This window comes from Zingiber officinale, chromosome 8A (assembly GCF_018446385.1).
Source record: "Zingiber officinale cultivar Zhangliang chromosome 8A, Zo_v1.1, whole genome shotgun sequence".
NCBI lineage: Eukaryota > Viridiplantae > Streptophyta > Magnoliopsida > Zingiberales > Zingiberaceae > Zingiber > Zingiber officinale.
Window position 1 is genome coordinate 33,897,099 of NC_056000.1, and position 72,089 is coordinate 33,969,187.

At 41.9% G+C, this 72,089-nt stretch overlaps 2 protein-coding genes across 2 annotated transcripts; one reads left to right on the plus strand and one right to left on the minus strand.

Moving 5' to 3' along the window:
• Positions 1-9,005: 9,005 nt before the first annotated feature.
• Positions 9,006-13,295, minus strand: LOC122008388 (protein ALP1-like). The gene is made up of 2 exons (XM_042564102.1): positions 12,918-13,295; positions 9,006-10,219 (listed from the first exon to the last, which is right to left on the minus strand). Exons 1-2 carry the CDS (start codon positions 13,033-13,035, stop codon positions 9,180-9,182), a joined length of 1,158 nt encoding a protein of 385 aa, XP_042420036.1. The 5' UTR covers positions 13,036-13,295; the 3' UTR covers positions 9,006-9,179.
• A 15,517-nt stretch (positions 13,296-28,812) lies between these two features.
• On the plus strand, positions 28,813-31,063 carry LOC122008390 (ankyrin repeat-containing protein ITN1-like). Its single transcript, XM_042564103.1, has 4 exons — positions 28,813-29,095; positions 29,167-29,586; positions 29,668-30,077; positions 30,165-31,063. Exons 1-4 carry the CDS (start codon positions 29,014-29,016, stop codon positions 31,005-31,007), a joined length of 1,755 nt encoding a protein of 584 aa, XP_042420037.1. The 5' UTR covers positions 28,813-29,013; the 3' UTR covers positions 31,008-31,063.
• The last annotated feature ends 41,026 nt before the right edge of the window (positions 31,064-72,089 follow it).

Below are 72,089 nucleotides of genomic sequence, written 5' to 3' on the forward strand. Positions count from 1 at the left end.
ATGAGATGGCAAGCTAGAGATGTGGCGCCCCCGTTGACTTCCTGTGGATTTCGTTCCAACCTGCAACACAGATTACGTCAGTACCAAGCCAGGGAAGGGGTCTCCGGCGTTGACCGTCCGCCACTCAAGTCAGTCACTGGCGAGGAAGTAGAAGGCGGAGCAACAAGAAGACTGTAGCACAAATAGTGAATATCACGTGTATTACGTACCTCCACCGATGCTTGGACCCCCCTTTATATAGAGCTCTTGTAGCGCGCGTGCACGCTCCCTAAGCAGGGCACGCTTCCCGAAGTTTTCCCTGAAAAGACTTCTCGGTAAAGTGTCCCTGACACAGTACCTTAACAGGCTGAGTATATATCTGAAGTGACAGTGGAAGCTTCCGTCGTACGATCTTCTGGTTGTCCATGCCCGGTGTCGGCGGCACTAACTCCCAAAAGGATATCGCTGGATACCAGAGAGAGTATGCTGCTAGGCCGAGCGGGTTGGTCGCTTGACCGGTCACCTTGTTGTTCCTTGTGTCTCGTCCGCTCGGATGGAGTTCCACTATGGTTGCGTCACGTCCGCTCGGCAGGAGATCCAATGTGCCAATGTCCAGTCCTGCCGTCTGGCCGAGTGGGGTAGTCGCTCGGCCGAAGTTCTGCTCTGCCAATACCGAATTCTGGTGCCTGGCTGAGCGGGGTAGCCGCTCGGTCGAAGTTCCGCTATGCCAATGTTGAATCCTAGTGCTTGGCCGAGCGAGGTAGTCACTCGTCCGAAGTTTCGCTTTACCAATGTCAATTCCTGGTGTCTGCCCGAGCGGGGTAGCCGCTAGACCGAAGTTCGGCTCTGCCAATGCCAAGTCCTGCTCCGCTCGGACTGGTTTCTGCACATCATTTTCTCCTCTGTCCGGCGTCCCTTACTCCATTGAGCGTCGGTTGTTCGGCGCACTCCCGAGTCAGAGGCGGGGTTGGATCGGGCATCTTTCCTCCCGGTCGGGGCATCTCCGTCCGACCGGCCGATGATAATTGAGCGTTAACTGCCTTGACTTTGACCTCCACCGTGGTAGCTATCATCCGCGAGGTGGGACCCCTCCTTACCACCACATTAGCGGTATTTCATGATTCACCCTTAAAAATTTCAATTCAAGTAACATAAAATAAAATGATAAAAAATATCTAAATTCTCAATTACTTATTTAAGAATTTCAGTCTTAACGAATTAATGGATAATTTTTTTTTAATATATGGTTAATTTAAAAATATTGGACTAATAGATTATCTGCTACACGTACTTTTCAATTTATCTTGATCATCGATGGAAAAACTTCATAGAGCCGGATCAGTCAACCTTAAAATTAGTCGACATAAACTGAATACCTAATATTAATTAAAAAAATAAATAAACAACATTCTATTGTTGCAGAAGCAACCGCTCAAGTTTCAAGTAGATAAAAATTTTAGTGTAAAGATGAATATTTTAAATTTGTAAATGAGTATAAGTTGTATTCCAAATATATTTGGTAGGTAAATCAGAGAAAAGATGATTTACCTCAATTATTGATTGGATGAATCTAATTACTGTTGGTGCAGCGGAGGCCGGCAAGAGGGGGTGAATTGTTGTAAACAAAATAAACTATACCCTCCTCGGATTTCAACTCAGAATAAATGCAGTAGTAAAATAATAAAGACAGAAAATAAAAGCAGAAACAGAAGTTAACCTGGTTACAACCAAGAGGGTTGTTAATCCAGGGCAGTGAAAAGCGCACTAAGAAAATTCTCCTTCTATGAAGGCGGAGAAGCCTTTTACACTCTAATTGCTCAGAACTACTGCTAGGAATTGTTTACAGATTGATTGCTTGAGTTGTTGTTGAATTCCTAGCTCTAAGGGCCTTTTTATAGCTCCTGGAAAGTCTATCCCGAGGGTCCAAGGCGCCTCCAACAAGGTTCAAGGCGCCTCCAGCTTGGTCAGCGGATAAAACTTTATCCGCAACGCAAACGATCAAATGTGACCTGTTGAAGGTGCCTTCAACAGGGTTGAAGGCGCCTTCAAGCTGGAGGCGCCTCCAAGCTGGCAGCTCAAGTTCCAGCTTGGTTTCTCCAGCTTCCGACGCTCCGTTCTTCTGGGTGATTGCGGCCAACCGGAATAGGGCTCACCCGAACCCAATTCCCGGCCTTCTCCTCGAGCAGCCTTCCGTCTCGTCTTAACGTCCCTCAAACGCCGCGCACGCTCTTCACGCCCACCGGAGTACTCTTCCGCAGCTCTCTCGTCCTTCGGGCGCACCGAGCCCGTCGGCTCCCTTCCCGTGCTGTCCTTCTCGATAGCTGCGTCTTCCGCTCGACTTCTTGTGCTCCTAAGCTCCTGCACACTCAGACACAGGGATCAAACAGAGCAGGACCTAACCAACTTGGTTGATTACATTAAAACTACAACGGGGTCCAACAATCTCCCCCTTTTTGATGTGCATCAACCCAAGTTCAAGTTAGGGTTAAAATAGACATAAATAGTAATTTTAAAGGAAATTACTAAACTAACATTTGTAAGCATAGATTTGCAACAAATAAAAATTGCAACACAAAAAAAAATATTTTGAATTTTAATTTTCCTAACTCCCCCTAAACTTGTACTTTTCTCTCCCCCTTTGATCACAGCAAAAATGAGGTCTTAAGTAAAATATTTTCAAGTAAAATTAAATCTTTGAAAAAAAATTTCCTAAGAAAATAATTTTCAAGTTAAATTGAATTTAAAAAAATTTCTAAGCAAGAATGAACTTTATATAACAAATTTCTAAGTCTAAACTGAAAATTTTCTAAGTCAAATGAAGTTATTTAGGATTTTTCTAAAAAAAGTTTCTAAAAATAAAAAATAATTTCTAAGTTAGAATTTTCAAGAAAAAATTTTTTAAAGAATTTTTGTTTATTTTAACAAATATTTGATAAACTTTCAAAGCATTATTTAATTCTTGTTTAATATTTTTTCAGAAAGTTAATTAAATATTTTCTTTCAATATTTTAGCTTCCAGGTCGTGGCGAGGCACTAGGCCTTCTTGGTTATTGGAGCAACAACCACTTCCTTAGACAAAGCTTCCATAAAGAATTTCAATGTTTAATTTTCTCACTGTAAGCTTTTAATTTTTGAAAAATTGATTAAGCACAGATTTTGAAACTCAATAGAGGTTCATTCTTATAGGATTATTAAAAAATCTAAGGGGTACATAGTTTCTTGGTATTTTCCTAAGTTGACCTTGATGCTTCCTTATATACCAATTTAATTTACCATAAATTCTAATTTTTGACTTTGGAAATTTCTTTAAGCATGCATCATTTTTCAAATTTTCAATTTCTAATTTTAAATTTTCATTTTCTGATTTCAAATTTTCATTTTCATTTTCTAATTTATCTAATTCTCTAGAAAGAGCTTTAATAAATCTAAAAGATTGATTCGGGGTTAGATTGCGTACCTTATTTATCTGATCTGGTGACGCTCCCCCTTCACTGCTGCTTTCTTCTAACGTTTCTCCCCCTTCGTCGATGCTCATCTCTGAGCTGGACGTTTCTTCTAGCTGATGGTTGGCCATCAGTGCTAGTCCCGAGAATTCTTCGACTTTCGATTCGGAGGATGACGAATCATCCCACGTGACCTTTAGGTTCTTGTGTTTGGAGGGTTCTGACTTCTTGTATTTTGACTTTACCCTTTCTTTCTCCTTTCTCTTTAGCTTTTGACAGTCATCTTTGATGTGCCCCTCTTCGTTGCAGTTGTAGCAGCGAACCATTCTCTTCTTTCGATGATGCCTCTGCGATTTAAATTTATTAGTACTGAAAAACTTATTGAAGCGTCTTACCAGTAGTGCCGCTTCGGATTCGTCGACTGAGGTTTCAGAGTCAGAACTGTTCATCTTTGCCTTTAAGGCAATGTTCTGACTTGTCTTCTCTACTCCGTTGGGTTCTGAAACTCGAGATTTGTGAAGTTCAAAAGTAGAAAATAATTGTTCTAAAGTACTTACCTCGAGGTCCTTAGAGATGTAATATGCATCTACTAAGGAGGCCCACTCTGGAGTTCTCGGGAAGGCATTGAGCGCGTATCGGATAGAATCCCGGTTGGTTACCTCTTCTCCAAGGTTCGTTAGTTGCGTTATCAGCTCCTTGATTCTCGCTTGGAGTTGCGCTACCTTCTCGCCTTGGTTCATCCGGAGGTTCGTTAACTGGTTCCGGAAGATGTCGCACTTCGCTAGCTTCACTTCGGAAGTACCTTCGTGAAGCTCCAGGAATTTTTCCCAGAGATCTTTCGCGGAGTCGTAGCTTCCGATTCGATTTACCTCCTGCGGCGGTAGAACGCTGAGTAGGTGGAACTCAGCCTTTCCGTTGGCGATAAAATCTGCTTGCTCCTTTTTCGTCCAGGTATTTTCCTCCTTATCTTTCGGAACTGCATAGCCATATTTCATTATTAAAAGAATGTCAAATTCGGTTTTAAAAAATACCTCCATTTTGCGCTTCCATGTCGCGAAGTCTCCGTCGAACTTCGGGGGATGGATGTTCGCTTCGGCCATCGTCTTGATCGTAGTGCTTCAGTTGGCGATTAGTCTTTCTGAGGCGATCAGGCTCTGATATCACTTGTTGGTGCAGCGGAGGCCGACAAGAGGGGGGTGAATTGCTGTAAACAAAATAAACTATACCTTCCTCGGATTTCAACTCAGAATAAATGCAGTAGTAAAATAATAAAGACAGAAAATAAAAGCAAAAACAGAAGTTAACCTGGTTACAACCAAGAGGGTTGTTAATCCAGGGCAGTGAAAAGCGCACTAAGAAAATTCTCCTTCTATGAAGGCGGAGAAGCCTTTTACACTCTAATTGCTCAGAACTACTGCTAGGAATTGCTTACAGATTGATTGCTTGAGTTGTTGTTGAATTCCTAGCTCTAAGGGCCTTTTTATAGCTCCTGGAAAGTCTATCCCGAGGGTCCAAGGCGCCTCCAACAAGGTTCAAGGCACCTCCAGCTCGGTCAACGGATAAAACTTTATCCGCAATGCAAACGGTCAAATGTGACCTGTTGAAGGTGCCTCCAACAGGGTTGAAGGCGCCTTCAAGCTGGAGGCGCCTCCAAGCTGGCAGCTCAAGTTCCAGCTTGGTTTCTCCAGCTTCCGACGCTCCGTTCTTCTGGGTGATTGCGGCCAACCGGAATAGGGCTCACCCGAACCCAATTCCCGGCCTTCTCCTCGAGCAGCCTTCCGTCCCGGCTTAACGTCCCTCGAACGCCGCACACGCTCTTCACGCCCACCAGAGTACTCTTCCGCAGCTCTCTCGTCCTTCGGACGCACCGACCCGTCGGCTCCCTTCCCGTGCTGTCCTTCTCGCTAGTTGCGTCTTCCGCTCAACTTCTTATGCTCCTAAGCTCCTACACACTCAGACACATGGATCAAACACAGCAGGACCTAACCAACTTGGTTGATCATATCAAAACTACCACGGGGTCCAACAATTACTTGGATTATTAAAAAAATAATCTATAGGACATTAGATAAAAAAAATATAACGTACTCATCATTTTTAGAAGTACACGTGCTAAAATATTACGGGTGTAACTCATATGGTTGAGCGCTCGCTTTGCATGCGAGAGATGCACGAGGTTTGATCCCCCGTACTTCTAATTTTTTTATTTTAAAGTAAATTCGTCGACAATATGCATGAAATAATAATAATAATTATTATATATATATATATATATCAAATAAATTTATCACTATCTAGACTACTCAACGAGATTAACTGATTTTTTTAAAAAAAGAAATCGTCATTCTTCTTTCCATCATAAACAAAATACACAAGTAAACGGGCAGAATGAGTATTTCATGATTCCAAATATATTTTAAATTTGTAAATGAGTATAAGTTGTATTCCAAATATATTTGGTAGGTAAATCAGAGAAAAGATGATTTACCTCCATTATCGATTGGATGAATCTAATTACTTGGATTATTAAAAAAATAATCTATAGGACATTAGATAAAAAAACATATAACATACTCATCATTTTTAGAAGTACACGTGCTAAAATATTACGAGTGTAGCTCATATGGTTGAGCGCTCACTTTACATGCGAGAGATGCACGAGATTTGATCCCCCGTACTTCTAATTTTTTTATTTTAAAGTAAATTCATCGACAATATACATGAAATAATAATAATTATTATTATATATATATCAAATAAATTTATCACTATCAGACTACTCAACGAGGTTAACTGATTTTTTTTTTTTAAAAGAAATCGTCATTCTTCTTTCCATCATAAACAAAATACACAAGTAAACGGGCAGAATAAGTATTTCATGATTCACCTTAAAAATTTCAATCCATGTAACATGAAATTAAAAGTGATAAAAAAAAACATAAATTCTCCAAGGTTGTCTAATTCCATGCTTATATAGTTATACGTTTGTATTAAGATACATGGACTAATGCTACTATGCAAAAGCAAAAATTGAAAATTAGTCACTAAGCTAGGATGATTAGTGGGGGTACGTTAGATCGATATGCACGGGAGGTGAATCATGTGATTTTCAAGAACTCGTCTTTTCTTTTTAAAATTTAAAGTACGCAGTGGAAAAAGAAAGAAAGCGAGAACAAAGAACACAAGGAAACATAGTCGATTTACTTGATTCGGAGCCTTCGGCGACTCCTACTTTAAGACCCAGGTCCTACGGACCTATCGATGGATAATCTACTAAAAGTCTCTTCCGATACTCCGAAAGAGGGAATCGAATACAAGAATAGGGATAGTGTAACAACCTACACTGTTGGATCGTAAAGTAATCTAGAGGGAGGGGGAAGGGGGGAGGGGGGGGGGGGGGGGAAATAGCAATCGTCGAAAATCATAAATTAAATTGAGTACGCAACAGAAGACAAAAATTGAAGTAATGCTAACAAACCAATTTTACTTAGGTTGAAGCCTTCGTCGACTCCTACTCCAAGGTGCGCACGTGAGAGTGCTTTCGTTGGCAATCACTAATAATTCACAAAAAGTATTACACAATTTAGTACACGAACTATAAAAAATACTGACAACAAGAAAAATGAAACTGAGTCGCGGGTTGTCGGAGGAGCTTCATAGCGTCTTTGGAGCAGCGCGCAATAGAGCAATCGTAGAAGAAGTTGTATTTGGCTATTGGTGGAAGACTGCTTATATAAGCAGTTCCGAGAGTCCGGATCCCTTTCAGGCGCCTGGACCGTGACGTCGACCAACCAATCAGTGCGCTCTACACTGGCGACGAGATAAGCTTCAGGCATTCCATACCAGTTCCGGGCGCTCATACCCCCCTTTTCCAGCAACCCTTTTTTCTGTAAGAAAAAGTTAGTCCGAGACAAATAAAAATTATACTACCCTGCAAAACAAAGTTAACACAATATGACAAATATAGTAGTAATTAGATTTTGTCTCCTCGAGACCAGAATCTAGTCAATATCTCAACTTAGGTTTCCAAAATGAATCTAAGTTGGATCGACGCCTACTGTTCCCTCAAACGGGGAATGCATCCTCACCAAAGTCACTCCCCTCCAATGACTTACCTTAACTTACCGTTTTGCCAGACATCCGGTCAGCCCGTTGGCCTGCCTAAACTTCGTGCCAGCTATCCAGTCGGCTCGTTGACCTAGCTGGATTTTGTGCCAGATATCCCATCAGCCCGTCGACCTATCTGGACTTCGTACCAGCTATTCGGTTAGTCCGTCGACCTAGCTGGATTTTGTACCAACTATTCGATCAACCCGTCAATCTAGCTGGATTTTTTTGCCAAATATCTGATCAACCCATCGACCTATTTGAACTTCTCCTATCACAATAAACCTAACTTAACTTACTTTGTCATTCATCAAAACCTGAGTTAGATCGTTAGTACAACCTGCACCAACATACACTTCTCTTTTAAAACAGTAGAATTAAGAGTACAACGCTAATAAAAAGGTTATCAACAAATTGGAGAGATCGGTGTGTTGTTGTCGGTCTGTCGGAGAAGATTCTGACATCTTGGAAGCGTAGCTCGAAGGTAGACAGACTTTCTAGAGTAGCAGCAGGAAGCGGGAGCAGTTGGAGGCCCAATCGAATGCATAGTAGCTCGTATATGTGTTCTATATTGAAGCCTTCACAAGACCCACTTATATATGACATGGAAGGCGCCTTCCATACCAGTTGAAGGCCCCTTTAACCTGGCAAATTCGATCCCGAATAGCCCGACACTTATCCGCGACAAAGTCAAAATTCCATCCTGCGAAAGACGCCTTCCATAACCATGGAAGGCGTCTTCTATAAACAATACGAAGGCGCCTTCGGACACTGTTCATCAGAAGGCAAATTTGCTTCCCTTTTTTTTCTACAAAACAACGTTAATCCAAATAACCTACAAAACAAGTATTATAACACTAACAAACAATAATAAAGAATAGTAATTAGTTCCTGTCCTCCCAGGACCAGAAACTATTCAGGGTCTCAGTTTAGGGATCTCAAATGGACCTAAACTGGACCGACGCCTACTGTCCCTTTAACCGGGGCGCGCCCTCACTTAGTCACTCTCCTCTAGTGACTTATCTTTACTTACCACTTCGCCAAACATCCGGTCAGTCTGTCGACCTGTCTAAATTTCATGCCAGCTATCCGGTCAACCTGTTGACCTAGCTAGACTTTTCGCTAGATATCCGATCAGCTCGTTGACCTATCTAGACTTCGTACTAACTATCCAGTCGGCCCGTTGACCTAGCTGGATTTCCTGTCAGATATCAAGTCAAGCCGTCGACCTATCTAGACTTCTCCTGCACACTTAATCAAGTGGTTAGATCACAATAAAATCTAACTTAACTTACTTGTCATTCATCAAAATCTGAGTTAGACCATTGGTGCAAACTGCACCAACAGGTTAGAGAGTTGATCATTTACATCATTGATTTCTTTATGAAGTTACATAAAATTCAGTAATAATATTGATTATGTAAAGCTTGATGTGTACTAAAAGTTTAGTAAGCATGGAAACAACATTTTCATGAATTGTCACAAATTTTTTAGAGGTAATTCCACAATTGAATGAAGTATGAGTGATTCCATATGTATTTATTGGAAGAGCCTATCAATGCAAATGCACCACAAACAAACAAACAAACAAACAAAACAAACAAACATCTACTGATGCCAAACAAGAAAGAAGCATGTTGTATGGTCAGTTCATGGTGGCAATTCACCAGTGAGATACTCACACAACTTGTCTCGCAAAGCAGTTCCATTATCATCTGCTACGTCACAGAATCGTTGGTTGTAACTCACGTCATGTTCATGTGACAATGGTATCTCGTCTATCACTTCATCTTCCATGTCTATGACAATGTTGTGCAGCAAGCAGCAAACAAGGATTATTCTCGGCAGTTTGTGTTTATCCGGCCTCCACATCTCCCCATGAATGATCCTCCACTTATCTTTCAGTCTTGCGAATGCTCTCTGTGCCACAATGCCAGTTGCAGAAAGTCTTCTATTGAACTCTACTTGGGTGTGTGAAAGATCCTTCCCTTGATAGGGGGTGAGAAGCCATGGAAGAAGGGGGAAGCCGGCATCTCCAACGACATATTCTTGCACTTCTGAACATCCAGGAAGCTTCACTTTTTCTCCATTCAACCTTGTACCTTTCTCGCACATTTGGTAGAAGCCTGAGCTGCGCAAAACTGGCAACTCACTCAAGCTACCCGGCCAACCAGTGACTATGTCTCGGAACTTCATCCCTGGGTCCACAACGGCCTGCAATACCATACTGTGGTTCTTCTCGTAATCAAGCCATGTTTTGCTTGCTGTGTCCATGGAAGCTAGGCACATCATGATATGGGTGATATCAATGACACCGAAACAATTTGGCAGACCATTTAGTTTCTCAAACTTGGATTTGATAGTTTCTATCTCATGAGAGGTCGGCCATCGTAGGTGGTGAATGCCTCTCTCCTCCATAGCCTCCACGAACCGCCAAGTAACCTGAGCAACAGTTGAATGGTTCAACCCAAATGACACTCCAATATTCAATAGCGATTCACCAGAGCCTAATCTTCGCAGAGCAACAGCCACTTGATCCTCAATAGACAAGAGTTTGCCATCTGTAAATACGAGGCGCGATGTTTTGGCCATCAACTCATCCCTGACTATCGAACATATGTAGTGGAAGGTCTTCCTTGAAATCTTAAAAATTGATTCAAATTTTCTTGGTTCTTTGGAAGACAAGTGCCCTGGAAGTTAAGACAACGGTCATTCTATGCATGAAAAAATGTAAACTTTTCTACAAAATAATTAGAAATTCAATGTAGGACTTGGATATAAGTACTCTCAGTACAAGATTTTCATCAATTAGTATCTCACAAAAATTCAGAAATAATTGGTTGTTGAGTAGAAACTAGATTAGCCAACGAAGACTGTGCAAAGCAAGCCATTGAACCATCTAATTTTCAAAAGTTTCAGCCTTTGGATGCTTGCTCAGAGTTTTTACATTGTTTGTTTAGATGCTTGAGACTGCCAGGTACTGCATTCAAGCAATAGAGTTTCCAAATAGTTGACCTCAACAAAGAGCGTTGCTGTAGAGATCGTTTCCGTTGGATAAAAGATTTTGGAAAATGCAAATTTTTTTTAGTGTATCAAAGTATGAACCAAGGAGTGAAAAATAATTTTACACGCTGGTAAAATTCAGCCTTCGTGAATTCAACAAAAAGATCAAAGTGATGGTCTTCGAATGATAATTAGTGTACTTGTATATTATGCACAACAATTAGATTTAATATTCATTGGCCTTTTACCAAACAAATTAGTCAGCATAGAAATGTTAAAGCTTGAGTTGAAGTTCCATTTCTGACAAACTTAGACCAGCTTGATAATCATAAGGAAAGAACATAAATCTGTAATGTAGTAACTAGTTTGCAAAGATTAGGACCTATCCAAAAGGATTTATACAAGAAGAATTTCCAGTTAAGGTCACAAGGTGATATGAACGAAGAGGTAGAAAAATAGTGAAGACCTCGCTAATTGTTGATTGGTTTAAAGATATTCTCTGTATCAATCTCAGCCAAAACAGATTCTGTCATTGATCCTTGAATAAAACAACTGAGGGCTTCCTCATAAGTAAATGTTATACCAAATTTGAGCATGCTGAAAAAGCATACACTTAAAACTATTCATGTCTGCAAAAGTGAGTTGTTCTCTACCAAAGACCAGAGTTGACAATCTAAGAGGAATAATACAGAATAATAAGAGCTCAATGGAACCAACACATTCATCACTATTCTACTCATTAAGCACACACCATCAAGGAGTTTGTCTGATAACTCATTGTTTATCCTAGGTACAATGGTTAACATTGAAGCAGAAAAGAAGATGGATCACGGAGAAAAGAAACAAGCAAAGAAATGCAAAAGATTTTTTGTAGCATGCTCTGGTATCCTAACCAACATTCATAATCATCTTCTCTTGTGTTAAGGTTTTTGTTCGCCATGCAATCCATGAGATGGTTGGTATATATAACTTATGAATTGATTTAGCATGGTCATGGCCTACAATAAACCATGTCAACCTTAATAATTGTATGACTTAAGGCCCTCAATCTCTGACAAAATCTAATTTGTCTAGTCACATATTGCTCATATATTAAAATTGTAAAATTTAGAGATAAATCCAAATGCAATCTCAAAGCCTATGGGCCTGTAATATTGAGACACAGAAGATGGTAAAAAATAACAGAAAAAATTTTGAAGTTAATTTAGACAAGTCTAATTCTTTGTAAGCTCATTAGTTTGATGTCTCAGTTGAGTAATATAGAATATTCTTCCGAAAGTGGGTGGGAGCTACGAGAAAGATGAATGAAGAAATTATCTTCTCTAGAACATCAAAAAATTTAAAATATTGAAAGTATAATAGTATGCACCTATTCTGGATGGAAAAAATAAAAATGATAGTGAGTTCAAAATAAGTTAGTTACAATGCAGATTCTCACTTAGCATTTTTTTTGTGAAACACAAATTTTGATTCTTTTTTTATCTGTAATTGTTGCACGAACACTTTTTCACGATCTTCTTTCTCTTTAGTTTTTAGTATCCTACTATTTATGCTCACTATTTCAAACTGTATAGTGCAGTACATGTTCTCCGTGTCGAATTCACCTTAAAATAATTTCAACTAATGTTAGATAATGAAGTTCCTTGCTGTAGGAGAGATTACACTTACTGGATCAAATGCAAGCTTCTCATTTATGACATCTTGATGATTTTCTATAATCATGGACTAACTGCATAAGAATACAGCTATTCTTCAAGAAACTATTTTCATAATACCTCAAACTTTGGGAATAAATCAAATTTAATAAATCCTAAACAATATCCATCCTAAATCAGTTCATGTGCTGGATTTAGGTCCGTTGAAGTCACAGTTAATAGACTGGATAAAATTTAATAAATCCTAAACAAATCCTCAATTTGAACTAGAGTGAAACCCTAAACAATTCCCCCTTCGACCAATTAATAGAGAATTAAAGGCACCGATTCATCCCCAATGCGCTTTGACTAGTTACGTCCTCAAACAGCTTGATGCTTCTTAACTCGTGGTCAACTTCAATTTTCACCAAGGCAACTACACCACCAATAACACAACTCTTCGTCGTAATTCAAAATCTCTCGTGCTAGAATGGTCAACTTCAATTATCACCAAGGCAACTACACCACCAATAACACAGCTCTTCGTCGTAATTTAAAATCTCTCGTACTAGAATGCTAAAACCTAAAATACAATTTTGATGCACAAAGCAATCCATACGATGAAGAATCAACAATCAAGAGCAGTCACAAATCATTCGGAAGTAAAAGAAACGGGATTACAAATTCAGTGAGCTGTAAGATAACATAGGTAATCGAGATCGAGATAAGGCATCACGAGAAAGACGAGAACCTGTAATCCTGCAGGAGAAGTCGTCCCACCAGTCGCCACTCCCCTTCGACGCGTCCGCCGTCTCCACGGCGCGCTTGTCGGCTCTCTTCCTCTTCCTGAAGCCTCTGACGGGGCCCATGATACCCCGAAGGCACCGCCTTCGCTGCCACCGCCGCGAGCTCGATGCAAAGGGGAGATCCACCGACACGGCGGAAATCAAGTAGGGAAAAGGCGGAGACGGCGGGCGGCTTAGCTGGCCGCGGAGGGAGATGAGGCAAGCGAGGTGGGAAGGGGAGGGAGAATGCAGGGCGGGAGGTGGCGGAACGGCATGCAGAGGAGAGTCGCAGTCGCCATGGCCATGGATGATGATGGGTTTTGTGAAGGAATGGAAGGGAAGCAACAAATGAGAGTGGTCTTTTGTAATGGTACGAGAGAAGACTTTTGTTCTTTCTTTTTCTTTCCTAAATATGGAAATTATTTATTACAGGGCAAAAATCAAAATATTGCCTTAAAAAATATCAAAAATATATGCCATCTTAATTTTATTTTTAAATTAATTTTTTACTAGAACAAAGTGTTATAAGATGAGAGCTAGTTTACTCAAAATTATTAGATAATTAATTAATTTTAATAAATTAAAATAAATAGCTTTAATAATCATGAAGAAATTGTATGCTCGTTATCAAGGGTTCTTCGCTGCCTTCGAGTGCAAAGAATACTGTCCTATTCCTATCCAAAGTTAACCCATAGAAAAGAGTATCAGCAGAGATGTTATAGAAAAAGAGTATTAGTGAGAAAAAACCTGAACCTTCTTCGATTATCGTTCCCTATTATAGTCTTAATGATATCCATTATGACATTATGATTTCCTTTTACCAACACTTGACGGCATGATCAGCTGTTTTATAATGATGTTAAGAATATTTTCAATAGTTAAAGTTTTGAATGAGTTTTTTTTTTTTTTTTTTAAGATTTTAATATGTCACATCAATATTATAAAAACTCATTTAAATATTCTTAATGGTTAAAGTTCTAAGTGAATTTTTTTTTTTTGTAATTCTCTCCACATATAATTGCATAGCTCATGTACATTAATTCTCTCCATAAGTGAACTTATTATTAATTATTTATAAAATGAAACATTATAAAACATTATGACAATCATTGACATTAATTATTAGCTTTATGTTTAAGAGAAAAAAAGTAAGTTTGAAAATTCAAACATGCTCTTAAATTAAAAACCCCAAACCTTATATACACAACCATAAAAGTTCTTTTTGGTGAGATTTTTTAATTTTATAAATTTCTAATAAAGCTTGCATTGGAGATGCTCTAAGGACATCTCTGGTTTATGAGAGCTTTATAGAATTAAAAAAATGAATAAAAAAATTTAAATCAGTATAAAAATTAGGTTTTAGATTTATAGTTTAAAGTAGTAATAAAAATTTCAATCTGTTCATTTATCTTAAAATTAATGTAACATAAATTTTATAATATTTATGTGACATATTAGAACCATAAAAAAAAACTTATACAACTCTAACTATTAGAGATATCATAAGATCGCCTCCTTTTAATAATGATTAACACATGTTGATTCTATTTGGGAACATTGGCCAATGAATCACTGATAAATCAATAGAGATATTGATTTAGCTATTAATTATTGGATCGAAAGCGCTAGAGGATGAGGAGGGAGGGAGGGGGGGGTGAATAGCACTCGTGGCTTTCACTCGTTTCGGTTTCGTAAAGAATGCAAGTAACGCAGCGGAAATAAAATAATCAACACGCGAACACAAGTGATTTACTTGGTTCGGAGCCTGTGGCGACTCCTACTCGAAGGCCCGTGATCGTTGATCGTTTTCGGTGAGCAACAACTATAATATTGTAAATGAGAGTATAACTTTGAAATACAATATTAAAACTGGAATACAAAGTATACCGACGATGAAAATCACTATCTTAAAGCTTCGAGTCGTCGGGGTCTTGTCGTAGCTCAGCCGGATCGTCTTGTTAGCAGCACACAGGAGAAAGAGCTCTAGAGGATTGATTGTTGAAGGAGCTGCTCGAACTCCTCTTTTATACAGTGCTGGAGCCGCCTCCAACACCATCCAAGGCGCCTCCAGGCCACCGAGTCAGCCGCATGGATCACTGCTGAACTCGTCGCACCTTATCAGCTTGAAGGCACCTCCATGCCCGTCCAAGGCACCTCCAATCCCTGGTCCAAGGCGCCTCCAGCTACGTTCGAGGCGCCTCCAACCCTCGATCGCAGTCGGCTCTTGCTTTGTACCCGAGGCGCCTCCAAGCTCCATGGAGGTGCCTCGGACACTGTTCATCCGAGACTTATGGTTGGTTTTTTATACCTGCAAGATGCGTTAGTCCCAAAACAACAGCATACCCTGCAAGACAATGTTAGCACACATACAATATAGTAAGAATAGTAATTGACAGTCTCTGGATTGTCCGGGTCTGACTTCAGATTTCCGACCGGAAACCCTAGGTCGACCCGACGCCTACTGTTCCCTCTACGGGGAACGCGTCCTCAACTACTCCCCTCAGGAGAGATTACCTGGTGCCAGTCAGGTCCTCCAGACTGTCTGGACTTTCTGCCTAGGGTTATCACCCCCTAGGACCTAGGGTTACCACACCCTAGAGTTTTCCTTCATCTAGGGTTACCACCCCCTAAGACCTAAGGTTACCGCCCCTTAGGGGTTTCTACCACCTAGGGTTACCACCCCCTAGGACCTAGGGTTACCACTCCCCAGGGTTTTTCACCTGCCTAGCCACAGTTAGGACTTTACTACAATCTCATTTAAGCATATTAGATAACAAAGAATCTTAACTTTGAACCCCTTTGCCATTATCAAAACTTTGATTTGATCGTCGAATGCTTCCCGCACCAATATTAATCACATGGTAACAATGAAGATTGACAAAGATGATCTTTTATAGGATGATGATTGACGTTTTCTCCGTGTCTCAAGATTTATACTATTATCTTTTTTTAAAAATAATTTGAGATATGTGCAATTGTTATATTTTTTCCTCAAATAATTTAAGATTAGTACTATTGTTATCTTTTCCATGAAATAATATGATATCTGCATGATTATTATTATTATTTTATAAAATAATCTAAGATGAGTGCAATTGTTATATATTTTTTTAAATATTCCGAGATTCCACTTTGAGATAATAAGAAGATGAGCGCCTAAAAAGATGGGGGTGTCAAAGAGTCGGAAGCATCTAAAAAGATGGAATGTCAAAGAGTTGGAAGCGCCATGGAGTTGAGGGCGCTAAGAAGTTGAGGGTGCCAAGGAATAGAGGTTGACTTAGTTTTCCCTTTGCTTGAACTGTCAAAGAGTCGGGGGCGCCAAAGAGTCAAGGTTACTAGAAAGATGAAACCAACTCTGTTTCCCCTTCGTTTAAACCGTTACCTCAATAGGATCACCAACCTTCCTTATCCATGTAGTGTTATTATTACCTTTGGATTACAGGGCTGAGTATTAAACGTCAATCTTTCTCCTTTCGGGTCGACCTGACCGATCGGACCTAGGTTAGCCCCGCCCATACGTCCCTGTCTATTAGGCTATCCAGATTCTTTAATGGTCAATCATATCTATGGTTTATTCATAAATTTAACTCTTGTATGAATAATATATAGTTAATAGTTGACAAAGGAAAACATATTTGAGAAAGATTAGGAGCAATAATGTATTTGAGTAGATTAGGAAGAAAATAGTATCGTGATATTATGAGTGTACACATTTGCTTATTTTAATTAATAATAATTTTATTTTCCATTATTTTTTTTTAAAAAAAGCCGTAATAAGTTAATTTAAAGTTAAAAGATAATAAAATTTTATGATCGCGATGAAAAGGAAAAAGAATATTTTGAAACAATATGAAATTTGGCAATTTGAAAAAGTAGGATTTGTAATTTAGATATTTATAAAATTTAAGTGAAGACTATTTTAATGATTTAAATTTTGTAAGAGAATTAAAAAAAAAATTGATAGGCAAAATAAACAGAGAAACGTGAAACATAGTTTATCTATTCGGATAAATCCGGCAGTAAGATTGGGACCCCCTCTGGAGGGGAGTCAACATCACGTGAAAATCAAAAGATAAAATGGTCAGATGGAAGGCTAGCCGATCGACGAAGGAGTGGGTCGATTAGCCGAACGGGTCCGAGCGGAATCAAAGACAACTCGATAGGGAGTCGGGTTCTCGACGCTCATGGTGAACAGGGTCACCGGGCCGAGCGAGTAGCCCTCTCGGCCGAGGCGTAAAGCATGAATGCTGTAAAGGAACAGTCTCAGCCGAGCACCCGATCGGACCAATATCTACGCCCGGTCGGACCGATGTCGGCCGAGCGGATGGACGCTCGGCTGGGGGAAAAGAAAGGGGACAGGGACAAGGGGACATTGGGAAACATTATCCTCTGACATCAGGTATATGCGACAACCAGGCCATACGCAGAATCGTACGACGGAAGGTTCCGCTGTCCCATCAGAGAGGTGCTCAGACTGTAGCAGGATGGTGTCAGGCATGCTCCTCTGACAAGCCCATACTACGGCATGGTATAGGACACGTGTACGCCTCGGTAGGTGTTCCCAAGCCTCTCCGCAGCTCTATATAAGAGCCCTCATACTTCATCGGAGGTACACACACACAGAATTACGCAATCTACGCGCTCTCGCATCTTTGGAGCCACTTCCTCATTTCCTCTTGCCTGACTTGAGCGTCGGAGGATCGTCGCCGGGAAACCCCTTCCCGGCCAGACTTCTTTGCAGGTTCGCCGGAGATTCGTACGACCGGTTAGAGATCCGTGTCGTCAGTTCGGAGAACGCCACGTGCCCAGTGTCCGTCAACTCAGCGTTCGGACAGGATCAAATTGGCGCCGTCTGTGGGAACACACCTGCATCCGAGCGGAAGCGATGGACGAAGCTGGACGACAGCACACCGTGATGCTCTCCCAGGAGGAGCTTGACTCTCTAATCGAGGCAAGAGCAGCTAAGCTTGTGGAACAATAGAAACAGAAAGTGCAAGCCGAGCGGCTGGAGCAACAAGCGACGTTAGCGTCAGGAGGCCGAGCGGAAGTACCGCCTGTCACGGTTCCATTTCATCGGGCCCTATTTCGTATACCTCCTGAAGTCACAATAGTTAACCATGATCGAGGATCTTCATCCGACGAGGCGCCCATTCGAGACAACAGAAAAGGCAAGGCTCCCCGAATGGACGCCTCCCCCCGAGCGGATCAACCGACAATTTTCAGAGGCCATCATGCGGGACCCTCTACCAAAGCATTATGTGCCTCCGACGATCGGGGAATACAACGGAACCACCGACCCGGATGACCATCTGGGTAATTTCGACAACACAGCTACACTACATCAATATATAGATGGTGTGAAATGTCGGGTGTTCCTTACCACCCTCTCGGGATCGGCGCAACGATGGTTCCGGAGGCTGCAGGGCGGATCCATCACCAGCTTTAAAGAGTTCCGCGTCGCCTTTCTCCATCATTTTGCAAGCAGTCGGCGTTACCAGAAGACCAGTGTCAGCCTATTTGCCATCAAGCAAAAGCCCAGGGAGCCGCTCAGAGTTTACATCCAACGGTTCAACCGAGTGACCATGGATATTCCAACGACCACCTCAGAAACGATGATGAATGCGTTCTCACAAGGCCTCGTGGACGGTGACTTCTTCCGTTCGCTTATTCGGAAGCCACCTCGAGACTATGATCATATGTTACACCGGGCCAATGAGTACATTAATGTAGAGGAAGCACAGGCGACCCGAAGAAAAGAAGCTCCAACTGAGCGGCCACCACCTGCCGAGCGGAAGCCACTCGTTGGACACCAGCCTCCCAGAGGACCGCGCGCCGAAGCAGTCCGCCCTCAACCAGCAAGGTCCCACGCCATCCAAGAGGTAGCCGCCGAGCGGCCCAAACCAAAAAAGAAGGTATGGACCCCCATGTTTTGCTCGTTCCACCGGACCGACACGCATAACACACGAGATTGCCGAAGCCTTCCCCTGATCGCCCACCCCGCTCCCCGGAGTGGCCATCGTCGATCGCCATCTGCCGACAGGCGACAGCGACACCATGAAGCCGGTCGGCGGACCTCCAGAAAGTCTCCCAAGCGGTATCATCCTCAGAGGCATGAGGATAATCCCCGTAAGTCTAGGGAGCAGCCTAGGTCGTCCACACGGGAGGAAGAAAATAGAAGCAACACGTCCCGGGGTGAAATTAACATCATCTCTGGCGGGCCGACCGGAGGTGACTCCAACAGAGCGAGGAAGGCGAGTGTCAGGTAGCTCAAGATCCATGCGATCGGCTGTAGTCTAGAACGGGCGAGCGGACCCGAAATCAGCTTCGAGCCCAGGGATTTGGAGGAAGTCGAAGTGCCACATGACGACGCCCTCATCATCAAAGCGATAATAGTTAATTATACTATTCACCGTATTTTTATCGATACAGGCAGCTCGGTCAACATCATATTCAAAAAAGCTTTCGACCAACTGCAAATTGATCGAGCTGAGTTGCTACCCATGACAACCCCCCTCTACGGGTTTACGGGCAATGAAGTTTTGCCGGTCGGACAGGTCCGACTGGCTATTTCGCTGGGAGAAGAGCCGATAAGAAGGACGTGGACTGTCAACTTCGTCGTCGTCGACTCTCCTTCAGCATACAATGTTATCCTAGGGAGACCGACACTCAGTGAATTCCGAGCGACCGTCTCCACCTTCTACCAAAAAATTAAGTTCCCGGTTGAAGATAAAGTTGGAGAAGTGAGAGGAGACCAGCTGGCGGCTCGGCGATGCTACGTCGAGATGGTCCGAGCCGAAGCTAATTCCGTACGGAAGATGCCACGAATCGAGGTGAACGCCATAACCGACAAACCACCCTCTTTGGTTTATGAAGAAAAGGAGGAGGTGCAGATCCCCCCGACCCGATCATAGGCCACCACATTTATTGCGGCCGATCTGGAAGCAAGCCAGAAAAAGGAGGTGATCAAATGTCTCCAGAGAAACTGTGATGTCTTCGTTTGGTCGACGCATGAGCTGCCGGGAATTTCGCCAAGTATAGCATAACATGAGCTTCACGTCCGGCCGGATGCTCGGCTGGTGAAGCAAAGGAAGAGAGACTTTAGCGCCGAACAAAATGTCATCATCCGAGCGGAGGTAGAGAAGCTCCTGGAGGCCGGACATATAAGGGAGGTGCAGTTCCCGAGCTGGCTCGCAAATGTAGTGCTAGTCTCCAAGCCGGGCAACAAGTGGAGGGTGTGCATCGATTTCTGGGATCTCAACAAAGCATGCCCAAAGGATTTCTACCCTCTGCCCCGGATTGATCAACTGGTGGACTCCACAGCCGGGTGCGAGCTGATATGCATGCTAGACGCCTATCAAGGCTACCATCAGGTGCCGCTCGCCCGAGAAGATCAAGAGAAGGTCAGCTTCGTCACAGCCGACGGCACTTACTGTTACAATGTAATGCCGTTCGGACTGAAGAACGCGGGAGCAACCTACCAGCGCTTAATGAACAAGGTATTCAAGGAGCAGATCAGACGCAATTTAGAAGTATACGTGGATGATATTCTCATCAAGTCTGTCTGAGCGGCTGACCTTTTTACGGTCATGGAGGAGACATTCCGAATACTGAGGAAGTATGAAGTCAAGCTCAACCCTCAGAAATGTTTGTTCGGAGCAAAAGGCGGGCGTTTCTTGGGCTATATAGTGACCGAGCGAGGAATAGAGGTAAATCCCAGCAAGGTGAAAGTGTTGCAAGATATGCCGCCCCCAAGAAATCTAAGGGAGGTACAATGCCTGACCGGGCGGATAACGATATTGTCAAGATTCATCTCCAAGACTGCCGATCGGAGTCTCCCTTTTTTCAAGATTCTGCGCAAAGCTACTAAGTTTCATTGGGACGAGGAATGCGATCGGGCGTTTGAAGAGCTGAAGACATACCTGAACTCCCTGCCCGTGTTAGCCAAGCCAGCTGTAGGTGAGCCGCTCTGTATCTATTTATCCTCAACCGAGCGGGCAGTAGGCTCGGCATTAGTGAGGACGAGCCGTGAAGAACAACCAGTGTACTTCTTGAGCCATATTTTAAAAGATGCTGAATCTCGCTACACTGGGCTCGAGAAGCTGGCTTTTGCTTTGGTCCTCACCGCTCGGAGACTTCGTCCTTATTTCCTAGCACATACAATCATCGTTCGGACAAATAGCCCATTGGGAAGAGTGCTGCTGAACCCAGAAGCATCCGGACGGCTCATCAAATAGACAACGGAGTTGAGTGAATTCGACATTCAGTATCAACCCCGTTCGGCGATAAAGGCGCAGTCCTTAGCAGATTTTGTTACCGAAGTGCAAAAGTCCGAGCCCGAAGCTATGTGGAAAATATTTGTGGATAAATCGTCCACCCGGCTCGGGAGCGGGATTGGTGTGCTATTACTCTCTCCCCAAGAAGAACGGATGCATCTATCCGTCTGGCTGGATTACAAAGCCATAAATAATGAAGCATAGTATGAAGCCCTTATAGCCGGTTTGCAGGTAGCCCGACATGCAGGCGCCGGTCGGGTGACACTCCATTCAGACTCCCAGTTGGCCGTCCAGCAGCTCTCGGACACTTTTGAGATTAACAACGCTCGGCTCAAGCTCTACCCTGAGACCTTCGAAAAGCTCAAGACCCACTTCAGAGAAGTCATTATTCAGAAGATACCCCGAGCAGAGAACCAGGCGGCAGATGAGTTAGCCAAGCTCACAAGTTCAATATCACCGGTCGTCATCCAACAGCCAATTGAGCAAGTAGCCTTGGTGGCGCACATTGACCGGATGGAGGGCCTCGCCTTCCCGAGCGACTGGAGGATAGCCATCACGGAGTTTCTGCGCTCGGGCGCGACACCGTCCGATCGGGAGGAAGCACATCTATTGAGGAGGAGAGCCGGTCGGTTCACGCTCGTTGGAGACCAACTTTACAAAAAGGCTTTCTCCCACCCGCTTTTGAAATGTGTGAGCTCGGAGGACGCGGAGTACATCCTCCAGGAAGTGCACCAAGGATCATGCGGAGGACATCCGGGCGGACGATCACTGGCTAGGAAGATCCTGCTGGCCGGGTACTTTTGGCCAACCCTGCAGGTAGACGCCGCTCGGACCGTCGCGACGTGCCTCTCCTGCCAGAAGTACCACAACGTCTCCCACCGACCGGCTGAGGAGATGAAAGCATCTATTGTGTCCTGTCCGTTCGATCAATGGGGAATGGATATCGTAGGTCCGTTCCCTATGGCGACCGGTCAGCGGAAGTTTCTACTAGTGGCGGTCGACTATTTTTCCAAATGGGTGGAGGTCGAGCCACTGGCCAAGATCACCGAGCAGATGGTAAAAAGATTTATCTGGCAGCATATAATCTGTCGGTTTGACATTCCTCGCCGGCTCGTATATGATAACGGGCGACAGTTCGTCGGGAAGCAGCTCGAAGAATGGTGCAAAAGTTATGGCATTGAACAACACTTAACCTCCGTGGCATATCCCCAGAGCAACGGACAAGCGGATGTAACCAACCGAGAAATCCTCAGAATTCTTCGGGCTCGACTTGATCACATAGGAGGAAGTTGGGTAGACGAGCTGTCGGGCGTACTATGGGTTATCCGCACTACCCCAAAGGAGGGAACGAGCGTCACGCCATTCCATTTAGTGTACGGCGGCGAAGCAGTTATCCCAATTGAAGTCGGCGTAGAGTCCGTCCGGATCCAGAACTATGATGATGACAATGCCGAGCAGAGGAATATGGAGTTGGACTTGATCGACGAGGAGCGAGCCAAGGCGTCCGTTCGGCTGATGGCCTACCGGCAGAGAATGAAGCAGAACTACAACCGGCGCGTGATCCCAAGAGCATTCCAGGTCGGCGACCTAGTGTGGAAGAAAGTGAAGCCGGTCGGGGACGTTGGCAAACTGGAGGCTCCTTGGGTTGGCCCTTCAAAGTCATCGAAAAGCTCCGCTCGGGCACCTATTATTTGGAGGATGAAGATGGACGGCAGCTGGATCGACCGTGGAGCGCAAATAATCTCCAGCCATACCGAGCTGGGTGAGAGGTGCGCCGATGTAATTCATTTTTTGTATGGTCGCCTGTGTCCCTTTAATGCAGGAAGCAAAGTGATAAAACACATTTAGCATTATATGACGAACGGACAACTGCATGAAGACCCCGTGCCGCTCGGCAGGGCGTATACCATCCATGTTGAAATTAGCCTTGAAGGCCGTCGAGCTCCGACGTTAAATATCGAGAGTCGCGCCGGCGACTATAAAGCCTCCGATCGGAAGGACCGTCGAGCTCCGACGTTAAATATCGAGAGTCGCGCCGGCGACTATAAACCCTCCGGTCGAAAGACCGTCGAGCTTTGACGTTAAAAATCGAGAGTCACGCCGGCGACTATAAACCCTCCGGTCGGAAGAACCGTCGAGCTCCGATGTTAAAAATCGAGAGTCGCGCCGGCGACTATAAACCCTCTGGCCGGAAGACCGTCGAGCTCCGACGTTAAATATCGAGAGTCGTGCCGGCGACTATAAACCCTCCGGTTGGAAGAACCATCGAGCTCCGACGTTAAAAATCGAGAGTCGCGCCGATAACTATAAACCCTCCGGTCGGAAGAACCGTCGAGCTCCGATGTTAAAAATCGAGAGTCGCGACGGCGACTATAAACCCTCTGGTCGGAAGAACCGTCGAGCTCCGACGTTAAAAATCAAGAGTCGCGCCGGCGACTATAAACCCTCCGGTCGGAAGAACCGTCGAACTCCGACGTTAAAAATCGAGAGTCGCGCCGGCGACTATAAACCCTCCGGGCGGAAGAACCGTTGAGCTCCGACGTTAAAAATCGAGAGTCGCGCCGGCGACTATAAACCCTCCGGCCGGAAGACCGTCGAGCTCCGACGTTAAAAATCGAGAGTCGCGCCGGCGACTATAAACCCTCCGGTCGGAAGAACCGTCGAGCTCCGACGTTAAAAATCGAGAGTCGCGCCGGCGACTATAAACCCTCCGGTCGGAAGAACCGTCGAGCTCCGACGATAAAAATCGAGAGCCACGCCGGCGACTATAAACTCTCCGGGCGGAAGAACCATCGAGCTCCGACGTTCAAAATCGAGAGTCGCGCCGGCGACTATAAACCCTCCGGGCGGAAGACCGTCGAGCTCCGACGTTAAAAATCGAGAGTCGCGCCGGCGACTATAATTTCTCTGGTCGGAAGAACCGTCGAGCTCCGACGTTAAAAATCGAGAGTCGCGCTGGCGACTATAAACCCTCTGGCCGGAAGACCGTCGAGCTCCGACGTTAAAAATCGAGAGTCGCGCCGGCGACTATAAACCCTCCGGCCGGAAGACCGTTGAGCTTCGACGTTAAAAATCGAGAGTCACGCCGGCGACTATAAACCCTTCGGCCGGAAGACCGTCGAGCTCCGATGTTAAAAATCGAGAGTCGCGCCGACGACTATAAACCCTCCGGTCGGAGCGAAAGGCGTTTGAAGATAAGCGGCAAGGGAAAGTAGTGACAAGTTGAGTGTCACCTACGCTCGCTCGGGAGGCCTAGTTGGCCAAGTTGTGTGTCATATGCTCCACCAATCACCCACAAGCATGCAAAGTAAAAATGAAGTTGCACAACGCAGATAAATGTTTCATTGAAAATAGAGGAATTAAGCCCGAATGGCCGAATTACAAAAAAAGATAGTCTTTGGCCGAGCGGCCGAATTACATAAAAATGTCTACTCAAGGAAATCATAAATGTCCGGTGGGATGGTGCTGAGGAGCGTTGCTTGGTCCTGGGCCGGGATGATGACGAAGTCCGGGAAGCTGACCCTTGGACTTCAAGTAGGTTGTGGTGGCATTCATAGCAAGCTCGAAGGCAGTGTACATCCGTTCGCAGACTTTTTCGGAGAATTCGACCGAACGGATGTAATTTTGCCTCAAGGCGGCGACCCGGCCTGGCTCAGCCTCTTGGTATTCTTTGAGGGCCGCTCGGGAGGCGTCGGCGGCGGCCTGGTGTTCTTGCAAGGCAGCCTCAAGTTTAGTCACCACGTCCGATCGGGCCGCCTTCTCGCCGGCCAGCTGATCCATCAGCTCCTTAACCCTTTGCTCCAGGCCCCGAGCCTCGACATTCTTCTTCTCCAGGTCGACGATGGCCGTCTTCTTCCGCTCGGTGGCCAGGCTTATTTTTCGGTCAAGTGATTTGACCTGTCGATCGAGCTCGAACAGAGTATGCGCCTGGTCGGCCATTTTCTTTTGCTCCGCCGCCAGCAGAGCTTGGGTCTTCTTGAGCTTTTTCTGCAGCTCAGTATATGATGGACCCTGGGAAGGCGCGCCGCCCGAACTCCGTAGCCTCTTTAGCTCCTCGTCCGCCATGGCCAGACGATTAGAGACGGCGATCTCCTACACTCATCTCTGACATAAGCAAGATTGTTAATAGCCGACCGGAAAGAATGCGTAAGGGACTTAAAGAAAACATACTTACCCCAGTGACCTGTTGCATATGGCTGTTGGTCAGATCGCTGAGCGGAATCATCGCGACGCGCGCCCGAGCGTCGGCCCACATCTCGGCTAGGGGCCCCTTCATTGTGATCATGTGCTCGGGCACGGTGGGTCGTTCGGATTCAGGCATCAACTCTTCGGTGGGGAGATGCAAGGAGACCCTGATGGTACGGTGCCGACCGGGAGTCGTCTGGGCGGAAGCTGGGGAAGGATCGGAGGCCGGCGCAGAGAATTGTGACAAAATCGCCGAACGTTCGACTCGGCGGGGAGCAGCCGGAAGGGCGCTGACAGGAATAGCCTCGAGGGGGTCCGCGGACGCATCCAGATGAGACGGAGTCCGATCGGATGAAATCGCCTCAACTGCGGGGGCTTTGCCGCGAGAATCGGCGATGGTCCGTTCGGGCGGCTGAACCGCGGAAGTAGCCGATCGAAGGGGTGTCTCCGCTCGGCGCCTCTTTTGTCGAAGAGGGCGCTCTTCCTCCTGAGCGGAGCCTTCCTCCCGGGCGGAAGGTTCTCGGCTAGAAGTTATGCCAACCGCCGGCTTCGGCAGAGAAGCCTGAGCGGCCGACTCCCCCGCATTCGTGTCGCTCTCCCCTTCGTTGGAGCCGACCGGCTCAATGCCAAGCGTCTCCATCTCTTTGGCAGTTGCGGCCTCGAGCGCCGCTGCTTTCCTCTTCAAAATGCCGGCCATCACGGACTCCATGACGATGTCCGCTGCGAAGGAAAAAGGAGAAAATCAGTTAGCAATCAAAGCAAATGCACAAGTAAAATTCTTACCGAAGCCGCTTGGTAGGAGGGTCCTGATCGGACTCAGGCCAAATATGTACATCACCCCTTCAGGCAAAAACTTGTTGATGTTGAACTTCAGACCGGCTAGCATGTTGGCAGCGTGAAGATATTCCAGTCGGGTCTTGAACCTCTTCAACTCGGGGGAGATTGGCGGTCCGACCTGCCACTGGGTCCGGAAAGAGGCCCGTTCGAGGAGACGGAGACAGAAATAATACTCTTTCCAATGTTTATTGGAAGAGGGAAGTTTGTTGAAGAAAACTAAACCGGGCCGAGCCTGGAATATGTAAGTGCCCAGCTCGGACTGTTTAGGATAATAAAAAAAGTAGAAGACCTCCGGCCGGAGGGGAATGTTGTGAATTTTGAACAAGACGACGACGCCGCATAGAAGGCGGAAAGTGTTAGGGACTAGGCTTCCGAGCGGAATGCCGAAAAAATTACAAACTTCAGCGATGAAGGGATGGATTGGAAAGCGCAGACCGGCTATGAACTAGTCGCGGAAAACACAGAAAAGCCCCGCGCGGCGGTTTGTGTGGTCGAGCGGAAGGGGAGGGTAAGATAATTTCAAAATCAGAGGGGATGTCAAATTTGTTCATCAGAATATCGGCGTCGCACCGATCGAAGCGCGACTCCATGGTGGTATACCATGGGCCGAGGGCTGGGTCTTGAGGTTGAGAAGAACTGACCATTATCCGAACGGACGAAACCACAAAAGGCAGATAATAGAAAGAAGAGAACGACAAACGAGACAGCGCCCAGAGGACCAAAACTCGGGAAAGAAATGTAGAGAAAACCAAAGATAGAAAAGAAGAAAAACCTTACAGAGAAGAATAGAGATCGACGAGGAACACGAAGTCCCCGGAAGAAGTAGCAACGAGATCACCGGAGCACTGAAACGCCAAAGGAGGCTACGGGACACGCGAAGACGCAAATGCGGCGAGAAGGCGAAGGCTTTATAGGGCTGAGCCCGAGCGGCCTCCACCGTTGGATGCAGGTCACGGGAACCGGAGCACACATCGGGCCGTCCATTTTAAACCGCCTCGGTCTCGTCGCTAGCGACGCTGCTGCCGTACGATGACGGCAGCAGTGCCACGTGGCATTCGACCACAGGATAACATTTAATGAGCGCGTGCTCGACCTTAATGACGGAGATTAGCGCAAATTCCGAGGAGATCCGAGGGAAGGTGGCGTTGACTGAGGCCGAAGCTATCTCCACACGGGCCGAGCGGAGGATAGTTTCGTGGATGCGCCGCTCGGCGCAACGGACGTCCAGTCAGTCGGACTATGCGCCTCCTTCGATTAGACTTGAAGGGAAGGCAAGTGATCCGACAGTAAGATCGGGGGACCCCCTCTGGAGGGGAGTCAACGCCACGTGGAGGTCAAAAGGAAAAATGGTCAATGGAAGGCCAGCCGATCGGCGAAGGAGTGGGTCGACCGACCGAACGGGTCCGAGCGGAATCAAAGACAACTCGATGGGGAGTCGGGTTCCCGATGCTCATGGTGAACAGGGTCGCTGGGCCGAGCGGGTAGCCCGCTCGACCGAGGCGTAAAGCATGAATGCTGTGAAGGAACAGTCTCAGCCGAGCACCCGATCGGATCAATATCTACGCCCGGTCGGACCGATGTCGGCCGAGCGGATGGACGCTCGGCTGGGGGGAAAGAAAGGGGGCAGGGACAAGGGGACATTGGGAAACATCATCCTTTGACACCAGGTATATGCGACGACCAGGCCATACGCAGAATCGTACGACGGAAGGTTCCGCTGTCCCATCAGAGAGGTGCTCAGACTATAGCAGGATGGTGTCAGACATGCTCCTCTGGCAATCCCATACTACGGCATGGTATAGGACACGTGTACGCCTCGGTAGGTGTGCCCAAGCCTCTCCGCAGCTCTATATAAGAGCCCTCATACTTCATCGGAGGTACATGCACACACAGAATTACGCAATCTACGCGCTCTCGCATCTTTGGAGCCATTTCCTCATTTCCTCTTGCCTGACTTGAGCGTCGGAGGGTCGTCGTCGGGAAACCCCTTCCCGGCCCGACTTCTTTGCAGGTTCGTCGGAGATTCGTACGGCCGGTCAGAGATCCACGTCGTCAGTTCGGAGAGCGCCACGTGCCTAGTGTCCGTTGACTCAATGTTCGGACAGGATCAAGGAGCAATAATGTATTTGAGTAGATTAGGAAGAAAATAGCATCGTGATATTATGAGGGTACACATTTGCTTATTTTAATTAATAATAATTTTATTTTCCATTAATTTTTTTTTAAAAAAAGCCGTAATAAGTTAATTTAAAGTTAAAAGATAATAAAATTTTATGATCGCGATGAAAAGGAAAACAAATATTTTGAAACAATATGAAATTTGCCAATTTGAAAAAGTAGGATTTGTAATTTAGATATTTATAAAATTTAAGTGAAGACTATTTTAATGATTTAAATTTTGTAAGAGAATTAAAAAAAAAATTGATAGGCAAAATAAACAGAGAAACGTGAAACATAGTTTATCTATTCTGATAAATGCTAAATTTATATATAAAGAAAGAAGTTAACTCTTTACTCCATTTTGGTGGGCGAGTCGTTGGTCGTCGCCTTGTAGCCAAATGCAGTGGCGGTGGTGTCGGCTGCGTTTCATTCTCTCAGTGGGACATCAAGGGGCCACGAGGAAGAAAAAGCTCGAGACGTGCGCATTTCACCCTCGTTGTCCTTCCTCGCTCCTTCCTCCCCTGCAACATCGCCATCAGGCCCATCACCACCTCGCCCCTGCCTCTTTTTAGTCTCCCTCCTCAGCCGTCCCCCAATCGTTCCCAGAATGCTTAATCAATCCCATTTGCCTCCCGCCGCCGCATTAGAGCAGCGGCCGCCGCCATTAACGTCCATGGAGGCCCAGAAAGGTACCGCCTTTGAACCTCCCGGAGTGATTTATTGCCCTTCCGCTCGTAAATTTGATTCCTTTTTATCGCAGAGGAGGAGAAGAATCTCAAAATTGGGACGCCGGCTCTGGCGCCGTCGAGCTCCGACAAGCGGATAGACCAGAAACAGCAACCGAAGAAGAAGTACGTAAAGCAGGTGACGGGGCGGCATAATGACACCGAGCTCCACCTCGCTGCGCGGCGAGGCGACCTGGCAGCCGTGCTTCGGATCCTCGCCAACGTGGCCGAGCAGATGGAGGAGGGAGAGGTGGTTGACAAGATGGCGGCGGAGATGACTGCGGTCGTGCAGGAGACGAACGTGTTCGGGGAGACGGCTCTGTTCACGGCGGCGGAGAAGGGGCACCTCGCCGTGATGGCGGAGCTACTCAAGTACGCCGACAAGAATTGCCTGCTGCGGAAGAACAGGTCCGGCTTCGACGCTTTCCACGTCGCCGTCAAAGAAGGACGTCAAGGTGGACAAAATTAAACCTTTCGATCTTCTTCTCCATTAAAACCCGGCTTAATCAACAAACAATGTCTTCGATCGATCGCAGGCGTCGTGGAGTTGCTGCTTCGCCACGATCCGCTCCTCAGCAAGACCTTCGGGCCGTCGAACACCACCCCTTTGATCTCGGCGGCGTCGAGAGGGCACACCGAGGTGATCAAGCAGCTGCTCGCGCAGGAGGTGAGCATGGTGGAGGTGGCGAAGCGGAACGGGAAGAACGCCCTGCACTTCGCCGCCCGGCACGGCCACGCCGCCGCGGTGACGGCTCTGCTGGAGAAGGACCCGCAGCTGGCCCGGAGGACGGACGCGAAAGGGCAGACGGCGCTGCACATGGCCGCCAAGGGCCGCGACCATGACGTGATAACAGCGATCGTGGACGCCGATCCCGCCATTGTTATGATGCCGGACAAGTTCGGGAACACGGCGTTGCATGTCGCCACCAGAAAGAAGAGAGCAGAGGTACTCAGGATCTTTACTGCCACCAGATCCGTCGATTCTTTCGAAAGATTAATTTTTTTTTGAATATTTTTTTATCGATTAATTCAGATAGTGAATCTTCTTCTTCTACTGCCCGACACGCACGTCAACGCCCTGACGAGGGAGCACAAGACGGCGTACGACATGGTCGACGAACTGACGTTCTCCGATGAGTCCGCAGCCATCCGCGAGATCCTCTCCCGCCACGGCGCGCTGCGCGCACAAGACCTCAACCAGCCCCGCGACGGCGAGCTCCGCCGCGCCGTCAAGGAGATCAAGCACGACGTGCTCACCCAGCTGGAGCAGAGCCGGAAGACGAACCGCAATGTCCACGGCATCGCCAAGGAGCTCCGCAAGCTCCACCGCGACGGCATCGCCAACGCCACCAACTCCGTCACCGTCGTCGCCGTCCTCTTCGCTTCCGTCGCCTTTGCCTCCATCTTCGCGGTCCCTGGCGGCAGCGACGACCGCAACGGCTCGGCCGTCGCCGCTCGCGGCACCCCTTTTCGCGTCTTCTTCCTCTCCAACGCAGCTGCTCTGTTCACGTCGCTGGCGGTGGTCGTGGTGCAGATCACGGTGGTGCGGCGGGAGACCAGGGCGGAGAGGAGGGTGGTGGAGGTGATCAACAAGCTCATGTGGCTGGCGTCGGTGTGCACCACCGTGGCCTTCCTGTCGGCGGCGTACATCGTAGTGGGACGGAGGGTGCGGTGGGCGGGGGTGCTGGTGACGGTGGTCGGCGGCGCCATCATGGCCGGGGTGCTCGCTGCCATGACGTACTTCGTGGTGAAGTCGAAGCGGCTTCGACGGAGCAGGCGAAGGGAGAAGTTGTCGACGGCGACGAGGATAAGCTCCGTTTCGTGGCATCGCGATTTCTCCGATTCCGATCAGTTCCATCCCGTTTATGCCATTTAATTAATTAATTTATTGATCAATTATTAAAAAAAGTTTAAAATTTTGAAAAAATATAATTCATTTATTTCATGACCTGTAGAACTGCGTCAGGCCGTAAGGGACAAGGGTGATAAATTAGGACGTACTTCATCCGACGCCATTTGTATGAATTTCCGGAAGTAAAATAAAACTATTTTTAAAATAAAAATATAATAATGTTATAATAGAGAAATAATTTAATTTGGTTGTTAATGGATGAATGATTATATTCTTTTATTTTTATATCACTCTATTTATCTTTTATTTTATTTATCTTATAAATATGAGTGTTTGATAGAAATAAAATATAAGATAATTCTTTATTTTTTTATCATTGAATGATTGTTTGACTATTTAATTATAGTAAATAACTTTTTCCACCGCAGCCCACCCCCCTCTCTCTCCTCTATTAAATCACCTTTTCACCCCCTCCTTTAAATAACAAGTTTTTTTTTTCTAATTTTATTTACTTCTTTAATTTTTTCCAATTTTATTTACTTCTTTAGTTTATTTTTTTATTAAATTTTATTTATTATTTTTTCATCAATTTTTTTTATTTTTATCTATATTTTACTTTTAAATTTTTTTATAAATAATAACCCCTAAAATCTACTATTAAAAAAAATAAAACATTACAAGAGATCGAATCTTCTATTTCAATATCACCTATTTTTGTTCCCATTCATCACCTCAGTCCACTGTCAACGGCACCATCGGAGGCTCTCGGTTGCCGCCTCGATTAAAATTATATCATAGGGGGAAGGTGAATGTAGTGAGGTTGCATCGGCGCGATCAGCGTCAAAATTAAATTTGACCGGATCTGAGCAGACTTTCCTTCACCGTCGATCTGAGCCCCTGCTCAGATTCGGTCGAATACCGATGTCGATCGTGTCGATGGCAATCCCCCTGGGTTTACCTTCCCCATAGGGTATAGTTCTGGTCGGGACGACGGTCAAAGGTCACCGATAGTGGGCTGGAGGCGACGAGTGAAACACGGGGACAGAAAAAATTAGGGACATAGAATCCGATCTCAGATTATAGGTATGATATTTTTACTGAGAAAATACTTAATAAAAAATAAAAAAAATGGAATAAAAAAATAGTATAAAGGTAAATAATAGGAGCTGGAAGAGAGTGTGTAGAATGTGAAAATATACCATTAAAAAATAAATAAAATATTAAAAAATTATACTATTTTTTTAATATTAAATAAATATTATTTACCATGATAAATATATAATAAAAATTATTTAAAAAGAATAAAAATGATAAAAAAAAACTGATTAAAAAATAAAACCGTTAAAAATATTTTGATAAAAAAACTGATTAAAAAAAAATAAAAATTTGTAAAAAAAAAAACGTCAACACTGAATAAAGGGTATAAAGATAAAAAAAATGAGTGGGACCGGGAGGTGAGGGTGTCAGGTAGGGGGAAAGTAGGTCTCTTAATTATATCATGTTTTAAGCATGGACACTCTTTAACGTATGAACTTAAAATATCCTTATTCTTAGTTTTTTAAAACTCTTGAAATAACATAAATTTTTTATTTTATATTAATACTTATAAAAGCACAATATTTAGATTTAATATTGATACTCTTAAAGTAGCATAAATTCTAAATTCATATTTAGTACAAATTTTAATTCAATGTGCTCCTAAAATAATCGGACATGAACTTCTGTTGAGATCTACAATTTAAAATATAAAGATAAAAGATTTATCAATATTTTTTAAAAATATTTATCTAAGATATAAGTTTTATGAAGATTCTTTGAGAATATTGATTTACGATAAATATATATATATCAATATTTCTAAAGAATTTTGATTAAAGATATAATATTTGTCAATATTCTTTAATAATATTAAATATATATTCGATTTGATCATATTATGATATGTTTATTTAATATATATATTTTTTAAATTTTTGTTGCTATAATATTTTTATATGGACACAAATATTTCATTACTTCAAATAGTAACACATTTGTTCTATAAATAATATTATTCTAATTATTTTTTTAAAAAATATTTTATATATAGGTTGCTTGATAAATATTATAAATTTTGAATTTGAAGCATTTGATTTAACTGGAAAAAATTATTTGTTATAAATTTTGGATGTCGAGATTCACCTTATTGCTAAGAGCTTAGGAGATACAATAAAAAAAGGAAACAACGAATTTTTGCATGATCGTGCAAAAATACTTATTTTCCTTTATTATCTTGATGATGGATTGAAAGTTGAGTAACTCACTATAAAAGAACCACAAAAACTTTGGAAGAATTTGACAAAAAGATTTGACTATCAAAGAATTATAGTTCTCCCAAGAGCCCGTTATGAATAGAAGCATCTCCATCTACAAGTTTTTAAATCTGTAAGTGATTATAACTCAACACTATTCAAGATTAGCTCCAAACTCATACTTTATGGAGAGAAAATTACTAATCAAGATTTATTAGAAAAAACTTTCTCCACTTTTCATGTATCGAATGTTCTCCTACAACAGTAATATAGTGAGCGTGGATTTAAAAAATATTTTGAGTTTATCTCTTGCCTACTAGTTGCTAAACGTAATAATAAGTTATGAAAAATCATCAATTGTGCCAAACTAGATCTATATTGTTGCTTGAAGCAAATGGAGTAAACACCCTGGGTTGATTTTGATGTGATCAACTTAGTTAAGTTAGGTTCTACATTATTTGATACTTTGCGTCTAAGTGTGCAGGAACTTAGGAACACAGAAAGTCGAGTGAAAGATGAAACAAGCGAGAAGAATGACACGGGAAGATAGTCGATGGACTCAGTGCATCTGAGGGATGAAAAGCTATGAAAGAGTACGTCAATCGACGAGAAGGACGTGTGTGACACTTTTTAGGGACGAGAAGTCGGAGTGGAAGACTGTTTAAGGAGAAAGCCTGAGTTGAGTTTAGGTGGGATCAACTCTAGATGACCAAAGAATCACTCAAGTGACCGGAATAGCTAGAATAATCAACATGAAGTTGACTTATTTATGTGTCTGTACTTAGTTGGGGCGCCCATACCTCCTTGGGCCAGCACAGGTGCCCCATCGAGATGATACTGCGAGGATGATGTTTGGAGTCCACGTCAGTAAAACTTCAGGTGCTTGGACCGCGTCTAGGCACCTGGGTACCGAGAACATTCTATCACGAAGTAGATAAGGTGCACTGCTAAGAGTACCCAGACTTGCTCCAGGTGCCCAGAGCTGCCATGTCAGCCAACATATAAATTTGACCAATAGGCTATAAATAGAGTTTTGATCTTAGGAGTTAAGCACAACACTTGTTAACAAACTCTGTGCTTTTAATTCTAATTCTGTTTTACATTCTACACTTTCAATACTGTAAGAGGCTATTCCGCCTTCATCAAAAGGAGATTTTGCTATTAGAGCTTTTACTGTCTTAGATTAGCAACTTCCCAGATTACAAACTAAGTAAATGTCACCTCTCCTTGAATTTATGTTTATTATTTCTTGTTCAATGAACTTGTGTTTATCTTTACTAGATTTGGAAAGCAAAAGAAAGTTGTAATCTAACTTGCAGGCTATTCACTCCTTCTAGCCGGCCTCAACGGGACCTACAAGTGGCTAGTATCAGAGCAAAATCGCTTCAGAAGGACTTAAAATCGTGTAAAGCACAAATAGCCGGAGCAAGCATTCATCCACCGAAGTTCGAAAGAGACTTCACTACATAGAAGAAGAAAATGGAGATACTTTTTAAAATAGATTTTGACATATTACTTACAATTAAATATGATTTTGCAGCACCTATAAATCAGCAAGAAGTCGAAAAAGAAGAATAATTTTGAAGTAAGAAGGAGTAAGCCAACTCTGTGGCAAACGATAAAGTAGAGTTTCATTTGGTAAATGTTCTACCGCGTTAAGAAGTCAATTAGATCAGTGCTTACGACTCCACCAAGGAACTTTGCTAGATATTCTTAGAGTTGCACGAAGGGACATCGGAGGCTAAGCTAGCAAGACGAGACTTACTCAGAAATCAGTTGACAAACTTCCATATGTAAGAAGGAGAAACGGTAGCCCAATTATAGGAAAGATTAAGGAGTTTATCACCGGACTGACGAACCTCGGAGTACTGGTAACAAACTGCGACTCAATTTGTCACGCTCCTGGGGGAGTCTCTACTAGAGGAAATTCCGGTAACATCTCCCTTGTATGGGTGACAATTTGATACTGACTACACAACCCTCAAGGCCTCTCAATCCTCGGCCAACACGGTCGGAACATATACAATAATTAAATAAACAATCTATGCAGTTTATATAGTATAGCCTTCGGTTGACAATCACAACCACGTAGTTTAATAAAAACCTACTCCACTACAACGAGGAAAACACAACCCACAATGTAAAAACTACCACAGCGGAAAACAAGGGTAGTAGACCAAAACTCGATATAACATCCAGGAGTACAAGATCTACACATCACACACATGTAGATCACAAAACAAGGAAACAAAGTCTGAAAGTATAAACTATATCGACACGAGGTGGGGGACTAGCGACTGGAACCTCCTAACAACCTCAACCTGAAATAGAAAAAAAGCAACGGGGTGAGTTCAACAACTCAGCGGGTATCAAGCTAACATGCATAGTAAGATATATCTACCATTAATAATTATGGAGTACAACCTCTTGATCAAAAATAGGAAATGCGAAAACTGAACAAGCAAAGAAGCTGTACTCACTAGGACCTCCTATCCAGATATAAGGATCGTCAGACCAAACACATCATGTCTCCTGTATGTATGTCAATCACATGCAACCACAAAAATGTAGTATCTAAAATGCAGCAATCATAAGCAATACATGCAATCCATGCATATGATGCAAATGACATGATCACCCCTGACACCAGCAAACCACCTCACACACAATGGTGAGGTCGAGTGGGTAGGGTTATGACAATTGTGCACTCTGCCATCACTACTTCTGAGTGACCGAGTGGACAGTATGCTGTCAGAGTACACCTATCCTCCTACTCCAAATCATAGTGGGGGGAGCTCAAGGCTCTCATCTCCCTGTGTCATAGTCAAGAGAAGGGATCCCTGTCCGCTACCACGCTGCAATCACACTACCCATGAGCGGACCGGCGGAGCTCTGACAGAGCAACCTGCTGCAACACATCCTGTCTGATATACCACTAACCCATGAGTGGTTGTGTGTGCAAATCCATGTAATTGACGATGTGCTCAATAATAATGGAGCCGACAATCACTCAGCTTACAATCATGCAAAATGATGCATGATACTAAGCATGTAATCCTAAAAATACCAACCTCCTCATAATGTGTACCAAAAGGGAAATCAAGTCCATATCAATGATCTAGGTACACATGTCAAGTAATAAACCTAGGTACACATGCCAAGTAGTAAACTAGGTACACATGCCAAGTAAATCTATTAGCTAGACCTGTGTCCGGTAATGCATTATATGTCACTACATAAGTACACAATGCAAGAATTAAGAGAACATAAGCATAAATGCATAACAGATAATAATATGGTAAACTACGGTATCAAGTAGTGGCATACCAAGCAGATATAAGCATAACTATTACTATTAGTTATAACTCACTAAGCATATCAGAATGATAATATCAAAAAGATAAGTCAAAGGCATCTGCCTCAAAAATGAAGATCGTATCAGAAATAAACTTCACGTCATGATCCTCTCCCCAAATCAATGCCCTACATCACATATGTAACTTATCTAATTACATATGTTACATATAGCTATATCACATTCTGAAACCAATAACTAATCCCACATTATTGATTAATATTGGTTAAGTTTCCTTTATTAATCAAATCAGATCTAACCCATCAGTAACCTTAATCTAATTCGTCCAAATGATTTGATAAGGGTTAACCATAGCATCAACCATTTGATCATCACATTAGGTTAGGTTAAACATAAACCATTTCCAAACTTACCCGTACCCAACTATGAGGAAGTGGAGCTCTCTACTTCGAATCTGATGAGAAGATGGCGCCACCGTTGGTTGTCCTCCTCCAAAATCTAGTGAGGAAATAGATCTCCAGATAACTACGGATCGACAGTGATGGGCTTCCTACGGTAACGAAACTGGTCGACGCTTGGTGGCGCTGTGGTGGGCGATGGTACCAGTGAGGGAGCTCGACATCTGTAGCCGACATCCATGTCGGACCTGCGATGACTACAGCTGGTCGCATGACGTTTGCTGCTGCTTGGCCGACAACATCAAGGTGGAGAAGAACGACCAGTAATGGATGGCAACGAAGAGACCGACAGCTCCCTCCTTCTCGCAGTGATGGCGTCAGCAAGATGGAAGGGGGCGATGCAGATGCGTGAAATCGACGGATTGGAGAGGACAACAGCCGGGCGGAACTTGACGATCAGAGATGAAGAAGGTCGCATGACCGATGGTGGATCGGTGATCCAGCAATCTAGGGCACAGAAGAAAGTTCGCTGCTAGCGTGCCCGCGATCAGGAGAGGGGAGATCGAGTGTGGCTCGATGAACTCGGGCAAACGGTGGAGGAGAAGGGATGCTCAGCTGCCGTCGATCAGTTCCCTTGTGGCGTTGGCATCGGGGAAGAAAAGAAATTGAGCAGAGAGGTTGTCGGGAAAAAGAAAAATGAGGAGATTAGGATGGAAAAGAAAAGAGATCGCGTGAGGGAGAAGAGGAAGCGAGGGTGGTTTGAGGGCGGCGCGTCGGTTAGGGAAGACGAAGAGAAGGTCAGGAAGGGAAGAGACGAAGAGAAAGGGAAGAGGTCGAGGGTCGGCATTGGGAGCAAGAGGAAGAATCAGGATTTAAAAGAGAAAGGTTTATAAACTTATGTTTAATTTAATTAAACTCTAAGTTGATTTCTCGATTAACTCTTATCTTTGAGTATTCCAAACAGATTTTTCCCAAGCCTATAAATGTATTCCCTCAAACTCATCATACGAGCTTCGATAAATTTCCAAAACATTCCTAAAAAATATAATAAGATTATTCGCCCATTAAACCTTATTATTTTATTATCATCTTGTTTGGTATTTTACACAATCTGATATGCTCTTAACACCTTTCGAGAACACCCAAATGGATGTCGATGGTAGATGCCTATTACATTTCCAAGACCTTGAGGTAAGTATCTTAGAAAATTTATTTTCTACATTTGAATTACATGAGTCTAGATATGCAAGCATAAGAAAGGACTTGGAGCTGAAAAACAACATCACCCTGAATAAGAGAAAGGTTAAACCAGATTTTGACATATCTCTCAATGAAGATGAAAAAGCTTATATGGTAAAAAAATTCTTAAAGTTCTTTAATACTAACAAATTTAACAAGTTTCAGGCTAAGAAGCTTCCACAGAACAAAAAAAAAAAAGTACGATGCTACAACTACAATGAGGAAGGACACGTAAAAGAGAATTGTTCAAAATTAAAAGTCAAAGACAAAGGGTCAAGAAAACCCAAACAAAAGAACCTCAAAGCAACATGGGATGAATCATCATCAGAAGAGTCCGAATTGGAGGAGTATGCCGAACTAGCACTAATGACGAGTCACCAAGAACAGAGCATTGATGAAAGGGGAGCTACTTTAGAGGAAAACAACAATGAAGGAGGAGAGTCAAACTCCGAAACCGACATGGTAAATGAGGTATGCCTTATTCCTCCTGATCCGGTGGTAAGGACGGGGGACCCTCATGGGCGGAGGGTCAAAGACACGTGGAGGTCAACCCCAAGTTCACGCCGAACGAAGGATGCCGGGCCGAACGGAAGGATGCCCTACCGAACGGAGGATGCCGGGCCGAACGGAAGGATGTCCTGCTGAACGAAGGATGCCGGGCTGAACGGAAGGATGCCCTGTCGAACGGAGGATGCTGGGCCGAACGGAAGGATGCCCTGCCGAACGGAAGGATGCCCTACTGAACGAAAGGATGCCGGGCTGAACGGAAGCATGCCGGGCTGAACGGAAGGATGCAGGGCCGAACGGAAGGATGCCGGGCTGAACGGAAGGATGCCGAGCCGACCTGACATTCGGCCAGGAGCTTCCCGGGCCGGACAGAAGACAACCCGACCATGGGCGGGTTTCCGACACTTATAGTGAAAAGGGTCACCTGGCCGAGCGGATAGCCCGCTTGGCTGAAGCATAAAGCATCGTTGCTGTGGAACACTCTCAGCCGAGCACCCGTCTGGACTGATACCTACGCCTGGTTGGACCGATACCTACGCCCGGTCGGACCTATGCCTGCCGAGCGGCTGGCCGCTCGGCGCGGGAACAGAAGAGACAAAAGGACAAAGGAAACATCGGGGGAACATCTCCTGACAGCGGGTATGTTCAACGACCAGGCCATACGCAAGATCTTACAACAGAGGATCCCGTTGTCCCATCATAGAGGTGCTCGGACTATAGCAGTATGGTGTCAGGTAAGCTCTTCTGATAAGCCCATACCGAGGTACGAACAGAGGACACGTATGCACCTCGGTATGTGTGCCCGAGCCTCTTCACAGCTCTATATAAAGGGTCCTCACCCTTCGCCGGAGGTACGCGTTCTATAATTTTTAGAGCCATTTCTTCACTGTTAGCTTGCCTGACTTGAGCGTCGGAGGGTCACCGCCGGGAACCCCTTCCCGGTCCGACTTCTGTGCAGGTTCGTCGGAGGTTCGTACGATCAGCCGACTATCTACGTCAGCGACCCGGAGAGTGCCACGTGCCCAGCGTCCGTTGATTCAGCGGAAGACCATCGAGCTCCGACGTTAAAAATCGAGGGACAAGCCGGCGTCTATAAATCATCCGAGCGGAAGACCGTCGAGCTCCGACGTTAAAAATCGAGAGACAAGCCGGCGTCTATAAATCATCCGAGCGGAAGACCGTCGAGCTCCGACGTTAAAAATCGAGAGACAAGCCGACGTCTATAAATCGTCCGAGCGGAAGACCGTCGAGCTCCGACGTTAAAAATCGAGAGACGAGCCGGCGTCTATAAATCATCCGAGCGGAAGACCATCGAGCTCCGACGTTAAAAATCGAGAGACGAGCCGGCCTCTATAAATCGTCCGAGCGGAAGACCGTCGAGCTTCGACGTTAAAAATCGAGAGTTGAGCCGACGACTATAAATCATCCGAGCGGAAGACCGTCGAGCTTCGACGTTAAAAATCGAGAGTTGAGCCGACGACTATAAATCATTCGAGCGGAAGACCGTCGAGCTCCGACGTTAAAAATCGAGAGTCGAGCCGGCGATTATAAACCCTCCGGCCGGAAGACCGTCGAGCTCCGACGTTAAAAATCGAGAGTCGCGCCAGCGACTATAAACCCTTCGGCCGGAAGACCGTCGAGCTCCGACGTTAAATATCGAGAGTCGGACCGGCGACTATAAACCCTCCGGCTGGAAGTAATGCTGTTTAGCGGTAATTCCAATTAAAGCCATGCATGTATTCAACTAAGCGAGTCCGGCGGACCAAGTGTGCAAGCGGGCGGGTTACCAAGAGTACCCCGTAAACATCTGATGAAAATCCCATTTACGAAACGAGATATATTCAGCCGAGCGGACTAGCTATACAAAATACTTCGTGAGAAATCCCTTGCAAAACGCAAGAGAGGCGGGATGAGAGGCGATTAACGAGGAGAAGCGGAGGATGGTTTCTTGGATGTGCCGCTCGGCACTACGGGCGTCCAGTCAGTCGGACTATGCGCCTCCTTCGACTAGACTTGAAGGGGAGGCATGTGATCCGGTGGTAAGGACGGGGGACCCTCATGGGCGGAGGGTCAAAGACACGTGGAGGTCAACCCCAAGTTCGCGCCGAACGAAGGATGCCGGGCTGAACGGAAGGATGCCGGGCCGAACGGAAGGATGCCGGACCGAACGGAAGGATGCCGGACCGAACGGAAGCATGCCGGGCTGAACGGAAGGATGCCCTGCCGAACGGAAGGATGCCGGGCCGAACGGAAGGATGCCCTGCCGAACGGAAGGATGCCGGGCCGAACGGAAGGATGCCCTGCCGAACGGAAGCATGCCGGGCTGAACGGAAGGATGCAGGGCCGAACGGAAGGACGCAGGGCCGAACAGAAGGATACTGAGCCGAACGGAAGGATGCCCTGCCGAACGGAGGATGCCGGGCCGAACGGAAGGATGCCCTGCCGAACGAAGGATGCCGGGCCGAACGGAAGGATGCCGGGCCGAACGGAAGCATGCCGGGCTGAACGGAAGGATGCAGGGCCGAACGGAAGGACGCAGGGCCGAACGGAAGGATGCCGGGCCGAACGGAAGGATGCCGAGCCGACCTGACATTCGGCCAGGAGCTTCCCGGGCCGGATAGAAGACAACCCGACCATGGGCGGGTTTCCGACGCTCATAGTGAAAAGGGTCACCTGGCCGAGCGGATAGCCCGCTCGGCCGAAGCATAAAGCATCGTTGCTGTGGAACACTCTCAGCCGAGCACCCGGTCGGACCGATACCTACGCTCGGTCGGACCTATGCCTGCCGAGCGGCTGGCCGCTCGGCGCGGGAACAGAAGAGACAAAAGGACAAAGGAAACATCGGGGGAACATCTCCTGACAGCGGGTATGTTCAACGACCAGGCCATACGCAAGATCTTACAACAGAGGATCCCGCTGTCCCATCATAGATGTACTCGGACTATAGCAGTATGGTGTCAGGTAAGCTCTTCTGACAAGCCCATACCGAGGTATGGACAGAGGACACGCATGCACCTCGGTATGTGTGCCTGAGCCTCTTCACAGCTCTATATAAAGGGTCCTCACCCTTCGCTGGAGGTACGCGTTCTACAATTTTTGGAGCCACTTCTTCACTGTTAGCTTGCCTGACTTGAGCGTCGGAGGGTCACCGCCGGGAACCCCTTCCCGGCCCGACTTCTGTGCAGGTTCGTCGGAAGTTCGTACGACCCGTCGGAGATCTACATTAGCGACTCGGAGAGCGCCACGTGCCCAGCGTCTGTTGATTCAGCTTTCGGACAGAATCACCTCCTAATCAACTTTATGAAGATATAAAATTAATATCTAAATCTTTATGTAGCTTAAAACTAAGAACATCAAATTAAAAAAAAGGAAAATATGAATTTGAAAATTATCTTAGCAAAAGTATGCTTACTAGGAGAATTTGATAAAGTTAAAAATCAATATGAAAAATTAAAAGAACAAATAGAATGTATTAAAAATTCTACATGTTCAAAATCTCATATTTCAAATTTTAGAAACTATAAAGGGTTAACTATATTTATGAAATCATAGGGGTCAAATTGTAAAAATGGAAAGAAAATATATCCCATAATTTTTTTTTGAAATACCTAGTATGTAGAAACTTATTTTTAGATTTCTAAATCATACTTAGTCTAAATTAAATTAATTTTTATGTCTACTTTAAATTTAATATACTTTAGTCTTTTAACTTTGCTGATCAAATTAATTATTTCGCAAGTCTTCTTTTAATGTTCTATATTGAAATTTTTTTCTATGCAAAACAAAGACATTATCTACTCACATAAATATTTTATAAAGGTTTTGTTTGTTATATTTATTTTTAAAACTCTTCTTTCAAAAACTGTGTTTTGATAATTAAAAATATTTAGAAAATTAATTTTTCAAAAACATAATTTTTTTGTGATCATGACTTATATTTTATTTTAGAGTAAAAATTTTCAGAATTGTTTGACTATTATCTAATTTTTTATGAATTTTTCATCAAAAAAATATAATTTAAAATTTTTTAGAAATTAATTTTGAAAAACTATATTTTTTAGGAAGTTACTGTTATATTTTGGATGGTGAGAAAAATAAGTAAGATTGTTAAGACTTGAAAACTATTTTTATAAATTCTTTTAAAAAATAATTCTATTTGTTCAAAACTATTTATAACGGTTAAAATAAATATCTATTTTTCATGAAAATTTTTATCCTAGTCTATCTACTTCTGTTTGAATTTGATAAAAAATGTTACGAATTTTAAAATCTGAAAAATAATTTTTAAATTATTTTTATCAAAATAGAAAAATTATTTTCTTTAATTTTTTTCCCTAATATGATTTTTTTTATGTGATCAAAGGAGGAGAAAAATTAATGAATTTATTACTTAAAAAATTGTAAACTTATGGTAGTAAATTATAAAATAAGTATTTCCTTATTTTCTTGTTTGTTTTTAAACTCTAACTTAATTAGGGTTGATAAATATCAAAAAGGGGAAGATTGTAAGTATCCCGGGTTGATTTTAATATGATTAACCAGGTTAAGTTAGACTCTGCATTATTTAATGCCTTGTGTCTAAGAACTTAAAAACACAGGAAGTCGAGCGGAAGATGCAACAAGTGAGAAAGATGTCACGGGAAGTGAGTTAACGAGCCTGGTGCATCCAAGGGATGAGGAATTATGAAAGAATACATCGGTGGAAGAGAAGGATGCATGCAACGCTTCCGAGGGACGAGAAGCCGAAGCGAAAGACTACTCGAGGAGAAGGTCGGAGTTGGATTCGGGTGAGCTCAACTTTAGATGACCGGAGAATCATCCAAGCAACCGGAACAGCCGGGCAAGTGAACACAAAGTTGATATATCTAGGCCAGCACAAGCGCCCTGTCGAGATGTTGTTATGAGGATGACGTTCATAGTCCATGTCAGCAAAACTCCAAGCGCCCGTATTGCGCCCAAATGCCCGGGTACCGAGAAAAGCCTATCACAAAGTTATTACGAGCCATTGTGAAGCAGATAAGGTTCACCGTTGGGGCGCCTGGACTTGCTCCAGATGCTCGGAGATGCCACGTCAGTCAACAAATAAATTTGACCAGTAAGCTATAAATAGAGCCATGGTCCTAGGAGTTAAGCACAACACTTGTTAATGAACTCTATGCTTTTAATTCTAATTCTATTTTTATATTTCTACGCTTTCAACGTTGTAAGAGGCTACTCCGCCTTCATCAAAAGGAGATCTTTCTATTGGATCTTTTACTGTTAGATTAGCAACATTCCCGATTGCAAACCAAGTAAATTCTGTCTCATCTTTAATTTATGTTTATTATTTCTTGTTCAACTAACTTGTGCTTATCTTTGTTACATTTGGAAAGCAAAAGCAAGTTGGAATCTAACTTGCAGGCTATTTACCCCTCCACCCCCTCTTAGTCGGCCTCAACGGGAGCTACAAATGGAACATCATTCCTTAAAGTGAATGCTAACTCATCTCAAAATTATAAAATTGGGATAAGTTGTGGGTGTGGACAAAGGAAAAATTATCAGCAACAAAATGATAAAAGACTTAAAACAAGCAACCAATAGTGGAAATTTAATAATGAAGAAGTAAAAGGGGAAAACTCAAAAGTATATAAGATAGGTGTTTTAAATGCGGGTGAGAGGGGCATTGGTCTCGTACCTGTCGTACAACAAGACATTTTATGGATCTATATCAAAATTTGATCAAAGAGCAAGGAGAAATATTGACAAATTTTGCTGATAATTATGATCCAATTGACACAACTCATTTGAATGTCTTTGATTTCTTTGCCCTGCCAAATGATAATATTGATCATTTTAATGGTGGCGACATGCTAGACAATATGGAATAGTTGTATTTCTATTTCAATATTTTTTTTTCCTTTCCAAGTTTACTTTTGATTTAAGTTATAGATGAAGTCTTTAGAAAATATGGAATGATTATTTTTCAGTCGAGTTACAATGTATTTTCTATTTCAAAATTTTATTTTATTTTAAGTTGTCAATGAGAGTTACTACTTTGGATCATCATTTATATAGTGTTTTATTTATAAATCTTGCAAGAAATTATATTGGAATATATTGGAATTATAACTCTTTACTTATACATGTTTTTAAAGATTAATGATGGAATATCAAGATGAATGTCTAGCAGATAGTGGTACAACCCACACTATCCTTCAATGTAAAAGGTATTTTTTAGAGTTAACATTAGCTGAAATAATAATATTGGGTGCATCAAAATTTTTTGAAGGCCATGGAAAAACAAATATCATTTTACAAAATGATACAATCTTATATATTAAAAATGCACTCTATGCTTGCAAATCTAGTAGAAATTTGCTTAGTTTTAAAGACATCCACTGAAATGGATATCATATTGAAACATTAAATAAAAATAATATTGAATACCTTTGCATTATATCTATTATATCCGATTAGAAGTAGATAAAAGAAAGATTGCATGCACTCCCTTCTGGAATGCATTATACAACAATGAAAATAGTTGAGACAAATATAATAACAAATTAAAAATTTATTGACAAGCACTATTTCATATTATGACACGAACGACTAGGTTATCTTAGGGCAACAATGATGCAAAGAATAATAAATAATTCACGTGGACATCCTTTAAAGAATCAGAAGATTCTTTTACATTACAATTTTTCATGTGTAACTTGAAGGTTGATGTTGAAACTCTAATCTTCTTGGAGAGGATTCATGGGGATATTTGTGGACCTATACACCTACCATGTGGATCATTTCGATATTTCATGGTATTAGTTGATGCTTCAACTAGATGGTGACATGTTAGTTTGCTTTTATCTCAAAATATAGCCTTCACTAAACTACTTGGGCAAATTATTAAACTATGAGCTCAATTCCCTGGTTACTCAATTAAAGCAATTCGTCTTAATAATGTTGCTGAATTTAAGTCACAAGCATTTGATGACTATGGTATGTCAATCAGAATTTCAGTTGAGCATTCAGTGACACATGTGGCAAAAAGCGATTCACTCACCCCCAACACCCCACCAACCCGTTCTTAGGCCAACACAGAGAAGGTAAATCACGGATGGCTACTAGCCATTAGTGCAAGTGGTCAAGGCATGGGAGAAACATTCAATTACACATGTTCATACACAGAATGGACTAATAGAATCCTTTATTAAACTGTTGCAATTAATTGCTAGACAACTACTCATGAAAAAAAACTTGCATCTTCTATTTGGGGGCATGCAATAATACATGCTACATCATTGATTCATGTAAGATTAACTAATTATCACCAATACTCACCATTACAACTTGCTTATGGTCGAGAACCCGATGTTTCTCACTTTCAAGTATTTGGTTATGCAGTACAGGTCCATATCCCACCTATAAAAGAATCAAAATTGGTCCACAATGCAGATTTGAGATTTATGTGAGATATGATTCACCTTCCATTATTGGATATTGGGAGCCTTAACAGGTGACTTGTTTACTGCAAGATTTACAAATTATCACTTTGATTAAACGAATTTTCCAACGTTGGGGGAGGAAAGTTGTAACCTGAAGAACAACAAAAAATCTATTAGAATGAAAAGTCATTATCTCATTTTGATCCCCATAACAATCAATGTGAGCAAGAAGTGGAAAGAATCATTCACATGCAAAGAATTACAAATCAATTGTCTGATACTTTTGTTAATACTGTTGGTTGCTACTAGGAAAACTTAACAGTTCCACTGTACAAAAATTTTGTACAAAAGTCTGAACCTTTTCCTAGCTACCATGTGTTCTTTTAAATTAAACTTGGATCGCCTGCGGAACTTAACACGTTTGATCCTAAGTTTAATTTATTTGTTCTTTTAGGTTTAGACTTGGATCTCCTGCGAAACTTAACACGTTTGATCCAAATCCTCTAGGTCACGAAGACAATTAAATATCTATTTCCAAAATCAGCTTCTAGTACTGCATGGCGAGGCACATGACCTTCTTGGATATGGGAGCAACCACCACCGACTAGACAAAGCCTTTTAATGAAATTAAATATTTAACCTTCCCATAGTAACCCTAGGTTAACCTCTAAGAACAATCAAATCACAAGGAAAAGAAAAAACAAAAGAACACAATTTCGAAAACTAATTCGAAAAAACTAGAATCGCATGCCTCTTGTATTTGGTATTTTTACATGGAGATAAAACTAACATGATGCGGAAAACAATATTAGTTATACCTTTCTTAGTAAATAATGACCTCTAGATCTTCTACCGTATTCCTCTTCTAATCTCGGACGTTGTGTGGGCAATGATCTTCCGAGACGAGGACCACCTAGCACCTTCTTCTCCTTCCTTCAAGATTCGGCCAAGCACAAAGCTTTCAAAGGATGAAGATCTTTTTCCACCAACCAAGCTCCAAGGGATGCAAGCTTTCTCTCCTTCTTCTCCAAGCTAAAATCCGGCCACCACTTGATCTCCAAGAGAGAAGAGAGTTTCGGCCACAAGGATGGAAAGAAGAGAAAGGGAAGAGCCGGCCACACCAAGGAAGAAAAGAGGGAGAAAAATAATAGAGCTTGTTCGCCTTGAAGGCACCCAAAACCCCCTCTTTTATAATCCTTAGCTTTGGCAAATAAGGAAATTTAATTACAATAAAATTTCCTTAACTTTCCTTGACATGAATTAATTAAGAAAAATTAAATAAAATTTCCTAATTACCCATGTCATGGCCGACCACCTCATGGAAGAACAAATAAGACAATTTTCAATCAACCAATTAAAATTCCTTATTTGTCTCCAGAAATTTTAAAAAATAAAATTTCCCTTTAAAATCCCTTCATGGTTGATAAAAAGAAATTTATATAATTTTAATTTTTCAACATGTGAATAATTTATAAAGAAGAAAAATAAAATATCCTTTCAATCTACAAATAAGGAAAGAGATTTAATCTCTTTTCTTAATCTTTTGTAGAAACTTATAAAAGAGATATTTTAATTTTTAATCTCTCCAATAAATTATATCTTCCACATAAGAAAAATTTAAAATTAAAATTCTTTTCTAATTTAATAGGGTCGGCCACCTAAGCTTAGGTTCAAGCTAGGGCCGACCACCCATGGATCAAGGCTTGGCCGACCCTAGCTTGGTCCTCAAGCTAGCTTGGCCAGCCCCTACAACATGGGTATGAAGGTGGGTATAGGTGGGTATAGTACTCTGTAAATAAGAGGCTACGATAGGGACCGAGAGGAGGAATTGGTTTTGGTCTCCCGATAAAATTAAGCATCCCGTGTTCGCTCCGAACACACAACTTAATTTTATCAATAATAATTCATTCCACTAGAGAACTATTATTGAACTACCGCACCAATCCCAAATTACATTTTTTAGGCTCCTTCTTATTATGAGTGTGTTAGTCTCCCTGTGTTTAAGATGTCGAATGTCCACTAATTAAGTGAGTTACTGACAACTCATTTAATTAATATCTTAGTCCAAGAGTAGTACCACTCAACCTTATCGTCATGTCGGACTAAGTCCACCTGCAGAGTTTAACATGACAATCCTTATGAGCTCCTCTTGGGGACATTATCAACCTAGATCACTAGGACACAGTTTCCTTCTATAATCAATAACACACACTATAAGTGATATCATTTCCCAACTTATCGGGCTTATTGATTTATCGAACTAAATCTCACCCATTGATAAATTAAAGAAATAAATATCAAATATATGTGCTTGTTATTATATTAGGATTAAGAGCACACACTTCCATAATAACTGAGGTCTTTGTTCCTTTATGAAGTTAGTATAAAAGAGACGATCTCTAATGGTCCTACTCAATACACTCTTAGTGTACTAGTGTAATTATTTAGTTAGGATAAACTAATTCCTAATTACACTACGACCTTCCAATGGTTTGTTCCTTTCTATCTTGGTCGTGAGCTACTATTTATAATTTATAAGGTACTGATAACAATATCTTCTGTATGTGACACCACATACTATGTTATCTACAATATAAATTAATTGAACAACTACAAATAAATGTAGATAATTTGATCAAATGTGATTCTTTATTCAAAATAAATGTCTACAAAAGGTTAGGCTTTCAGTATACACTCTAATAATCTCCCACTTATACTAATGACTAACCTGCCATATCTTCTTCCATACATCTGATTCCCATCCCCTCCACATGCCGATCGAAAGCTTTTGCTGGAAGGGCTTTAGTGAAAGGATTTGCCAGGTTATCTGCTGATGCAATCTTGGCGATGACAACTTCTCCTCGCTTCACGATATCTCGTATCAGGTGGTACTTGCGCTCTATATGTTTACTTGCCTTATGGGCTCGTGGTTCCTTCGAGTTTGCAACTGCACCGCTATTATCACAATAAATTGTGATGATTTTGGGCAAACCAAGAATCACATCTAAGTCCATTAGAAAGTTCCTAAGCCATACTGCTTCTTTAGCTGCCTCAGAGGCTGCCACATACTCAGCTTCCATGGTTGAGTCCGAAACGCATTTCTGCTTAACACTCCTCCATGCAATGGCTCCACCTCCTAAAGTAAACACATAGCCTGATGTAGACTTACTGTTGTCCCTATCCGATTGGAAATCTGAATTCGTGTAACCCACAAGGAGCAAATTGTCTACTTGGTAAACTAGCATATAATCTCTAGTCCTTCTTAGGTACTTTAATATATGCTTTACCGCAGTCCAATGTCCTTGTCCAGGATCCCTTTAATCTATATATGAAGCTTGGGACAGACACAACATTCTTTTCTTACGATCCCTTATAACTTTGATCCCAAGAATGTGTGCACATTCTCCTAAGTCCTTCATATCAAATTGTTTGGACAACCATACCCTTACGTCTGATAATACCTTGACATTGTTGCCAATTAACAAAATATCATCTACGTATAGTACAAGAAATACCACCACGTTTCCGTTACACTTCTTATATACACAAGACTCATCCAGACTTTGAATAAATCCATATGACTGGATTACTTCATTAAACCGGATGTTCCAAGACCTTGAAGCTTGCTTCAGTCCATAAATGGACCGATTGAGCTTGCACAATAGATGCTCTTTGCCTTTTTCAATGAACCCTTCTGGTTGCTTCATATGGATGTTCTCTTCAAGACTTCCATTAAGGAAAGCTGTCTTGACATCCATTTGCCAAATCTCATAATCCATATGAGCAGCAATGGATAAGAGTATCCGGATAGACTTAAGCATGGCTACCGGTGAAAAGGTCTCCTCATAATCGATTCCCTCTTTTTGAGTGTACCCTTTTGCAACAAGCCTAGCTTTGAAGGTTTCTACCTTCCCGTCTGTCCCTCTTTTCCTTTTGTAGATCCACTTGCATCCAACGGCTTTTACACCATCAGGTGGTTCTACAAGCTCCCAGACCTTATTAGAGTACATGGACTCTATTTCAGAATTCATTGCCTTTTGCCAAGATGCTGCATCTATATCTTGGAGTGCTTCGTCATATGACCGGGGATCAGGTTCATGTTTACCCGGGATCAAGTCCGAAGACTCTCCCAAAAACATGAATCTTTCAGGCTGCCTCACAACCCTCCCACTACGACGAGGCACTGTCTGTGGTTGTGTATCATGCGTGACACGTGTTACAGTATCTTGTGGTACTTCATCTTGTACTGTTGGTACTAAAGTTGACGTGCCCTCTCTTAGTTCTTCTAAAACAACTTTACTACTAGGCTTGTGATCCATTATATAGTCTTCTTCTAAAAACTGGGCATTGGTGCTAACAATGACCTTCTGGTCTTTAGGACTATAAAATAAACCACCTTTCGTTCCTTTGGGATATCCTACAAACATGCGAACTTCACGAGATTCTAACTTATCAAGATCTTGTTCAAGACATGTGCCGGACTACCCCAACCGAATATGTCTTAGATCGGGTTTTTGCCCATTCCACAATTCTATGGGAGTAGAAAAATTGATTTAGAAGGTACTAAGTTCGGAACAATTGCTGTTTCAGAGCATATCCCCAAAACGATTTGGTAATTCAATAACTCATCATCGATCTAACCATTTCCATAAGAGTCCTATTCCTTCGCTCGCTACACCATTCGGGTGTTCCAGGTGTGGATAATTGGGATTGAATCCCGACCTTCGATAAGTAATTCCTAAACTCTCCTAAGAGGTATTCGCCACCACGATCCGATCAGTAGTGTCTTGATACTTTTACCTAGTCGTTTCTCCACATCAGCCTTGTATTCTTTGAACTTATCAAAGCACTCGGACTTGCGGCGCATTAGGTAAATGTATCCATATCTTGAATAATTGTCTATGAAAGAGACAAAATATTCAAAACCTCCTCTTGCCTGGACAGACATAGGACCACACAAATCAGAGTGAACCAACTCTAACACTTCTTTGGCTCTATACCCCTTGGCCTTGAACGGCCTCTTGGTCATTTTACCTTCCAAGCAGGATTCACAAGTTGGAAAATTTTCCAACTCTAATGAACCCAAAAGTCCATCGGCTATAAGCCTCTGAATCCTACTTAAGTTAATATGACCAAGCCTTAGATGCCAAAGATATGCTTGGTTCATTTCCGAAGGTTCTTTTCTCTTATTAGAATTAGAAGATGAGTTATAAATTTCCATGTTTTGCTTTGTGGAAGAAATTGGATTTAAAGTATATAAATTGCCAACTAATGCACCAGAACAGATAATCACTTTATTTCTTTTAATAACTACATCGTTACTGAAAGAAACTGAATATCCATCTAAAAACAGTTTAGAAACTGAAATTAAATTCTTTCTAAAACTGGGTACATAAAGACAATTTCTTAAAACCAAATTCCTATTTCTACTAAAAGATAAGTAGACGTCTCCCACTGCAACAGCTGCCACCTTAGTAGCATTGCCCATGTAGACGGTAATCTCCCCTTCAGATAGTCGTTGGGTTTCCTGGAACCCCTACAAGGAATTGCAGACATGATCAGTGGCTCCTGTATCTACACACCAGGTGCTGGTAGATAACACCGCTAAACATGTTTCAACAACTAGAGTATGAGATATACCTTTGTTCTGGTTCCTACGAGGACAGTCCGCCTTCCAATGTCCTGCCTGCTTACAGATGAAGCACTTGCCCTTCTTCTTCTTCATTCCCTTTCGTTACTCTGAGATTTATTCACTTTCTTTCTTGAACCATTGTTTCTTCTTCTTCTTTCCTTCGGTTTAGAAGTAGAACCATTTTCAGATAGTGAATTTGAGCATTGTGACGAAATAATCCTTCCGCTGCCGTCAGTAGTTCCGCTAATGAATAAACCTCTTATTCATATTATAGTTCAAACCGCTCAAAACTTCTAGGTAGCGTTGGAGGATCATATCGATCCGGGTTTCCCATCAATTTCTCCTCTAAGGATCTGTATCTCGTTCGGATAAGCCATCATCTTTAGGATATGATCCCTTCCAGGAGTACCCTCTGCATGGTGGTTGTCATTATCTTTCTCATGACTTCTTTCCTAGAAGCCCTATCTTGATGACCAAAGAGTTCCTTGAGATTGTTCATAATATCATAGGCTGTTGGTAAATCTTGATGTTGCAATACATTTGACATTGAAGCCAAAATGTAACACCGTGCCATCTCATCTGCTTTTACCCATTTCCTATGATATTCAATCTCCTCTTGGGTAGATTCACCGATGGGTGCATCAGGACAATGCTCGGTCAAGACATATTTATAGCTTTCAGTGATAAGAACAATGTCCAGGTTTCTTTTCCAATCTATGTAGTTTGGTCCAGTAAGTCTATTCTGTTGAAGTATGATGGACAGTGGGTTGAAAGACATCCTAAGAATCACAAATAACTTTTGGTCAGAACTCTAAATTTAGAATAATATTGATTCCTCAAACAATACTATTTTAAATTAACCAACACCTCATAACACCGTGAATTTTGTATGCCACGTTAGTGTGGACGTATACAAATTCAACATTTGTAAAAGGAGGGTTTTAACCCATTAATTTCATTATCTTGTCAACCTAACTTTTTGACAAATAAAATTAATAGTTGGTATCATTTGGTCACACAAATAATAGCAGTGACTCCGTTAGGGAGGATACTATTAGATGTGTCTAAGTGTATACCATTACTTGACACTAAGTCCATTAATAAGATTATGCCCCTTCCGTTGGGGAAGATCACACGCTCTTAATTAACTTCCTATAGTCATCCAAAAATGGAAGTCTGTTCTAGTGATCCGCAAACAAGCTCATCCGTTATGGAGGAAGGCACTCAGAGCCAACGCGCAAGCTTGTTTGCATCACTTACAAACCAGTAATGGAGACCATGGGATTTATTTAAAAATCCCTCTCCCACTTAGTTATTTATAAATGAGGAATTTTAACTATGCTAGCCTACTTAAACTTGTAAACTAACATGCACACACAGCACAATATAAAAGCAATAAATAGAAAATTTAATTTTCAACTATTATGGCTTTTATCTCTAATTGTCCTCCGTGTGTTGTCATCCCAAGCTGCTGCCATATTTGGCCACCGCCACCGGGTCTAGCTGTCGCATCCATCTTGCTCCTAGTTCCGCGCCTCTGGTCCTTATAAAGTTCCACGCTTTGCAAGATTCGATCCATGACATAAATAGAATTTTACATTTTGATCCTATATTCCATAAAAGGAATGTACATGTATCTAGATCAAAATAAAATCCTAATACAACTAAATACAGCTCCTGCTGTATTTTAATACAATCATGCACACACATATAAATTGCCCTTGACATGTCCAAGGGTCCAATCACACACATAATTAACTAAAAGCCATAATAGTTGGATCCTGCATCCACAAAGTTAGCACATCCTACTATTATCCTGCCTAAATTATGTATGACATGTGCATAATTAAACTAAATACCAAATACACAGAGGCAAAACCCTAGCTCGGATACCAATTGTTGGTTGCTACTCGGAAAATCTAGAGTTTCCAATTGACAAAAATTTTGTACAAAGGGCTGAACCTGTTCCTAGCTACCATGTGTTCTTTTAAATTAAATTTTGGATCGCCTGCGGAACTTAACACGTTTGATCCAAAACTTAATCTATTTGTTCTTTTAGGTTTCAACTTGTATCTCCTGCGGAACTTAACACGTTCGACCCAAGTCTCCTTAAGTTATTAATTCCATTAAATATTAATTTCCATAAAAGGTTCCCAGTACTGACGTGGCGAGGCACATGACCTTCTTGGATATGGGAGCAACCACCACCGACTAGACAAAACCTTTAATAGAAAGCTAATATTTAATTTCCTAAAATAACTTTAGGTTAACCAAAGAGAACAATCAAATCACAAGGAAAAGAAAGAAAACAAAAGAACACAACATCGAAAAACATATTCGAAATACTAGATCATAAGCCTCTTGTATTTGGTATTATTTCCATAAATAACTAGCATGATGCGGAAATAAAAATTACTAATTATACCTTGTAGAAAAACCTCTTGATCTTCTACCGTATTCCTCTTCTAACCTCGGACGTTGTATGGGCAACGATCTACCAAGATGAGAAACCACCAACCACCTTCTTCTCCTCCAAGCAAGGTTCGGCCACAAAGGAAGAACTTTACCAAAGAAGAAAATCAAAATACTAACCAAGCTCCAAGAGATGCTAACTTTCTCTCCTTCTTCTTCTTCTTCTCCAAGTAGTATCCGGCCACCACAAGAACTCCAAGAAAGATGAAGTATTCGGCCACCACAAGAGGAAGAGAGGGAGAGGGTAATGGCCGGCCACAACACCAAGGAAAAAGGGAGAGAAAACAATAGAGGTTGTGTCTCATGAAGGCACCCCTACCCCTTCTTTTATATTCCTTGGCCTAGGCAAATTAGGAAATTTAATTACAATAAATTTTCCTTAATTTCCTTGACTTGATTTAATTGAGAGAAATAAAATAAAATTTCCCAAATCAATTTCAAGTGGCCGGCCACATCATTGGAAAACAAAAGAGGACAAGTTTTAATCAACAATTAAAACTTCCTAATTTGTTTCCGGAAATTTTAAAAAATAAAATTTCTCTTTAAAATCTCTTCATGGTTAATAAAAGGAAATATCTATAATTTTAATTTTATTAACATGTGAATAATTTTAAAGAGAAAATAAAACATCTCTCCAATCTACAAATAAGGAAAGAGATCTAATCTCTTTCTTTAATCTTTTGTAAATCTTTTACAAGAGAGATATTTTAATTCTAATTCTCTTTAAATTATATCTTCCACATTATAATAAAAATTAAAATTAAATTTCTTTTTTTAATTTATTTTGGCCGGCCCTACTAGCTTGGGTTCAAGCTAGGGCCGGCCACCCAATTCATACTTGCCCTAGCTTGGTTCCCAAGCTAGCTTGGCCGGCCCCTTATGCGTGGGTATAGAAGGTGGGTATAGGTGGGTATAGAACTCTATAAATAAGATGCTACGATAGGGACCGAGAGGAGGAATTGGTTTTGGTCTCCCGATAAAATTAAGCATCCCGTGTTCGCCCCGAACACACAACTTAATTTTATCAATGATAATTCATTCCACTAGAGAACTATCATTGAACTACCGCACCAATCCCAAATTACATTTTTGGGCTCCTTCTTATTATGAGTGTGTTAGTCTCCCTGTGTTTAAGATGTCAAATGTCCACTAATTAAGTGAGTTACTGACAACTCATTTAATTAATATCTAAGTCCAAGAGTAGTACCACTCAACCTTATTGTCATGTCGGACTAAGTCCACCTGCAGGGTTTAACATGACAATCTTTATGAGCTCCTCTTGAGGACATTATCAACCTAGTATCTCTAGGACACAGTTTCCTTCTATAATCAACAACACACACTATAAGTGATACCATTTCCCAACTTATCGGGTTTATTGATTCAACGAACTAAATCTCACCCATTGATAAATTAAAGAAATAAATATCAAATATATGTGCTTGTTATTATATTAGGATTAAGAGCACACACTTCCATAATAACTGAGGTCTTTGTTCCTTTATAAAGTCAGTATAAAAGAAACGACCTCAAATGGTCCTACTCAATACACTCTGAGTGTACTAGTGTAATTATATAGTCAAGATAAACTAATACCTAATTACACTACGACCTTCTAATGGTTTGTTCCTTTTCCATTTTGGTCGTGAGCTACTGTTTATAATTTATAAGGTACTGATAACATCATCTTCTGTATGTGACACCACATACTATGTTATCTACAATATAAATTAAATGAACAACTACAAACAAATGTAGACAATTAGACCAAATGTGATTCTTTATTCATAATAAATGTTTACAAAGCTTAGGCTTTCAGTATACATTCCAACAACTTTTACCTAGTCGTTTCTCCACATCAGCCTTGTACTCTTTGAACTTATCAAAGCACTCGGACTTGCGGCGCATTAGGTAAATGTATCCGTATCTTGAATAATCGTCTATAAAAGAGATAAAATATTCAAAACCATCTCTCACCTGGATAGACATAGGACCACACAAATCAGAATGAACCAATTCTAATACTTCTTTGGCTCTATACCCCTTGGCCTTAAAAGGCCTCTTGGTCTTTTTACCTTCCAAGCAAGATTCACAAGTTGAAAAATTTTCCAACTCTAATGAACCCAAGAGTCCATCGGCTATAAGCCTTTGAATCCTACTTAAGTTAATATAACCAAGCCTAAGATGCCAAAGATATGCTTGGTTCATTTCCGAAGGTTGTTTTCTCTTATTAGTGTTAGAAGATGTGTTATAAATTTTCATATTTTGCTTTGTGGGAGAAATTAGATTTAAAGTATATAAATTGCCAACTAATGCACCAGAACAGATAATCACTTTATTTCTCTTTATAACTACATTGTTATTAAAGGAAACAGAATATCCATCCAAAAACAGTTTAGAAACTGAAATTAAATTCTTTCTAAAACTGGGTACATAAAGACAATTTCTTAAAACCAATTTTTTATTTCTATCAAAAGATAAGTAGACGTCTCCCACTGCAACAACCGCCACCTTAGTAGCATTACCCATGTAGACGGTTATCTCTCCTTCATATTGTCGTCGGGTTTCTTGGAACCCCTGCAAAGAATTGCAGACATGATCAGTGACACCCGTATCTACACATCAGGTGCTGGTAGATAACACCGCTAAACATGTTTCAACAACCAGAGCATGAGATATACCTTTGTTGTTTTGATTCCTACGAGGACAGTCCGCCTTCCAATGCCCTGACTTCTTGCAGATGAAGCACTTGCCCTTCAGCTTCTTCACTCCAGCTTTAGGTCCTATACTCTGAGATTTATTCACTTTCTTTGCTGAGCTAACTTGTTTCTTCTTCTTCTTTCCTTTCGGTTTAGAAGTAGAACCATTTTTAGCATAGTGAATATGAGAATTGTGACAAAACAAACCTTCCGCTGCCTGAAGTTCTGTCAGTAGTTCTGCCAATGAATATACCCTTTTATTCATATTGTAATTCAGGCGGAATTGCTCAAAACTTCTAGGTAGCATTTGGAGGATCATATCGATCTGGGTTTCCCCATCAATTTCTCCTCCAAGGATTTGTATTTCATTTAGATAAGTCATCATCTTTAGGATATGATCCCTTATGGGAGTACCCTCTTGCATGGTGGCCGTCATTATCTTTCTCATGGCTTCTTGCCTAGAGGCCCGATCCTGGTGACCAAAGAGTTCCTTGAGATTGTTCATAATATCATAAGCTGTTGGTAAATATTGATGCTGATGTTGCAATACATTTAACATTGAAGCCAAAATGTAACACCGCGCCATCTTATCTGTTTTTACCCATTTCTTATGATATTCAATCTCCTCTTGGGTAGATTCACCAGTGGGTGCATCAGGGCAAGGCTCAGTCAGTACAAACTTATAGCTTTCAGCAGTAAGAACAATGTCCAGGTTCCTTTTTCAATCTATGTAGTTAGGACCAGTAAATCTGTTCTCTTTTAGTATGATAGCCAGTGGGTTGAAAGTCATCCTAAGAATCACAAATAACTTTTGGTCAGAACTTTAAATTTAGAATAATATTGATTCCTCAAACAATACTATTTTAAATTAACCAACACCTCAAAACACCGTGAATTTTGTATGCCACAATAGTGTGGACGTATACAAATTCAACATTTGTAAAAGGAGGGTTTAACCCATTAATTTTATTATCTTGTCAACCTAACTTTTTGACAAATAAAATTAATAGTTGGTTTCCTTTGGTCACACGAATAATAACAGTGACTCCGATGGGAAGGATACTATTAGACGTGCCTAAGTGTATACCATTACTTGACACTAAGTCCATTAATAAGATTGTGCCCCTTTCGATGGGGAAGATCACACGCTCTTAATTAATTTCCTATAGTCATCCAAAATGGAAGTTTGATCTAGTGATCCACAAACAAACTCATCCGATATGGAGGAAGGCACTCAGAGCCAACGCGCAAGTTTGTTTGCATCACTTACAAACCAGTAATGGAGACCGTGGAATTTATTTAAAATCCCTCTCCCACTTAGTTATTTAAAATGAGGAATTTTGACTATGCTAGCCTACTTAACATGCATACTAACAAGCACACACAGCACAACATAAAAGCAATAAATAGAAAAACTAATTTTCAACTATTTTGACTTTTATCTATTATTGTCCTTCGTGTGTTGCCATCCCTAGCTGCTGCCATTTTTGGCCACCGCCACTGGATCTAGTTGTCGCATCCATCTTGCTCCTTGTTCCGCTGCGTCTCTGGTCCTCAAAAGGTTCCACGCCTTGCGAGATTTGATTCGCGACATAAATAGAATTTTACATTTTTCGATCATATATTCCTCGAAGGAATGTACATGTATCTAGATCAAAAAAATAAAATCCTAATAAAACTAAATATAGCTCCTGCTGTATTTTATAATACAATCATGCACACACAATAAAATGCACTTGATGTAACACCCCAAATTTCCTGAATTAGAGTCCTAAAAGTAATTTAAAAATATTTAGAAATGCTATAGAAAAATTCTAGAGATTTTTAGAAATTTTTAGAGTATTTTTATGTAATTTTTGGAGTTCGTTTGGTATTTTTACCAAGAGGAAGAAGTTTAAAAAAAAAAGTGTTAAGGTTGGGTTTTGAACTCAAGATCTTGGACCGAACTAGACCTTAACCAAGGTCAGCCAACCAACTGAACTAAGCAAGTTTTGTTAAATATATATGGTGCGAAATATTCTTAAGCCGTAGTTAGATAATAGAAATAAAAGGAAGGAAAAGAGGTAGCAGCCGAGAATTGAACCCGGGGCTTTTGACTTGGTCAAAACCGCAGCCAACCAACTCTTCCGCGAGTATTTCGTGAAAAGGTAAGGGTGCGAGATATATATATATGTTATGATTGAAACCCTAGTTATAAGAAAAGAATTAAGTTTTTCTTTTTCCCGAATCCTTTCCCTCTCCCCTTATCTCGAGTTCGACGGCGCAGCTCTTCTCGGCGAAAACGCAGCGAGCAACCCGGCGTCTCCGGCGGCCGGCGAGCGCCCCTCTCTATGAAGTCTTCTCACCATCGAGCTCCTCTCATCAAGAAGGAAGCCGTGAGCACAAGAAGAGACCAAGAGATCGAGTTATCCGAACCCTAGAACCCTTCCTCTTCCAGGTTTTGAGTCCAAGGATAGGTAAGTTGCTACTCACCTGCAGTAGGATAGCTCTGGATTCGTATTCCTTCTTGTTTTTGAATTTTCTGTGAAGATTGGGAATTCATGTTTGCTGCCGTGAGGTTGTTTTTGTGCCATGTAGTTGCTAATTGGGTTCCTTTTTGCTTAGTTGCCGTGTAAGTCATTGATAAAGGATTCTGCTGTGAACGAATTTCTTTTGCATTTCGGTTGTAACATGCCTAAGGATTTCTGCATTTCTGTGGATTCTGATGGATAAGGGTTTACTGCCGTGAGTTGTTAAGGAAGAGGGAAAGGGATTTTGTTTGGATGTTTTCTTGTTTTCCTTGAATTCGCAGCATGTTGTAAGATTTGTTGGTTGTGACTTGATGAGAATGTCTGGGTTGAAGGGAAACTTGCAATCTTGTGTCTTTCTTTTGTTGCCGTGGCACAGAGCATGTAGAACAAGTATGGTTTTGAGGTTACAATAGCAATTTTCATTAGATTTGTTGGTTGTGACTTGATGAGAATGTCCGGGTTGAAGGGAAGCTTGCAATCTTGTGTTTTTCTTTTGTTGCCGTGGCACATAGCAGGAGGAACAATTACCACAGTGCAGTTTTGATTTGTTATCAATTCATTGGTATGTTGTTAGCCATTTTATCACTTATTCCCTAACCGCAGCTTTAGTTTTCGTTTAAGTTGTGTAGATTAGCAATGAAAAGATTGTGTTCAGTGCTGGCTTTATAGATTCAGTGCAATGTGGATTAGATTGCTGTTAGACCCTTTTCATCCATGCTCAGTACTGATGCTTTCTTAATTAGTTGGAACAACCTTGCCTTAAGCTTGCTAGTTAGACCTTTTTATGCTATGCATTGGGCAAGAACAGTCCTCATTTTTAAAGTATGCAGTATAGATTTTCTGTTAAGCTATTATGCAGATTTTTATTAAGCTAGTATGCAGATTTCTGTTAAGCATTAGTGCAGATTTCAGATAAGCTTAATATGTAGATTTGTTAAAGCATTGTTACTGTACCAAGCTTAAATCCTTTCATGATTAGCATGCAGATTTTAGTTAAGCTTAATATGCAGATTTCTGTTTAAACTTGTATGCAGATTTTGTCTAAGCATTGCAGTGTTTGAATTTGTTTAAACATTTCAGTTTTTGTAAGAAGCATTCTTTTATAAGAAAAATATAAGAAAGATAAAGAAAAGAAAAGAAAAGGCCGAGGCCTTAAGTAGATCCCAAAGTCGAGACTTTAGGGATTTTTGGCACACAAGGTGCTATTAAAATGCCGAGGCATTTAAAGAAGAAGTAATTAAGATTATAAGTATTTTACTTTTAAGAAGAGGCTAGTACCCGACTTCTGAGGTTGTCGTTAAACAAATCCAGGTGTCCAATTCCGAGGTCTTGGCCCTGGTAGACCGAGGTCTGCTCTTTTAGGATTGGTGGCTCGCTACCCCAACCTATTAGGGAACGCGCATAAGATGGTACTATGCCTGGGCCCAAGAAGAAGTTGATTATTATTTTGAAGTATTATAAGTATAAATTTTTGAACAAGTAAAACGAGTTTTACATAAACATAAAGTATTAAAGAATAAGTTAGAACAAATGAAATAAAGTTTCATATAGTTCTAAAAATCAGTAAGTTTAATTCTTTATTCTACCATGTTTATCTAGTAGATGAGTAGTTTTGTTGGTGCAATATCCCTCAGGTCAAGGTTGACCTGGGTAACCAAGCTGAGTCTTGGTTTGGGTTTAGATGTTTGACAATAAGATATTGATTGAAGAAGAGTCAAGTAGGTCAAGGTTGACTGGATACTTGACTGGGAAGTCCTAACTGGGATGTTAGGCAAAATGAAAGACCTAGCGAGTGAAGCTAGGCAGTATGAAAGTCCTGGTGAGTGAAGCCAGGCAGAAGAAAGTCCTGGTGAGTGAAGCCAGGCAGAAGGAAATCCTGGTGAGTGAAGCCAGGTGAAAGTCCTAGTGAGTGAAGCTAGGCAGAAAGAAAGTCCTAGTGAGTGAAGCTAGGCAGATGGAAAACCCTAGTGAGTGAAGCTAGGTGGAAATCCTGGTAAGTGAAGCCAGGTGAAAGTCCTAGTGAGTGAAGCTAGGCAGATGGAAAACCCTAGTGAGTGAAGCTAGGTGAAAGTCCTGGTGAGTGAAGCTAGGCAAGGGAAAATCCAGATGGATCAAGGATGATCGGACATCTGGTGCTGGGAAGTCCAAGTAGGTCAAAGGATTGACTGGATACTTAGCATGAAAGAAAAGTCCAAGTAGGTCAAAGGGATTGACCGGATACTTGGCACAGAGAAAATTCCAAGTGGGTCAAAGGGATTGACCGGACACTTGGTAAGGGAGTCCTAGCAGGTCAAGGGAGTGACTAGATGCTAGGCATGACATACCAACAGGTCAAGGTTGACCGGATGTTGGTTTGGGATATTTGGGACTTGGTTTTGGACAAAAACCAAGTGCTGGATCGATCCGTGGATCGATCCAGGCTCTGGATCGATCAGTGGATCGATCCAGACCTGTCCCAGCGAACAGAAAGCTTCTGGATCGATCCGTGGATCGATCCAGAGGTCCCAATCGATCAGTGGATCGATTGGGACGCGGCTGCTTCGCGCGATAAGCGCTGGATCGATCCGTGGATCGATCCAGGCGCGTTTCCAGAGCACAGAGGCGCTCTGGATCGATCCGTGGATCGATCCAAAGCCTCCCCGATCGATTGGGAACATTCGAATCGATCGGGAACATTCGAATCGATCGGGATCCGACCGTTGGCGTCGTTTATAGTTGCAGGCGTTCGATGGCTGCGGAAGAACTTCACCGATTCACTCCAGATCACTCGGCAGCTCCTCCACAGCGCTCTCAAAGATCAGATCGCCAGTTCTTGAAGGATCTTGGAAGCTTTCCAAGTCAAGAGGCGGATCAAAGGCAAGAAGAGAAGCTAGGGTTAGGGTTTTGTACTCATTGTAAGCTTGTAAGCTTGTATTTTGTTTCCCTTTCCTTCTTGTACTGAGAGTCTTATAGGGCTTCTCCGCCCTCGGTAGTTACCGAAAAGGAGTGTTTTCATAGTGGAGGGTGCGTGCGTGGTGTGGATCCTTGGACTAGTCACCTCTTGTGAGGTGGATACCAAGTAAACCAACCGTGTTAGCGTTGTTGTATTTGTTTCTATATTTTCCGCTGCATATTTTTGGAGAAACAAGCAACGCCGAGCACCGAGCGAACGCGACGAGCTATTCAGCCCCCCCTCTAGCTACTTTTGGTCCTAACAAGTGGTATCAGAGCAAGGCCGCTCTTCACCGGAATCATCGCCGGAAGGGTCAAGCATAACAAGAAAAGCTAGAGGGTGAAGAAGTTGAAGCAAATTCTTCAAGTTCAAGACTTTATCAAGATCAACTTCAAGATGCAATTCCAAGATGGACTTGGATTTGACACAAGGGTGGCTCCACCATATTCATCTACAAGCTTCGATTCTTGGAAATCAAGAATCGAAAATTTTCTTATGATGGAGATAGAGCAATGGTTTGCTCTCATGGAAGGTTTTGAAGCTCCCACAAATTCCAAGGGCAAAGTACTCAAAAGGAGCAAGTGGAGCAAAGACCAAATTCAAAGATGTGAGGCCAATGACAAAGTGACCAAGCTTTTGGTCAATTTATTGCCAAGCAACATCTTGGAACAAATTGGAGAGTTTGAAGATGCCAAGGAGCTTTGGAGCAAATTGGCAAGAATTCATGAGATCCCCTCCACTGTATCAAATCAAGGAGAATCCAAAGAGGGCGACTCATTGGATCAAGACCAAGAGGAGGACTCCGAGGTTGAGAGATGCTCAACCTCCGAAGAAGAGGAGATCCAAGAAGCTTCATCCTCAAGGGAATGCAACGAAGGGAACAAGGAGGGAGCATACTCCTTGTTTCATATTCAAGATGATGAAGCCTCCACCTCTAGGATTGAGGGGGAGCAATCCTTGGTGACACCGGATCAAGAAGAAGGAGAAGCTTCTACATCCGGGTCAAGTGAAGAAGAAGAAGATGGTGCCACCTCCGAAATTCAAGAAATATCAAATGGAGGAGCAAGTGCCATCCCTATACAAGAAGGTATAAATGTTTCAATTAAAAATAAAAATCATATAATATGTTTTGAGTGTAGGGAAAGTGGGCACTACAAGAGCAAATGCCCTAAATTGGTCAAGAAGAAGGGCCAAGTGGCACAAAAGGGCAAGGAGAAGCCCAAGGAGACCACCCCCGGGACAAAGAAGAGCAAGGAGCACATTGTGTGCTTCTTGTGTCAACAAAAAGGGCATTACCGAAGTCAATGCCCCAAGGGGAAGAAGATGGTCAAGGCTCATGGAGGAAGCTCTAGTCAAGGGGGAGCCTCTAAGGTAAAGAAGAAGGTAACATTTATTGAGCCTACTCCTCTACATTATGGTAAAAAGCATGATAGTTCAAATTTATATCATTTTAATGCTATTTACCATGAAAATAGAAAGCATGATAGTGTTAAAGAAAAACATATAGCTTTTCATGCTAAAACTACTACACCTAAGGCTAGGATTGTAGGTAAAAATCTAGGCGAAAACTCTAAGGATTTTAGATACAAGCCTAGAAACAAAAATGCTCATGGGTCAAATACTAAGGACTTAGTGAGAGAAAATCAAGTCTTGAGGTCAAGACTTGATAAAATGGAAAAGACCCTAAAAAGGATGGAAAATATCCTATTAGGGCAAAATGAGCATAACCTAGGTCTAGGAGCACAAAGGTCATCTAATGGCCATAGAGGTTTGGGATACAAACCAAAGGCTAAGAAGGATGTGCCCTCTTACCATAGAGTTCCATATAGTTATGGAACAAACCCTAGGTCTAGTGGTCAAGCCAAAAATACTAGGGAAGTCATCCCTAAGAGTATTTTTGCAATAAATGTGACTAAGACTTCTAAGAAGTCTAAGAAAGTCACAAACAAGGTCACAAGGGAGGTTATCCCTAGAGTTGACCTAGAAAATGTGACCAAGGCTTCTAAGAAGCCCAACAAGGTCACTAGGAAGGTATCTAGGGAAGTTATCCCTAGTGAGTACCTAGAGCATCCAAGGAGCACCAATAGGTGTTGGGTTCCTAGGAGCATCTTCTCTACCCCATAGATGGGTTAGAGAATGTCAACTCCGATTAGAAGGGTAGTTAACCCAACTTTGAGGAAATTGACACTCAAGGAGCATTTTCAAGGTTTTTGTTAACCTTTGAAAATGAAATGGAATTATTGATTACTCCTTGAAAGAGTAAAATGTGCCTAATGGTGGAAGAATTGATTTTAATCTTAAATGACACATATTGGAAAATTAATAAGAACTATCAAGTTGGGTTTTTGGTATGTTCTTAGGCAATTTAAGGCAATCCGGGCCTTAAATTTAAAAGTACTACTCTTGAGGAAAAATGGAATATGCCAACATTTGAGGACATGTTTATTTTAATTGGCATAAATTAATCAAGGGAATAAGAAATGCAAACTTAGGCTTTGGCATTTTCTTGAAGCACTTTAGGGCAATCTAGGTTTAAGGTGTAAGTTTAGCTAAGACTTTAAGGATACTTAGATAGTTAATCTAGGTATATTTTATTTATGCTAAATCTTGCCATGATTGTTTGCCCATCATATGCCATGACATCATGTCTATTTTTACATTCATGTTTTATTATGAAAAATCCAAAAAATACCATGTCATGACATTCATACATCATGTAGCAATAGAATATTTTCTTTTGAAAATTATTTTCTTTTGATGTATGCCATAACATAATCATGCATTAAGTTTAATTCCTTATAATTAAGGACAAATGGCATCTAACGACACTTATTGACAAGTGACATCCTGAGTGGATGTCTAATATCTCTAAAATGCCTAGATAGATATGCATGATCCCTAGAATAGGGCAAAACCAAATTTTATATCTCACAAAGACCTCTAAGGTGACTTGTATGTGTTTTAGTGCATATTATATACAAGTGAGATGTTAGGATGATGAACAAAGCTCAAGATGTTGATTTAGTGCATTCCTTTGAGTTTTAAATTCATCAAAACACATAGTTATGTGTTTTCCCATCATTGGGAAAGCTAATGTACAAGTCATGTGCATTATGCCCAAGGAACATGATGGGATATTGGTTTTGAAAATGTTTTTAAAATGTTTTGGAAAACCTTGGTGAAGGCTATCTTTTGATAGTAATCACCATTGAATAGTTAGACACAAACTTGAAGAAAAACACTAAAGTTTTTGCAAGTTTTCAAGTTTGTGTCAATCTTTGAAAATATGATGTATTTTCATAGAAAACTATTTTTCCATGATTAAGTATGCCCTAAATAATGTCTACACGAAATTTCATAATTTTTGGATTTTTGTAGAATTTTCTAGGGGTTTCTGAAGTTGACTGAAATGGAATTTCAGCAACTATCAGAGCTCCGATCGATCCATGGATCGATTGGAGTTCCTGAATCGATCCATGGATCGATTCAAACGGCAATTCCCGCGAGCAGAAGCTCGCTGGATCGATCAGCCGATCGATCCAGGGAGTCTGAATCGATCCGTGGATCGATTCAGAAAGGTTCAATCGATTGGAACCCAACTCCAATCGATCCAAGTTGCTGAGTTTGGCTGGGAAGGCCTGATTTCAGCATCTTTTAACCTTTTTGAGTCTAGGGGACCATTTCAAAACCCTTAAATACATTTGTATACATACAAAGGGTGTTTTCATGTTGAAAACAAGGATGGATTGGTTAACGAAGACTAAGTAGAAGTTTAGGTTGAGGTTGTTTCAAATTTTGAATATTTGAACCTCAAAACTTCCAAATTTGGGTTTCCTAATGTTTTAGGGATTCCAAGTCATTGTTGGTGCAATGACAGAAGTTACCACCATGTCTTTAGGGGGAGGGACTCTTTAAAGACATGAAAGTTATTTTTCATGAACCTTGGAAGGTGGTTAACCTTCTGTTGTGAACTTGCTCAAGGTTGAGCATTTAAACTTGAAATGGGGAGAAATGGGGAGTGGATATCCTCATTATTTCAAGTGGACACTCATGTGGTAGATAATGCTCAAGGTTGGGTAGTTGTCTACATTGAGGGAGAAGTTAAGGATAAATGAAGGGTGTGGGACCTTCATTATCGTGTTGATCACAACGAGTGATGTTGTGAACAACGATGAGCAACTCTTCGGGGGGAGAGTCTTCAACAAATGGATTTGTTGAAGTGTGCCCAGAATTGGAGCATGGGTTGATGTGTGTCCAACGATGGGTTGATGTGTGCCAATAGGGAGAATGTATGGTTAAGTTTAGGCCTTCATTACCTATGGGAAGGTCATAGGGGGAGAATGAAAGGACTCATGAAAGGGAGTAAGTTAGGCTTTCATTACCTAGAGGGAGTTTGCCCTCTTAGGGGGAGAATGAAGAGCTTAATTTATGCTTTCATTACCTAGTGGCATGAAGAAGGAGGCTATGGGATTAGCCTAACTTACATATGGGATTGTAAGTGTTATTGTGGTATTGTCAAACATCAAAAAGGGGGAGATTGTTGGTGCAATATCCCTCAGGTCAAGGTTGACCTGGGTAACCAAGCTGAGTCTTGGTTTGGGTTTAGATGTTTGACAATAAGATATTGATTGAAGAAGAGTCAAGTAGGTCAAGGTTGACTGGATACTTGACTGGGAAGTCCTAACTGGGATGTTAGGCAAAATGAAAGACCTAGCGAGTGAAGCTAGGCAGTATGAAAGTCCTGGTGAGTGAAGCCAGGCAGAAGAAAGTCCTGGTGAGTGAAGCCAGGCAGAAGGAAATCCTGGTGAGTGAAGCCAGGTGAAAGTCCTAGTGAGTGAAGCTAGGCAGAAAGAAAGTCCTAGTGAGTGAAGCTAGGCAGATGGAAAACCCTAGTGAGTGAAGCTAGGTGGAAATCCTGGTAAGTGAAGCCAGGTGAAAGTCCTAGTGAGTGAAGCTAGGCAGATGGAAAACCCTAGTGAGTGAAGCTAGGTGAAAGTCCTGGTGAGTGAAGCCAGGCAAGGGAAAATCCAGATGGATCAAGGATGATCGGACATCTGGTGCTGGGAAGTCCAAGTAGGTCAAATGATTGACTGGATACTTGGCATGAAAGAAAAGTCCAAGTAGGTTAAAGGGATTGACCGGATACTTGGCACAGAGAAAAGTCCAAGTGGGTCAAAGGGATTGACCGGACACTTGGTAAGGGAGTCCTAGCAGGTCAAGGGAGTGACTAGATGCTAGGCATGACATACCAACAGGTCAAGGTTGACCGGATGTTGGTTTGGGATATTTGGGACTTGGTTTTGGACAAAAACCAAGTGCTGGATCGATCCGTGGATCGATCCAGGCTCTGGATCGATCAGTGGATCGATCCAGACCTGTCCCAGCGAACAGAGAGCTTCTGGATCGATCCGTGGATCGATCCAGATGTCCCAATCGATCAGTGGATCGATTGGGACGCGGCTGCTTCGCGCGATAAGATCGATCCGTGGATCGATTTTCCAGAGCACAGAGGCGCTCTGGATCGATCCGTGGATCGATCCAAAGCCTCCCCGATCGATTGGGAACATTCGAATCGATCGGGATCCGACCGTTGGCGTCGTTTATAGTTGCAGGCGTTCGATGGCTGCGGAAGAACTTCACCGATTCACTCCAGATCACTCGGCAGCTCCTCCACAGCGCTCTCAAAGATCAGATCGCCAGTTCTTGAAGGATCTTGGAAGCTTTCCAAGTCAAGAGGCGGATCAAAGGCAAGAAGAGAAGCTAGGGTTAGGGTTTTGTACTCATTGTAAGCTTGTAAGCTTGTATTTTATTTCCCTTTCCTTTCTTCTTGTACTGAGAGTCTTGTAGGGCTTCTCCGCCCTCGGTAGTTACCGAAAAGGAGTGTTTTCATAGTGGAGGGTGCGTGCGTGGTGTGGATCCTTGGACTAGTCACCTCTTGTGAGGTGGATACCAAGTAAACCAACCGTGTTAGCGTTGTTGTATTTGTTTCTGTATTTTCCGCTGCATATTCTTGGAGAAATAAGCAACGCCGAGCACCGAGCGAACGCGACGAGCTATTCACCCCCCCCTCTAGCTACTTTTGGTCCTAACAAGTTTTTCATGTTTACCTATTAGATGAGTAGCATGATTAGCTATTAGAATTACATGAGTAGATTCCTTAGCTTTTCTTTGCTATTAGTTTGACATGAGCAGTTATGTTTATGCTTTATTTCTTCTTAGAGCATATAGTTTTTAGTTCTTTTCGTATACATGCACATTCATGTTTTTGTGAGTTAGATAGCGCTTACTAAGCAAATTTTGCTTATAGACTACACTTCCTCTTACTGCAGATACATGAAAGGAAAAGATATAGAAAGGAAGGCGACAAGGAGGTGTTCGAAGGATGTGTGATGCCAGGACCATGGAAGCCTTGGGACTAGGAAAGAAGTTTTAATTTTAGTTTCCGCATTTTAGTTATTGTAAACATTTGAGTTGTATTTTAAGTTCATGTCATTTGAGATTATTCTGTTTAGATTGCATGTAGGATGAGTCCAGTTTAGTAAATAGATATTTGTGTGTTTGATGCTTATTTAACTGCGTGGTTGATTGATATGTGTTCCAGCCGCCTGTGGCTGTGTATATTATGTTATGTATTAATGATTATGGTCACCGGTACAAGGGAGACTTTGCCAGAATTTTTCGGTAGGGTTTCTTCGAGGATTTTAATCATACCAGTTAAGTAGAGTTAGTAGTTAAGTAACGGTCATCCTTAGAGAGTAGTAGTAGTAAGAAGGGTGGTCGTTACACTTGACATGTCCAAGGGTCCAATCACACACATAATAACTATAAGTCATAATAGTTGGATCCTGCATCCACAAAGTTAGCACATCCTACTATTATCCTGCCTAAATTATGTATGACATGTGCATAATTAAACTAATACTAAATACACAGAGGCAAAACCCTAGCTCTAATACCAATTGTTGGTTGCTACTCGGAAAATCTAACGGTTCCACTGTATAAAAATTTTGTACAAAGGTCTGAACCTTTTCCTAGCAACCATGTGTTCTTTTAAATTAAACTTGGATCGTCTGCGGAACTTAACACGTTTGATCCTAAGTTTAATTTATTTGTTCTTTTAGGTTTAAACTTGGATCTCCTGCGGAACTTAACACGTTTGATCTAAATCACCTAGGTCACGAAGACAATTAAATATCTATTTCCAAAATCGGCTTCCAGTACTGCATGGCGAGGCACATGAACTTCTTGGATATGGGAGCAACCACCACCGACTAGACAAAGCCTTTTAAGGAAATTAAATATTTAACCTTCTCATAGTAACCCTAGGTTAACCTCTAAGAACAATCAAATCACAAGGAAAAGAAAAAACAAAAGAACACAATTTCAAAAACTAATTTGAAAAAACTAGAATCGCATGCCTCTTGTATTTGATATTTTTACATGGAGATAAAACTAACATGATGCGGAAAACAATTTTAGTTATACCTTTCTTAGTGAATAATGACCTCTAGATCTTCTACCGTATTCCTCTTCTAATCTCGGACGTTGTGTGGGCAACGATCTTCCGAGACGAGGACCACCTAGCACCTTCTTCTCCTTCCTTCAAGATTCGGCCAAGCACAAAGCTTCCAAAGGATGAAGATCTTTTTCCACCAACCAAGCTCCAAGGGATGCAAGCTTTCTCTCCTTCTTCTCCAAGCTAAAATCCGGCCACCACTTGATCTCCAAGAGAGAAGAGAGTTTCGGCCACAAGGATGGAAAGAAGAGAAAGGGAAGAGCCAACCACACCAAGGAAGAAAAGAGGGAGAAAAATAATAGAGGTTGTTCACCTTGAAGGCACACAAAACCCCCTCTTTTATAATCCTTAGCTTTGGCAAATAAGAAAATTTAATCACAATAAAATTTCCTTAACTTTCCTTGACATGAATTAATTAAGAAAAATTAAATAAAATTTCCTAATTACCCATGTCATGGCCGACCACCTCATGGAAGAACAAATAAGACAATTTTCAATCAACCAATTAAAATTCCTTATTTGTCTCCGAAAATTTTAAAAATAAAATTTCCCTTTAAAATCCCTTCATGGTTGATAAAAAGAAATTTCTATAATTTTAATTTTTCAACATGTGAATAATTTATAAAGAAGAAAAATAAAATATCCTTTCAATCTACAAATAAGGAAAGAGATTTAATCTCTTTTCTTAATCTTTTGTAGAAACTTATAAAAGAGATATTTTAATTTTTAATCTCTCCAATAAATTATATCTTTCACATAAGAAAAATTTAAAATTAAAATTCTTTTCTAATTTAATAGGGCCGGCCACCTAAGCTTGGGTTCAAGCTAGGGCCGGCCACCCATGGATCAAGGCTTGGCCGGCCCTAGCTTGGTCCTCAAGCTAGCTTGGCCAGCCCCTACAACATGGGTATGAAGGTGGGTATAGGTGGGTATAGTACTCTATAAATAAGAGGCTATGATAGGGACCGAGAGGAGGAATTGGTTTTGGTCTCCCGATAAAATTAAGCATCCCGTGTTCGCTCCGAACACACAACTTAATTTTATCAATAATAATTCATTCCACTAGAGAACTATTATTGAACTACCGCACCAATCCCAAATTACATTTTTTAGGCTCCTTCTTATTATGAGTGTGTTAGTCTCCCTGTGTTTAAGATGTCGAATGTCCACTAATTAAGTGAGTTACTGACAACTCATTTAATTAATATCTTAGTCCAAGAGTAGTACCACTCAACCTTATCGTCATGTCGGACTAAGTCCACCTGCAGAGTTTAACATAACAATCCTTATGAGCTCCTCTTGGGGACATTATCAACCTAGATCACTAGGACACAGTTTCCTTCTATAATCAACAACACACACTATAAGTGATATCATTTCCCAACTTATCGGGCTTATTGATTTATCGAACTAAATCTCACCCATTGATAAATTAAAGAAATAAATATCAAATATATGTGCTTGTTATTATATTAGGATTAAGAGCACACACTTCCATAATAACTGAGGTCTTTGTTCCTTTATGAAGTCAGTATAAAAGAAACGACCTCTAATGGTCCTACTCAATACACTCTTAGTGTACTAGCGTAATTATTTAGTTAGGATAAACTAATTCCTAATTACACTATGACCTTCCAATGGTTTGTTCCTTTCCATCTTGGTTGTGAGCTACTGTTTATAATTTATAAGGTACTGATAACATTATCTTTTGTATGTGACACCACATACTATGTTATCTACAATATAAATTAATTGAACAACTACAAATAAATGTAGATAATTTGATCAAATGTGATTCTTTATTCAAAATAAATATTTTCAAAAGCTTAGGCTTTCAGTATACACTCTAACAAATACAAAAAATGTGACAAAGTTATACCTATAAGTAGAGAATATTCTAGTAAAAATTGATGTCCTTGTAGGACGATCATCAATTACTCTATCTGTATATATATCTAGAATACGCCAGAAGTGGGTTGACCAATTAGATCAAAAGATACTATACCTCAAAAAAGAAAAGTACAAGGAAAGGAAGAATCAAAAGCTCCAGAAGAAGCAAATCCAGATGATACAGTAAGAGAAATCATTGAACCAGACGTGGATAATGTTGTTCCTAAAGAATCACAGTTACATGAAAATAATAAGATTTCAATAAATTATATGATATCTCATA

Bases quoted from the DNA above. Each gene is read 5' to 3' on its own strand.
- LOC122008388 (XM_042564102.1), bottom strand. From the start codon at position 13,035: ATGGGCCCCGTCAGAGGCTTCAGGAAGAGGAAGAGAGCCGACAAGCGC. The intron at 10,220-12,917 runs GTTCTCGTCTTT...CTTAACTTCCAG, and splicing joins CTTCTCCTGCAGGATTACAG to GGCACTTGTCTTCCAAAGAA.
- LOC122008390 (XM_042564103.1), top strand. From the start codon at position 29,014: ATGCTTAATCAATCCCATTTGCCTCCCGCCGCCGCATTAGAGCAGCGG. The intron at 29,096-29,166 runs GTACCGCCTTTG...TTTTTATCGCAG, and splicing joins GTCCATGGAGGCCCAGAAAG to AGGAGGAGAAGAATCTCAAA. The intron at 30,078-30,164 runs GTACTCAGGATC...CGATTAATTCAG, and splicing joins CCAGAAAGAAGAGAGCAGAG to ATAGTGAATCTTCTTCTTCT.